General features: G+C 42.4%; 1 protein-coding gene across 3 annotated transcripts; it reads left to right on the forward strand.

Moving 5' to 3' along the window:
* The first annotated feature begins 49,691 nt into the window (after positions 1-49,691).
* STARD4 (StAR related lipid transfer domain containing 4) lies at positions 49,692-59,520 on the forward strand. 3 transcript variants are annotated; one of them, XM_035100181.2, is made up of 6 exons: positions 49,692-49,793; positions 52,334-52,451; positions 54,370-54,419; positions 55,075-55,201; positions 56,425-56,539; positions 57,617-59,519. In XM_035100181.2, exons 2-6 carry the CDS (start codon positions 52,347-52,349, stop codon positions 57,841-57,843), a joined length of 624 nt encoding a protein of 207 aa, XP_034956072.1. In that variant the 5' UTR covers positions 49,692-49,793; positions 52,334-52,346; the 3' UTR covers positions 57,844-59,519. The 3 variants fall into 3 exon arrangements, with proteins under 3 accessions (XP_034956072.1, XP_034956073.1, XP_060136144.1); XM_035100182.2 differs by lacking the exon at positions 49,692-49,793 and having other exon boundaries at positions 51,965-52,451; XM_060280161.1 differs by lacking the exons at positions 49,692-49,793; positions 52,334-52,451 and adding an exon at positions 52,467-53,928 and having other exon boundaries at positions 57,617-59,520.
* Positions 59,521-60,948: the final 1,428 nt, after the last annotated feature.

The raw sequence follows: 60,948 nt of genomic DNA on the forward strand, positions 1-60,948 counted from the left end.
AGCTGCAATTTGTTCAGCAACCTTCCCTCAAAATAATAAAATATTGCAGTATGTCCTAAGCACATTCACTGGGAAAGAGGGTCCACTGGTTACAATATCATTTGTCTCCAAATAAAGCATGGTGCAATCCTATACATGCTTACTCGGAAGTAAGCTCCACTGAGTTCGGTGGGAATTACAGCTAAGTATGCCTACAATCTGTGCCCAACTGTTTTTTCAGGATTACAGACTACTATGGATTAAAAACTCTGCCATCACAGAGCTTCTACACAATTGCTAAACTGCTGAAACTTGCGACCTTGTTCAAAAGGATTCTTACTATCTCCCACAGACATTCCCTATTCTTCATTACTTCATACAAACACTGAGCGGATCCAAAGGGCTGAGCAGGTGTTGGAGTCATAGGAGCCAACTCCTAGGGGCCAAGTTCCCTTTGCTCCCCCATAAAATATTTGAGGGGGCCTCCCATTCGAATAGTGTATGTGTGCCGCATCGTGTGATCGATTATGTGGGCGAGGTTTACCTGCTCTCCCCCCCCCCATATTTTATTCAAGATGGCACCCCTGATTGGAGTCCAGTTGTGGTCTGGTAATCCACTCCTGAAGTCTGTGGAACTTTGAGAAGAAGCTTCAACACGATGAGGAGCCTTGTATTAGGAGAAGAAGGGCAGGAAAAAAACAGCCCTAGCAAAGCCCCAGTATGAAGGTGGAAGTGGTTGTGTATGTGCAAGGAGTTCCTGGTGTCCTCACCATGGTTTTTAAAGTCAAGTTTTAAAAATGACCTAATTCTACTTAGCAGGGGCGCTAGTGTCTTTAAGTAACCAGCATCTGGCTTTATTGAAAAACTTTGCCCTGAAGTATCTGGCTAACTTTATTATAATTTCTGCCCTCTGATCTGATCCGGAGCAGCGCATGTAGAAACACCTGTACTGTATGCTACTCAGTGTCTTAAGTCTTATCTTTGATCTGCATCTTGCCCCTCAGTCATCATCCTGACTATGCTTCAGCAATTAGCCCCTGGCTTGGACCCTCTTTTCTTCTCCAGTTACATCTTTCTGCTGTGCCCTGCACTTTGGCGTTGGCTGCCCGGTAGTCTCTGATTCTGTCTTGTACCCAAACTCTGATCTCAGTATGTCTAATTCTCATCTTGCCATGGAACATGGCTGCTTTTTCTGCAGGTCGGTCACTCTCACAGTTCTTAGTTCCCCGCAGGCCTCCGCAGGGCTGGCCTTGGGAGGGATTCAGTGTACATCATGCCCAGTCGTATTCCATAAATCTAATGTGGGCAGCAGGAGTATGCTGCCCCTCACTTCCTGTTAATTACATTCCATTTCCTCTCTTGCTTCCTGTGGAGCCAAACCTAAATCAACATTCATTGGGATGTTAAATACTGAGGTGTGCTCCTGTCCGTTTAGTGTTTTCCCCCCTTCTGTGGGTTGGGGGACAGGGTCATGCAGCAGGTTCATTTCCTGAAAGGCACATGGCTCCCGCATGTGGTCTCTGCAGATAAAAATGAAGTTTAATGTGCTTGTTTGGCATGGAAACTGAAGCAGAGTTATTTGCCCTCCCGGATGGGCCATGTGTACACTGAAAGGATTCTGCAGGTGGTGTCCCCAAGAAAATCCTGAGGTAGAAAAGCCTACCCTCCCCATCCGTTTACAAGTTTAGATGCATTGAACTCCTGGCCTGTCAACTTACTTTGGCGCCTGAGGCAGAAAACTCCACAGCTGTGTCTCTGTCTTGCTGGCAATAAAAAAATGCAGTAACTGACAATCTGCTGCCCTTTTATGACATCAAAAGCAGCTGCCTGTGGTGGCTGTCTCTTTCTGCCTGAATTGGGTCATGCATCCAGCCCCCCAAACCTGCGTGTCTGGATGATGGAAGGAACTGAACCTGAAGCGGGTGCCCTTTGGCACCATTGTCTAAAAATACCTGCCTGTCTGTTTTTCTCTCTATATATAGATATTTTTTATTTTTGTTAGTTTACAAATGCAGTGGTACCTCTACTTAGGAACGTGATCCATTTCGGGGTGCCGTTCACACCCCGAAAAGTCTGTAAGTAGAGCACCGCTACTGAGCAAGCGCAATAGAGCGCTTCTGTGCAGGCACGAAGCATGCAGATCGCTTCTGCGTGCACGGCGAACCCAGAAGTAAACACTTCTGGGTTGGGCGCGTTCGTAACCTGAAAATCCGGAACGTGAAGCAAACGTAACACGAGGTATGACTGTAAGATTGTACTGTGTCAGAGAACTGGTCCATTGAGCCCAGTATTGTCTAATCTTGTGTGGCAGCATCTCTATAAAGACTAAAGCTCTATAAAGACTAAATATATTTCCTAATCCTGCTATCTGGGCTCCTTTTTGTTGGAGCTGTATCATTGAGCTATAGCCCTGTGTCTGTGCAAATATATGTAACTAGACACATTATCTTTCGCCAATCTTAATGGACAGACCTTAGAAAGACCAGCTTATTGCACATGCTGTAGAACTGATTACACTGCAGAAGTAGAACCTTTAAACTGTGAAGAGAAGCACAATGCATGGTTGTTTAGTGATTTTGTTTGTGTCAGGGAGTTGTTGCAGCTACTCCCGAGTAAAGATGCTCCAGTCCGTTGTGTCTTTAAAGGTTTTATTGTGCACGCTATTTACAGTGCAGAGATAGCAGAAAACATGACCGCCTAGTCACTCTCAGAACCCAGCAATGGCGTCTGCCGGCTTCGGGGCCAGCATAATAACCTGGGCACCCCGAAATGGCGCCCCTTCGCCCTGAGTTTGGGCGCACGCCTCAGTTTGGGCGCTGGAAGGAGCGGTGTCCCTTCTTCCCCTTGCTGGCTGGGAAGGGGCTCCGACGCCTCTCTGAGCTGTCCCTCCTCCCCTAGATGGTCAGAGTGGTGCGGGGGCTCCGATACGTCGCTGAGCCCTTCTTCCACCGTCTGTTCCCCAGAGCGCTGCCAGGGCTCTGATGCCTTACTGAGCCTTCCCCCTTCCATTCCGCTTTCCCCTGACCCGCTGCTAGCGCTGCGAAGTGCTGGTCAGGATGATGGGGGGAGGCTCCCTGTAGGGAGTCCCCCTGACAGTTTGTTTATATAGACATTTCTGTCCCGTTCTTGTTTTGCCTATGAACTACCAGGAGTGACTTTTAACGGCATAAAACTACAATCATATAAATTAAAAATACAATAATAATGAAAAACAATTAAAATAATTTCGCTTTTTTGGGAGAAAAGAGCAACCCCATGCACTGAGTGAATCCTTAGTCTTATTCCTACAAAATCAAAATATAAATAAGGCTGCAATATTATACAGATTTACTGGGGAGTAAGTCCTATTGAGCTCTTCCAAGTAAACAAGAATATTCTGTAATCCTGTAAATGATGGTATATCATCGATGGTCTATTTCAGTGGTTCCCAACAGGTGGTCCGGGGACCCCCAGGGGTCCGCGAGCTATGCCAGAGGGGTCCGCAAGATGCTATTAGAATAAAAAATATATTAAATATATTTCGTATGATAACAGATTTTTTGTTTTGGCCGCTTCCTGCATGAGCAGAGTCTAGCGCAAAACTAGAATTAGATAGAGGCAGTAGTTCTGCTGTATGCCGTTAGGTGGCACTTTACAAACACTACTGTTTTGCAAAGAGGCAGTGCGCACATTCTACTAACGCTCACCTCCCCAAGATGCTTTGGGCGCATCGGCTTCATTTGTGCGCTATTGCGCAGGTACCCTGTCTTCTCCATTCCCCTCCCTCCTCCCTGGCGCGCGCTGCCTCTTTGCAAAGCAATAGTGTTTGTAAACAAAGTGTTGTTTTTCGCGGAAGCTACAGTTCGCGTAGCTAAAAATGGACCGTTGGTTAAAAAGTGGTTCGTTAAAACGACAAAGGCCTACAGATGAAGAGGAAGATAATGCATTTGATGTTCAAGCAAGTAAGTCAGTGACTCTCGAACCGATCTTGTCAGTGTCCATTGAACCTAAATCGTCGGCGTCCCTTGAACCTAACCCTTCCAAGATCAGTGTTAAGCTTACTGGAAAAATTAGATTAGGAATTAGATTTAGGATTAGGAATTAATGGGGGTCCTTGTCACAATTTTGTTGGGAACCCCTGGTCTATTTGGAAGACAGTTTGTCCCCATGCCTGTTCACAGTAATGATTTTGCCTTTGCAAAGTGGCTCTTAACTCCTTCCAAGGTTATGGCACTGCATAAGCAAGTACTGTACAAGTTATGGTAAGGAGCAAGCTTTTTCTAGCTTGTGTGTTCTGTGTAGGTAGTATAGCTAGTTTCCTTTGAAAGCTGCAGCATTTCAGTTTAAGAGTTCCTGCATTTTTCTTATTTATTGACTAGGCTTTTCATGCCCTATTTAAAATGGGAATGCATTTCCACTGTCTACACCCTGACTTTTCTTTAATATATTAAGTAGCTTTTAGTTAGCTACTTTAGTTGGAGTAGGGGAAGACGACCAACATAACTATAGTAATGAGCTGGAGTGGGAAGAGTTAATGATAGCAAAGAAAATAGTACTGCACTGCCATATTATTGCAATAGGAAGTAAAGCTTGTATATTAGGTCCATAGCTGCCAAGTTATCCCTTTTTTAAAGGGATTTTCCCTTATGCTGAATAGGCTTCCTCGTGAGAAAAGGGAAAACTTGGCAGCTATGATTAGGTCCAACCAAAACATGAGGTCACTTGAGCTAAATTGAGGAGGCACAGACTTGTGTGCACTAACTGAGCCACCAACTGAGCTATGCAGGCACTTCGTATGGGGATGGGGAACAAAGAAGATCTATAGAGTGCCAGCGCAAATGCAACGCCAGAGAATTTGGCTATGAGAACGAGAGGGTTTTTTTTCGTGGAGGCCTTAGCAATGCCATTTACCTTTACTGGCTCTCCTTAACTAAAATAATAATAAATAAATAAATCACTAGCCACACACTGCTGGGCATTGATTACTACTATAAAGTTGAGCCAAAAAGAACGCTGGCCTATTTCCAGTAAGGAAAACTACGACAGAAAAGCATCCTTGTTTACAACAGCTAGCTGGCAACCACGAAGTCTACACGGCTATACTGAAGTTGCTAAGACTTCCACTTCTGCTTGCCTTCCTCTCCTGTGATCCTGGTCATCACCAGTTGCTTACAGTCAAAGCTTTCTATACCAAGGAGTGATCCACAATAGGTTTGGGCAGAATGGATGCTTACACAAACTGGCCCTGGCACCTTAACTACTGGCTTGACAGCCTTGCTGTGAAGGATCAAACACCAGTTCATATCATGCCAGCTCGTGTGCAGGTATACTTGTATCACATCTGGGTGCACCCCATGTGGATCTTGTGAATAGGTCTCCAGGAAACAATGCAGGTTTCACATGACAACTGCTGCTGCTGGGCGTTTCTGTCTATGGTGTTTGCTTCTTGCTACCAGCCGACTAGTGCACTCCCTTTCATCTTGCTCTGTGTTAGAACATGTTTTTGTCCTTCCCTATCTCCCCGAGCATCTAGCTCTGAAGTGCTTTGAGAAGCTATAGGGGCCCCTGCAGGCTGACGGCAAGTTCTATTTATAAATTTAGTATGTCACAGCAATACACTAGGGCACTAGAGCAACAAAATGCTTTCTGTTGGTTGGCTGGATCTTATCCTGCCTGCAGAATTCTGTAAATATGAAGGGCACCGTTTTTCCTATGTTTTTGTTAACCAGAAAAAGTTGACCTCCTTATTACCTAGCTAGTTATCAGTGTAGAAAAGTCAAAGATATTGCCATCTCTAGCTACCTGATAATGAATATAAGACAGGATGGGACTTAATTCAAATTGTTGCCTTACCAAACTAGTTAATCATCTGCGAGAAGCCAAGTTGCAGGGAACTAGGCAGAGGGCCTTCTCGGTGGTGGCGCCTGCCCTGTGGAACGCCCTCCCAACAGATGTCAAAGAGGAAAACAATTACCAGACTTTTAGAAGACAGCCCTGTTCAGGGAGGCTTTTAATGTTTAATAGATTACTGTGTTTTATTTTTCTGTTGGAAGCCGTCCAGAGTGGCTGGGGAAACCCAGCCAGATGGGCGGGGTATAAATAATAAATTATTATTATTATTATTATTATTATTATTATTATTATTATTATTATTATTATTATTATTTCTGGTCTATTGTAGCTGAAAACTATAACCAAGGTCCAAACTAGATGCTATGTGAAATATTTCATGTAACTTTTCCCTCATAAGGGAAGCTACCATTAGCTCTAGAGGTCTTCCTCCTGAGACATATGGCAGCTTCAGGTAGGGAAGCTTCTCAATGGCCATGGTTCTGTGTGAAAGTCTTAACTTCTACCTGAGGCAGCACAATCCTGGTTCTGATCTTCCCTTATGGTTGCTGCTCATTTTGTTTTGTTTTTTAAAAGTAGATACATGAAATGCATCAACACACTTCACATATTGCCCAGTTTCCCTCAAAATCTGACAGGATGTGGTTGTCTCACCCATAAGATACCTCTCTGTTTCCAATCTTAGCTTCTGAATTTCCACTTCCTAGCCCCTTTCCTTTCTCAGCTTCCATTGTTGCTGCGCCACTCCTGATTGCATTAAAGTAATCTTGCAACTGAATTTAAGCCACATACAGTGTCTTAACAGAAGCATGGCAACTGAAAGATACGAGGGGATGCCTTCTTCTGAGCTGTGCTGTTATTTAAGCTTCTGTGCTTTTAAATTTCTGTCCCTCAACATTTACTTAAAGTTCCAAGGAGCAGACAGAACAGTCTCTCTCTGGACCACGCCACTTCCACATTTCTTATTTCTAATTCCATATTAATGTGCTGTTGAGGGAAAAAAACACCATGTGATTTTTAAAAATTAAATCTGTACTTGCAGTTTTATAAGGTGGTCCTCATATTGGCTTTTTAAAAAAGTTCCCATCTTACTCTACCAGTAACAGCTTTCCCCAAGTGGCCAGAAAGCCTGGCTGATGCTGTGACAGCCACACACTTTAAAAATACTGCTACAAATGTCCATATGCTGTCCTTCCCAGCGATGCTGTATGGGGAAAAAATAATGCAGCCATTTTGTTTAAAGGCCACCTCATAACACTGCACATTTTCAAAGGCAAGATTATCCTCATCATCGATTTACAAATCACCACCTCAACAACTGTTTCATGGCGACCTACACATAAGATGATTAAAAACAGTTTAAAACACGAAATAGCAAATACCTGAAACCCTAACAAGGAAACACTTGTGGAAAAGACCAACTGGGAAGGCTGTCAGAACAGAAATATCTTCAGCTGTGCTGTATCTCAACAGGAATGCTATTCACAGAACAGCCACACTAAAAGCCCTGTTCCAAATGACTGCAGAGTGGGCTTCTGTGATTGTTGGAACTTGCAGGAAAAGCTCGACCGCAGCAATTTACTGGGATATGTAAGGGATGTCTCTCAGATAACCTGGTGTATGAGGCCTCACACATTGAACTTGGCCCAGTAGCAGATTGGCCTCTAGGCCAAATGCTGCAAGCAGGGTGTTCTGTGGTGGCTTTGCCTCCACAAACAACCTAGCCACCAAATTCTGCACCAGCCGCTGCCTCTGGGCCAACCTCAAGGGTAGTCTCACATAGAGTGTGTTGTGGTAATCCAGCTATGAGGTTACCAGTGCAAGGACATCTGTGGTCAAGCTAACCTGATCCAGGAATGTATGTAGCTGCCTTATCAACCAAAGTTGGTTAAAGCATTCCTACCCACCAAGGACACCACCACCGAGATAGATAAGACAGAGATAGATCCAGGAGCACCTCCAAACAGCACCCTCTCCCATTCAAGGAAAGCATGACCCCCATCCACCTTCCCAGACCCAGGAACTACTCACCCACAGAGGTTCTGTCTTGCCAGGATTCAAACACTATTAGCGCTCATCCATCCCATTGCTGCATCCAGACACTGGTTCAGGGCCTTCTCAAGTATTCTCAGTTCAGATGTTACAGAAAAATGGAGTAGGGTATCATCGGGGTACTGATGACATATTGCTCCAAAAGCTCTAATGACTGCTCCCAATGGGTTGATGGAGCACTGGAAACCTCACTTTGGATTGAATTAGTCGTGACATCTAGATCACTAAGGAGACAAACAACTTACCCCTCAAACAGGGCCGGCTCGTCGTAGACCCCCGGTGGCGCAGGGCACCATGGCGCCGTCCCGCCAGGAGGGCGCCGTGAGCTGCGCCCGCCCGCTGGCCGGCCGGTCCGCTGCGCGCGGCGCCCACCTGCCCACCATGCTGGGAAACGGGGCGGGAGGGCGCCGGAGAGATCGCGCTGTGCCTGCCCGCCCGCCGCGCAGCAGCGCCCCGCCCACCGCGCCGGGAAACAGGGCGGAAGGGCGCCGGAGAGATCCGGCGCACCACGGCGACGGGCGCCATAGGGCGCCGGAGAGATCCGGCGCACCATGGCGACAGGGGCGCTTAAGACGGCGCTGCCCTCAAAATGCCTAGGAAGCAACTCACAGACCATCTCTGAGGTGCTCAAGGCTCCATTCCCTAATATAGGTGTCAACTGCCTATGGACCACCCTGAAGAGCTCTTGAGGACATGATGGAAGCAGTGGTGTAGGCCTTCTTTGCTGCTTTCGCTGCCACACAGTAGGCACAACTATATGCTCCAGCAGAATCTTAGAAAAAGACAGGATCCGAAAGATAGCTAGCCGCATTCCAATCCATACATTAGATTCAGTTCAGGTCATTTCACTTCAGAATATGAACCAGATGAACTCTTCAAGCATCCCTGTGTCAAACTCAATCTACCCCAGACACAGCTGCCAAATCTATTTGGCAAGAGTTATGGATGCCCTGTATACCTGAAGGAGCATCTCTACCACCATCGTTCAGCTTCAACACTGAGGTCCAGCTCTGACGGCCGCCTGACTGTTCCCTCACTGTGAGAAGTGGAGTTACAGGGAACCAGTCAGAGGGTCTCCTTGGTAGTGGTGCCCGCCCTGTGGAATGCCATCCCATCAGATGTCAAGGAGATAAAGAACTACACAACTCTTAGAAGACAGCTGAAGGCAGCCCTGTTTAGGGATGTTGTTAATGTTTGACGTTTTGTTGTGTTCTTATATCTGTTGGAAGCCGCCCAAAGTGGCTGGGGCAACCCAGTCAGATGGGCGGGGTACAAATTACATAATGATTACGATTTCCTAGTCCAACTATCCAGGATCCTTTCTCTCTGGCAATGATGGTACTTGAAGCTACTTTTGCTAAAGACATCATCGTATTACACCTTCTCTTTTCCCAATCTGGTGCTTGTAGGCTTCCAGTGAACTAAAGGGTGTGATTTGGGGGGAATCATTCACAGCCCTGTTAAAAAAGACAGGTTGGTTACAAAAACCCAACCCTCAGTTCTTCCACTTGCATTTTCCATTTGATTTCCTGCCACATTTCTTTTTTTCATATGAGACTTTGGCTTAGATGCAGGGAAAACGTTAAGTTACTATGCCGTGAAACCCTATGCATATTTATTAGGTGGTATTCCCCACCAAGTTCAATGAGGATTACCCTCAAGTAAGTGTGCAAAGGGTTGCAGGTTCACAATTTGTGGTATCTGACCAGAAACAAAACAAAAGGAGATAGATTGGGATCTTCAGGATTTCTGCTTTTTTTTCTGTTCCAAAGGTGAGGGCTTTTACACCATTAGCTTTCTTCCAGTGGTAGAAATTAAGCCATAATAGTGATGGACAACAACGAAGATTGGCAGGCAAAGTTTTGTAGATGAATGAAATAAAAACAGCAGACATGGCTGCTATGCATAGATGCCCAACTGAGTGGGAATGATGGTTGTGAAGGATTTAAGAGCAGAATGAAGAAAGTGTCATGCCATCACCTCTCTGAGGGTAGCTCAGTATGCCTGAGAATAACTTGGCATTTGGGGAGACAGGTTTCATTTCTGATTTGGAGTAGTCAAAGTTGTAAATATTCAGATACAAGCATGCAGCAGGTATTGCAGGAAGTAAGACCCTTTGCTGCCTGAGGAGTTTACCCCCTCACATAGTTGAAATTAAGCTCCACTGATGCCAGATTCTGTGAGTGCATGGCAAATTAAGTTACAGGTGTCACATACATTGTGCATAGTGATCATTCGAATGCAACAGTCAAACTGTATTAAAAGCAGACTTATTCCAGTATCAGCTTAGTTCAAAACTAGGTGAGCAAAATGGTGTGTGGATAAGATGGTGCAGGGCACTTCTCTGGGTTAAGGGATGTCCGACGAACGTACAAAACTGCTTTATATCAATTTAGACCAGTAGGTGGTGACAGAGTGGCTTTCCCTCTTTGCCCTGTGCACCTACCTCTCCCCTCCCAGACTTTGTGCTTCACACCGCATCATCCTTATCACAAAATTTGAAGCCCAGTCATAGCATTATTCCCCAGAAGCAGTGATTGGAAGAAGCAGGCAGTCTGTGGACAGATGGTCAACATCTCAAAAAAATGCTTAATCCTATTGCTTCTGTGGTGGTCTTCAGGTAAAAAGCAATGAAGAGGAACTTTGGAATTGTGCAAAGAAACTCCCTGAAAAACTCGACTAAAAACTTGTCCTTTGCGCCCCTTCCCTACAACTACAAACTGATTCTAAAAATAATAATTCAGATCCAACTATTTTCCACACAGTGGCAGTTATTACATCAGTTTACAGAGCAGAGGGAGAGAAGGGAAGCAGGCCTATTGCATCGCTTCTGCCGAGAGACAGCACCTGTCTCTGGCTCTCCCTTGGCTGTCACTTGGTGGCAATCATCTCATCAGACTACTTGAACTGTGTCCATCAAAGCTGTTAACTCTAAGAGCTGGTACCTGATGTTTCTTTTTCTTCATTCCTTATCCTGTTCCCCCCACCCCCACCCCTTGGGCATTGTATCTTTTAGACTGTAAGGCTGAGTGTGAGGACTATGTCGCTCGTTATTTTTCTAATCTAAGCTGATCTGGGAGCCTTTCTTGTCTAAAGAAGTGAATACTAAAACATTGGTGGCTTTCCAGGGCTGAAGATGGAGGGTGTCCCTCACCTGAGCCCTACATGGAGATGCCAGGGCATTGAATTTGGGATTTTTAACATACAAAAATGAGTTTGAGCATTGCACAGTGTTTCTAGGAGATTCCTCACAACCTCCAGTTAGTGACTGTAACGGATTTTGCACGGTTTTGAAATATTTATTCCTACCTGGCTGGGAAAGAGTTAATCCACCTCCAGCTTGACTGACATAACCTTCTGGTGGGGGCGGGACTGCCCCCAGTTTAAAAGGAGGGAGCAGCGGTTTTGTCAGTTGAGGAGAGGGAGAGGGAGCGGGTAGGTGTGAAGAAGAAAGTTGAGAGGCCAGGATAGTGGGGATCTGGATGAGGTTCAGGAAGGCTCGATGTTAAATGTTTGATAAGAGATTATCTACAACCGAAACGTAGCTTATAAACACATGAAAAGTTAAAGAAACAACTATGTTCTAAGGTTAATAAAATTCTTCTCTTTTGTGCCAAGAAGTATCGTCATTATTTTTCCAGCAAGGTATCGGGACTCACAGAAGTGGCAACTCATTAGAGAACAAAACTTACCTCAGGAAAAGAGGCGAAAGTTTGTGTCTTAGAGTACAGTGGTGCCTCGCTAGACGAATTTAATTCGTTCCACGGGTCTTTTCTTATAACGAAAAATTCGTCTAGCGAATCCCATAGGAATGCATTGAATTTTTTTTTTTAAAAAAAAAATTTGGCCCATAGGAACGCATTAATTGAATTTCAATGCATTCCTATGGGAAACCGCGATTCGCGAGACGAATTTTTCGTAAAACGAATTCGTCTAGCGAGGCAACCTCCGCTAGAAAAAACCTTTCATTAAGCGGAAATTTCGTTAAGCAGGGCATTCGTTAAGCGAGGCACCACTGTAACACTGAGGAGGCTTAGAAAGATAACATGGGGTGTCAACAAGTTGCCAGCGTGGAAAGGGCAAACTTTTACAGTAGGGGGAATCAAGCCGGGAGAGAGGCCCTTTACTGGTGGCAGGAGGTTATTCTATTAAACAGCCTATAGTTTTTCTTTGATACCAGGCCACGTGAGCTGGAAGGAGAGTCTCTTTACTTATAAACCCACAAGAATAAAGGGGTTTATTTGGAGGCGGCGGGAGAAGAGTGTGGGTGGCTTCACCTCTGGATTCCTGTGTCGCATTTTAGTAATAGAGAGGGGGACATTTGTCGCAGTGACTCCTTTTGTACACCCTGTTTCAAGTTTTTGCTAGTCAGAAAAACTAGAAATTTGCTTTAAAAAACTTTGGGGAAACCGAAGGTTGGTGGAACCACTGGGCACCAATGTTTGCATTTTGTTTCAAATTATGCACTGCAATTCTGCAAACAACCACAACCTCATGATTAATTTTTGTTTCGTTGTATTAATATTTCTGTAGGTTTATCATCCAAGGTTCACAGAAAGCCAGAAGCACATTCCAATCAGCCATGAGCATGGAGGGTTTCTTCAGGTACTTTTCAAAATATCTCAGTTGGCATTTTAAAGCTTGAACTGTGTGTTTGCATAGAGTCTTAGGGCTAGCTGCACACACTCCCACACATAAATTACACACAAACACATGTTACAGAATTTCAACAGCATTTTGAATACCGGTAATTGAAAACGGGGCGAAATATTAGTGGCTACACATATTTACATGCAAGACATATATGGCCCCTAAAGTTATTATATCTTCACTACCTTTGAAGTCTTCAGTGGAATTAAATACAAGTTTTTGGTTGTATTGTTGATCAATAGTAATACTATTGTTAAAATGGCTTTAGGTGTCTTAAGTTGTCCTGACAAGTTTAAACAGCCTTACTTTTGTTTTATTATATCCAGAATTGGATCTGAAATTTGCACAGGATAAAAATGGTTTCCTCAAAGCCACAAAACATACTGGTGTTATTTTCTTATCCCTCTTTACTGATGACTCAGATATTTGGCAGCAAAATTGGCAAGTAAGCAAAACAGTGAACGGATGAAAAATAGTTTCAGCTAGAGTCCTAGAAGATTCCCACAAACAAATCTGTCATTCAGGCAATAGCACATTTTCTATGCACTTCATTGAAGAGAATTTCTGAGCTGCATGCTGGTTTATATTATGACATGGAAGTGGTTTTATGATAGCCTGACATATTTTAGTATTCTCATGGACCTGAGGCTATATCAGGCCACATGCAGAATGGAGGTAATTATAGTACTTAATTAAAGTCAGCACTAGGAGTTCTAAAATTAATATGTACAGTGGTGCCTCGCTAGACGAATGCCCTGTAAGACGAATTTTTCGCTTAACGGAGATATTTTTCAAGCAGTGGTTGCCTCGCAAGACGAATTCGTTTTGTGAAAAATTTGTCTAGCGAATCGCGGTTTCCCATATGGGCAACCCCCCCCCCCAGTGCACTCCTATGGGATTCGCTAGACAATTTTTTTGCAAAACGAATTGACTCACAGAACGAATTAAATTCGTCTAGCGAGGCACCACTGTACTGTAATAATATGGTCATTTTTAATGCCATACTTTTGTCCATTTAATCAAAAATTATAGTAGATAGATGTGAATGTATTGCTATTGTCTATCTATCTATCTATCTATCTATCTATCTATCTATCTATCTATCTATCTGATAGATAAGATAGATAGCTATACAATAGCAATACATTCACTTGAAGGGCAAGTGTACACAGATGCACAATGTGAGAGTACAGCTGTTTCACAGAAACACAAGTCAATTGTATGCTCATGTGTAGAGCATTCAAAGCAGCCTCCCACTCCTCTCAAGTCACCAAATTGCCCCTGTGTTTATTAAGAAACAGCTACAGTGGAATCTTGGTTCTCAAACAGCTTAGTTGATGAACAAATCGGCTCCCAAACGCCGAAAACCCGGAAGTAAGTGTTTTGGTTTTCGAATGTTTTTCGGAAGCTGAACATCCAATGCGGCTTCTGCTTGAGTGCAGGAAGCTTCTGCAGCCAATTGGAAGCTGCACCTTGATTTTCAAAAGGTTTCGGGAGTCGAGCGGAGCTCTGGAACGGATTAAGTTCGAGAACCAAGGTTCCACTGTACTTTCACATGTCACACAAAATTCGCAAGCTTTGGTTTGAAGATTGTCAAGTCAAACGGAATCTGTTCTGGAAGTCTGTTCGACTTCCAAAATGTTCAGAAACCAAGGCGCGGCTTCCAATTGGCTACAGGAAGCTCCTGCAGCCAATCGGAAGCCGTGAAAGTTGTGCCGGACATTTGGGTACCAAAGAACATTCACAAACTGGAACACTCACTTCTGGGTTTGCGGCGTTCGGGAGCCAAAACGTTTTGAGTCACAAGGGGTTCGGGATCCAAGGTACGACTGTATTCCAGTGTCTATTGCTGCCACTGTGCTATCCTATCCATTGGATCTTTCCTCCCCTGTGCAACATGATAGTTATGGTAAGGCACAGGCAGTATGGTCTAGGGACAGGAAGCCTTGTTCCCAGGGTTGTGAATATCACTTTATTACCCTTATCGTATACGTCCATTGGGTATAGAGGAAAGCTTGATCCCTTTTGGCTTTGGCTGGTGGGAAGGGTCACTCAGTTCCTTCCCCTCTGGCTTCCTCTCTGACCATGTGGAATCCAGGAGGTCAGGCGCTGGCCAAAGGCCTAGGTCTCTGAAGCACCCTAGACCAGCCCAACCTGCCCCCTTCACACTGCTGGGCCTGGGTGGTCATGTTTGGTTATGGTAGCCAGATAGCTTAGAAATCTTTCGTTCTCAGTCTCTCCCTTCTTCTTGGACCATCTGATGGGGAGAACCAGCTGCTAGCTGCCTCTGTGGCCATGCTATTACCCTTGTGATTCTCCTCTCTGCTCATCTCTCCACCTTCTTTTTCCCTCTGAATGATGGGCTCTTCTATTGCATCAGGAGGTGTTGGCAAGGGGGAGGAGCCTTCTTAACTCCCACGGTGTGATGAGAGTCTCCATTGTAGGGAGTAAAGCTGAATAGAGGATTGCTAGCATGCCACTGCAGCAATAGTTCAATAGGATTGAGTTGCTCATTTATTTCCATAGTGAAGGCTCTGGTGAATGCTTTGGGCTGGCAAAGTGCCCTGTGGGTTGCAGTCTCAAAAATTTGATTCTTATCTCCCATCCCCAATGTAAAGAGCCACCTCTGAAGCCTAGGGAGACTTCAGAAATTGCCTCTTCCAATACAACTCTTGGGATCATGGCTAGAGTTTTATTAACCAAGGAAGAAGCTTGCAGTGCAAGCTTTTACTCAAACTTTTCCTCAAAAGTAAGTCCCACCGTGCCCAATGACCCTTGCTTCTTAGTAGGTATGTTTAGGATTGCAACCTTATGGATGTTATTAAAGACTTAAATCAATGCAATTTGTCTTTCTGGATATTATCGTTAGAATATTATATAGAAATAGAGAACCTTTATAATCACAATCTTAAATTAGATTTATACAATCAGAGCTAATGGAACATAACAGACAAATAGAGAGAAAGGCTCAGTCTTTCAATTTTATGAACTCCTCTTACTAATCTAAAACAGCCTTATATAATGAAGGAGCAATAAAAAAAGAATAGATTCATGAATTCAGAATTACAGACAAAAAGTCCTTTCTCTTTCTCATGGACTAGACAAGTGGAAATGGTTTGCAAGGAACAGAGAGACTGTATTTGCAGATCCTAGTATGATCACATGGTATATATATATTTAATCTTATGACTGTATGGCAGAATTTCAGGGTTGAGATTGTTTTTACAGCTGAAAAGGAACTGCACAACACAATACTTTTGGCACCCTGCCCAGATCTTTCATCTGTCTGTCTGTCTCTGTTGCTTGCATGTTAAATTTTTTAGTTTTCTTCCTATATCCTCTTAAGAGTAAAAAAAAACCCATGAATAAAACCAAACTACAAGCAAAAACAATTGAGGAAACAATTGACTTATTTAAGGGAATGTTCTCTAAAATGCAACAAATGGAGCTTTGAACTCTAAAGATCTTGGGCCTAATTCTCATGAACTGTAAAGCAGAGCTTTAACGTAAACACATACATCATTTTAAATTTGAAATATGTCTGTGAGTTCTCAGCTCAGGAGTAGACAGGATCATGGCACAAAACTTAGCTGTGTGTGTGAGGGAGAGGGAGAGAAAATTGTATTGCACACACAATGTGTACTACTTCTAAAGGCAAAGTTTCTTAATTGTTGGGTTTTCCTTATAGCAAGAGATGAGCAGGTTCTTTCTCTTGACTTAGCATTTTTGACTGTGATTGCCATGCAGGCAGCCTGGCAATGTTCACTTCCTGGCGTGGGGTCATATTCGATCAGTACTTCTGGAGGTAGGGGACCGCTGTGGGAGAAAAACAATCTCCACAGAGTATGTGGTTAAAGACAGCAAAATACTAGGAAATGAGCCACTTCATCTCCTCCATTTTATCCACGAGGAACAGGAAAGTCAACATGGGGCCCATATGCCACGTCTGGCCTGCCAAGATTTTTTTCTCCTCCCTATTCTTCTTAGAACAAATGGCCTGCTGGAGAGTTGCCACATGGCGTCAGGGCAGGAGTGCATGATCTCAGGGTGAGGTGGAAGACTCACTGCAGGGAAGGGGAACCCGTGGTCCTCCAGATGTTGCGTTAAGTACAGTTTCCATCATCCCTTGCCATTGGCCAGGCTGGCTGGGGCTGGTGGGAGGTGGAGTTTGAAGGAACCACAAGTTCCTCAGCCCTGCCTTAGTGCATCGGAAATAGTTCAAGGGCCCCAGAATGCTGCAGTTTCCACCCAGTGCCAATCTGCCTTCTGCCAGCCCCTGACATAGAGAGAGGCTACTGTTGCTTTGTGCTCCAGCTAATGACCTCCCTTTGCTGGTCTTGCAATAAAATGGCATTGGGCTGCTGGATATTCTCTTGAGTATGTATAACTGCAGAGACAGCTTGAATTGATAATGTACGACAGTTGGATTCCAGCTTCAAGATAGCTTTGCCTGAACAGGCTCAGCAGTAGGGCCGTAGAGTAACATAATTATTAGCACAGCTAAAAAATGCTGGATATGGAAAATTGTGAATATATGAGATATGATTGTGGGCTCCCCTTCCCCCTTTTCCCCATTTTTGCTTGGCATAGAGGCTAGGAAAATATTCTGCAGCCAATATTTTATTCTGATCGGGAGGCTGCCGTTATTCAAGAGTTTGCTATTTCTGAGTTAAAGAAAATGAGACAAGCTTGGATAAGGGCAAGCAAGTTGAAACGTAAACTGGATGAGATGGAGGTGCTATTGCTAATCTGAATGGACGGAAGCAACCTGTTTTGGATGGGAGGGTAATCCCCCCCCCAAAGAATCTCATTGGTTGCTTTGTGTTTTTTGTTATAGTGTTGTGTATATAGATACTCATTTTAAAAAATTGTTTTCTTGTGTGGTATGCGAACCACTTGGGGATTTTGAATATTATCAGTATAGAAATATTATAAATAAATTTATTAGAAGACTGAAACTAAACAAGGTTCATTTAGAGATATGAAAACTGCTTTCTGATGCAGAATTTCAAGAAAGAAATGTGAGCATTTAATACTTACTGGAATTAATATATCCTAATTTTCAAGACTAATGAGTCTAGCCTATTTACATGTAGCCACAGAAAAGCAAAAAAACCATCTGTTTAACTATCTTGGTTGCAACCCTGCATACACCAATCAGATTTATGCCCTACCTGTGTTCTGGATTTCACCTATAATGATTAGGACTTTGTGGAATTTATTGGTAGGACTCTCTTTCTGCAGTGTCTCTCTGCTCAAGGAAGTGCATAATTATGGGCTTTACTTTAAATCTCGCTGGCATTAAATAGTAAACAGGCTAAACAGTGGTTTAAAATTAGAGCCAGGCTTAAGCACTTGGTATATATATTATAGGAACTAAGAACTAAACATTAGAAGTGACAGTGTGGGAAAGAAAGTATTAGCAAGACGATCTAGATAGTAAAGCACTGCTTCTGGCAGCATGGCCTACTACCATTCCTTACCACTTTGAGAGAATAAATATGCCTTTCAGTAAATTATTGCAGGAAAAGGGTTCATTACTGGGTGCCAGGAGCCTAAGAAACAAGCCATTTAAGAAGGCAGGAGAAGCCAGGCAGCAAAAAGGTACATTTCAATAACTAGGCAATTTTTTGCAGCACAAATGGATTTTCTGTGCACTAAATTAGAAGTACCAGTAAAAATGGAGCCTCTGATTAACACCCAAATGAATTCATTGGCAGGCAGACTTGTTAGCATTAATATTCTGTGCCTTTGAGTGATGGTTTAAAGCAGGCACCCCCAAACTTCGGCCCTCCAGATGTTTTGGACTACAATTCCCAACTTCCCCGACCATTGGTCCTGTTAGCTAGGGATCATGGGAGTTGTAGGCCAAAACATCTGGAGGGCCGCAGTTTGGGGATGCCTGGTTTAAAGCAATCTTCTTCATGCTATTATCAGTAAGTTATCTCCCTTAGATGTTTACTAGTTGCACTTAATATGATCCTCAAATTTATGCAAGCAGATTTTACCTTGTTTATTTTTTGCACACTTGCTTACACTTGGCAATTTGTGTGCAGAGCACGCAACCAGATGTCTAACTGCCTTAAGCATCAGCCTTGCACAAACGCATCTCTGTGTCCAAACAAATCCAAAGCATGCAGAATAAGGAATGCACTTGTTGTGGAGGTTTGCAGATACATTAAGAACAGGAAGTCTTCCCCTCTGTGCTACCTTGTGCAAACAATCTATCTTGTTTTCTGGGTCAGAAAAAGACTAACAGCTGCTCCTATGTCAGCTAGCTGGGGTTAGGTATTGTTCTTTTACCTGGAGAATGCCCCTGTGATCTTGAAAATTTTATTGGGAAGGAGCTGTCCAACAGATGGGGCCATACTCTTCAGTGTTGCAGAAAGAGGAAGAGCCATTAACTATGAAAATGGTAGGGATTCCCTTCCGGCCAGAAGTCTGAAACTTAATACTGAAGAAATCTCATGTACATTGCTGTGAGCTCCTTGGAAGCAGGGTGTGATACAAATGCAACTAATAAATAATACTGCCCTTTTGCTTTCCAAGATCAAGGAAAGAAAAAGCTGTGTGATGCTCTACCACTTTGTTACACTAGCCAAAGGGCAATCTCTGTATGTTGGGATTACTGGTGCTATAATTGTGTGTACCATAGTGACATGGTATACAGCCAAGATGGAAATTTCCCAAGGCATGGCTTCTCCACCTACCAAGACCCAGAACTCTAGAAAGTAAATTGTAGTGTGTGATGTTTTCTCCATTCATCATAGTTTTGTTGATTGCATCATGTTTGGAAAACAATATCCTAAACAACATTCTTCCACCTAATACTTTAAACTTGAAGTAGTGTATACTTAATGTTTAAACCAAATCTGTTACAAGTCAAATGTATGTAAGGGAAAAGATTTTTTTAAAACAGCCAAACAAACAAATCCAACATTGGTATGGTAGAAATGCAGCTAACTCTTTTCTCTCCTCCCACCCTGCTTGTGTAGGACAACCTACCCATCCCAAAGGAAGTCAATCGCAAAAAGAACGATAAAGTGGAAGCTCCGTTCCTGGCACCAGCAAATCGCTATGGACACCATTTCACCAAAATAAATTACCTCTCCTCTTTTTAATCATAACTCCTCATTTGTATTAAATATGATGTATGGGTGTTGATGAGGTCATCATGGTGTCATATATCGGGAATTGTTTCTGTGTAAATCATACGAAGAAAATTATGGGACTCTGAGCCTTTCTATAGAGAATAACAGTGGGGGGGAAATACGTATCATGAAACCGGTTTATAACCATTCTGACTCAAGTAAATGCTCTCAGAATTTCACACTGTGAATCCAAGTTTACAAACTCTACAGGTGGGCCTTCAGGCCTGGTTCTACCACAGCAATGTCTTCCACTACTCAAAACTCAACAGACCGCATGCAACTGGCAACTTTGCTGCCTCTTCATTTCCATGATTCCGAACTGCTTCTTGCAGAGGCTGAGAGTCCCCCTTTTATTTCATTTTAGATGTAACAAGCCTAGTAGTTTATTTTCATCGATTGTCTGTATATCTCTATATTTTATCCATGTACTCTTTTGATGTATAGAAGTAGTATGAAACTCATGGTTTCCTTGTGGTAAGTGACAGAGATGCTGCCACGGGATTTGAGACACTGATGAATGGTGCTATTTTGGACTTTAAACGTGCTCCTTGGCAAGGTAGCTCTGATGGAGTTATTTTTAATTTCCATGTTCTAAGAAGGTGTTGGTACTTCGTTCTCGTTCTTTAGACTGGACTGACTTGTTTCCTTGTGTCTTCAGTGTGGCTTTCTTATTCAGTGTTGTAGGGTGAGTAATTACTAATACAGCAAGTGCGGAACCGATTCCCACCTGGGTGTGCTCACAAACTTGAAATGGCAAGTGGGAGCAATCACAAAACTGTAATTTACTACGAGTTCCTTTCTGCCATCCTGCTTATATCATTTGGGTAAAGAATAGCAATAATTTTCATACGGTCTTTAGGGGTCTTAATGTTTTTTTATCTTTTTTATTTATTAGGAAGGCTTTTTTTAAAGGGGGGGTTAGGATGCTTTTTTCATGTCCTCTTAAAATCAATAAAAATTGGCTGGTGCCCCCCCCCCTCCCCTAAAAAACATAATCGTTCCTTTAAATGTATAAAATACAAACTCTTTAAAAAGCAATGACTAGAATTCCACAGTCTTTCCAATGTGTGGGTTTTACATTTTTGTTCTTGCTCCCAGGGAATTAGGAAACAAAATACAATACAAAATTGTACCATCTCCTCATGGAATGTTGTTGTGTTAGACACAGTCTGGAAGCCCACCTTGATTTTTTTATATAACTCTGTCTTTCAGCTCTTCCTTTGACTGGGCAGGTTTTGACCTGAACTGTTTAGCTTCTGACTGTTAAATACCAATGCATGCACTGCAATTCTTAGTTTTCTTTCCACTTCCTCCTCCTCCTCCTCTTCCTCCTCTTTCCCTATTCTTGTGCGCTTTCTTTCTGGTAGATTAGATAGCGTCAATTGTGCTGTATATACATATAGCAAGAATCAGTATTCAGCAGTTGTGGCATTTATGTATAGTTGCAGTTGTGTACTGCTGAAAATGTAGGCTTTTGTAACAGTGTGATCTTTAATAATGCACTACAAGTACCCAATGTATTTTAGCTATTTTAGTAGGATTTGTTCAATAAATATGCAAGCTCTAAGAGTAACTATAACATCCATGGTCTCTTTTTCTTCTTCTTCTTATCCTGTGAGGACTATGAAAGTGGGTTACGAGAATGAATGTTGAAAAACAAATAATAAAAACAGCACCCACCAAATCCACCGACATTAATCGACAGAATTCCTGAAACCAAAAGCTGCTGACTACTGGGACGGTGAAATGTCACGTATATGCTGGTGTTAGGAATAGGGAAACAATTCACATTTAAAGGCAATCTTAACCAAATTTTCTGCATTTTCTGAAACTTAACCAATTTTTCTGCATTTCCTGAAAAATATGCAGACTGAAATGCAGCTATTGGTACTTACTGAAATTTACACTTTTCCAAATTTTGCAACACAGTTCTCCAGCTGAGTAAAGACTCCCAAGAACCCATCAGTCTCTGCAGGCAGATAATCTTAACTGGTTTCCAATCCCTGTGGAGGTGTTATGGTCTCCATGCTTCTAAACCCCACCATGTTGTGATTTCTCCATGGTATCTCTCCCGCCATCACCACCTGGCAGAGAACACCAGATTGAGAATGTGACCCATCACATTTATAGGACCACAGGCATTCTTGGACAGCTATATCACATATACTGCATTCCAAAGAATGGGCTCTTACGTTAGCCAGGGTCTTCAAGAGGCTGAGCGGTTCGCAGATAAATAGATGCTGACTTCTCATTTCAGAGCATCAGGATTATATGCTGAAAAAGAATATCCCTGTTTGTGATGTACAACTCTTGAGGTCCCCTTGCACTTGACTCTTGATATCTCAAAAACTTCTCTGTGTGTACTACTTGTAACCTCAGAGCGTTCCCCTTAAGTCATCTCAAAGCTGTTTAAGAAATTATGCATTTACAAAGAGTCTGATTTTTCCATAAATACATAAGGGGGCGGCTGGTTTTCCCTTCCAGCTGCAGCCCCATGTGCCACATCAAATGCTGGTTTGGAGATTTAAAGAAGTGTTATTAAGGGGGCTGCAACAGGAGGGAGTTGAAAAGTCCCAGTACACTTTAAAACTCCATTTCTGTCTCTCCCTCTCTGTGGGTGCCATATTCCTAATCTCTGTAAATGTCATTTTTATTCTATGCGAGTAGCAAAAATGGCTGGCAAAAATGGAGGAAATGTGGCAAAAATGGCAGTATGAACATTTGTTGGATGCTAGGGCACGTTCTATGTACTTAGGCTGTGCAGCCACCTTTCAGATTTTCTAGTATAATCACAATAATATGCAGGTGGTCATAGTTCAAGATTGAGCTTAAACAAGGTTGTGCATTTTAGAGCTCAAACATCTTGTTATTGAGGCATCATTTAGCAATTGTTTTTTTGGAGTTAAACCACACATGATAGGTGAGATCCAATACTTTAATTTGTCTCTCTTTCCACTATCCTTTATTGCACTTAGCATGACAAATATGGAGAGGACATTACACTAAGACCAATTTTGTGTGGGCTGCAGAGCTTTGCAAAATGGATAAAATGTGGATGGGGGACTCTTTGGATCATCTTCTGGGAAAACTGCGTGCAAATTAATTTTACTGCTGTCCCCACTGACCCCTGTGCACATCAGTTGTTACAGTGTGGTTTGCTAGCAAATTCTCACAGAAGAGTTTTATATAGTCCTGTTTCATTTCCCTCTGAGTCATTTTGGCTCCTACGGAGTTCTCCCCTTCCTGTATGCTTAAAGGCAATGTTTCTGCCCGTGACTCACTAACTCCATTTGTAAAGTCTGCTTGCTCCGTTGAAGTCTACTCAGAAGCCACACACATTTCCTGCACAATCCTAATTTCCTGTTCAAAACCACCTGGATCCTCTGCACATCTTTAAAACCCTGTGTATGTTCTCAAGCAGATCACACACATCTGCAGCCATAACTATTTATCCAAAAGTAGAGGAGGCTTTGAGAAACCTCCCCGAGTCTGGTAGGTCTCTCCATCTGAATACCACTCTTCTATGTAAACAGCACTTATCTGAAACTGCAGGTTATTGTAGGAGCAGTAAAAAATTTCCATTGGGTTCTGGAATGTTAATTTAGCCACAGCAGGAAGTTATTACACGCCCTGAAACCCTGTTAGTATGTAAGATTTTAGCCAGCAAAGGAAGGAGTCATCTTAGGTGAATTCATGTTGACCTGTGTGTCGAAATATTGTGACTCCAGCAGTTTGGAAGAGGCCTTTTCATTAGGACATCAAAGTGGCTTGTGAATCAACATGGCTAGAACGCTTCCAACTTTCGCTAAAAACTCCCCCCAACCCTGGCAGAATGGTGACTTGCCCAGGAAAGCAGATACTGTATATAAATAAGTTGAGCAAATACTTGGAGAGATGAGACGCACTCATTTCTGAATGCTGCCTTTCTGCTTTGACTAATCTGAGCTTGCAGTTGTGCCCATAATTACAATTAAGCTGGACACATGCGATATTGGTATGACAGAGACATTGTTGATCTTTGTATAAATATACACAATACTCTTTCTATGATGGTTTTCACTGGTGCAGAGTAACTTTTTTTTTTTTTGATGCCCACTGCACTTTTATCAAGGGATGGTGTACCAGCACCTCATTTTTCACACACACAAAAGCACTACATAGACATAACTATGGATCATTCACATGGTGCTAAACAATAGTTTCTATGCAATGTTGGCTAATGCAAACCTTTTTTGCAGAACTCCCCCCCAAAAAACGTAATGCGTTTCATATATTCTTTTCATAAATATGTGCACTTTTATGTACATTTTATTCCAGTACATGCATTTTGGTATATATTACTTTGCTGGAGAAAATTAGGAGAGCTTCAGGTATCAAAGGATGGCTGTGCTTTGGTTTGCATATTGTTTGAAAAGTGTGGATTTGCCTTTAAATGAGAGCTATATCAAATTTCTCCCGCATTTGGCTTCATATACTAAAAAAGGAAGGATCGCCAACATGGTTATTGTAGGCACACAAGAATCCACAGACATCTTCCCTGATGCCCACAGGATCCCCTCCCTCTGGGAAAATAATAATAATTATAATAATAATAATAATTTATTATTATTTATACCCCACCCTGTAGAAAGAAAGAAGCATCCTATTGACTACAGTCAATAGGATAGATTGCAGTGTGTGCTTGTTTGTGGTTTTTGTGTAGTTCTTGCAAGTTTCTCCAGTTTTGCAAACAGGCTGGTCCTTGTTATTTATTACTTATTATTCATTACATTTATATACTGCCCTTCATCAATAGATCTGAGGATGGTTCACAAGATAAAATAATGCAAGATAAAAGCACAAATAAATAGTTAAAACAGAAGCAACGAAACAATAACCACCCTCCCACAAACACATTTAAAAGGCTGTAGAATATTAAGCAGCCAAACGCTGATATTATGGAGTCTATAGTCTTCTAAATTTTGCTTCAGAGCCTCGCATTAAATTCCCAGCATGATGCCTCCAAAATCAGCCCTGGTGGTTAACTATAAACTTTCTCTAACATATTCCTCTCTTGCTGACAGTTGCTTTCTACAGATCGTATCTGTACGATCTGCATTTGTTTGTTTATTTGGTTACTTTTAAAAGTTGTGTCCTGCCTTCTCACCAAATGGTGTTCAAGGTGGCTGACAGTAAGATTCAAAGTGAAATGTAACGTAGGAATCAAAATGTAAAAACAAAAACAAATGACGCTCTTGAGACTAGAAAATGTGTTCTCTTTCTCCCTTAATAGAGCAAAGAAAGGGAGGACTAAGAGTTTAAAATTCTTTAAGATCTTCAAAACCTAAAACTCATTAGAGCTTGGATGCAAACGAAGAATGAGTGGATGAGAAGCAGTACTAACTGATATTGTTCGTGACAATTGCCAAGATTTCCCTCCCCCTTCCCTTTTGGCACCAGGCTTCTTCTGCAAAGCTGCTGTTTACTTGAATGTGATTAACCTTGTGTTCATAGATCTCTCAAACTAAATGAATAATTATTTGGATGGATGGGAATGTTAAGTCCTATTATGGTGTCTTTCGCTAAGGGACTGCTACTTGCTTTGGTGAGTGCAGAAGAAACCCAGTCCTTGTTTGGAAATTCTGATGTCAAGGCAATAGAAGCAACCCTGATCAAGTTACAATCTGGAGGAAGCTTTACCAACAATTTCTTTTGAGGCAGAAGTCCCTCCTTTTGTATGTGTGTGTTTGTGTATGAGAGACAGACAAATAGTGAGCAAAGAGCAGGGCCGGAGCTACCATTAGGAGGAGTAGAGTGGCTGCCTCAAGTGGCAGATACTGGGATGGTGGGCAGAGGTAGAAGCAGAGCCCTGCCCTTCCTCCTGAGTTCCCAAGCCTTTCATCTCTGTTGGAGGCATGGATGTCAGAAGGCATTGTTCTGCCCTGTATTTGTCCTGTGCAGCTCTGTTTCCATTCCACTGCAGTTCGTCTTCAGCCAAAAGCTACATTATTCGTCTTGCTGTCTGCTGTGGCAAAAGTATGCAACTTACATAATCAATTACGGACCCAGGTGGCACTGTGGGTTAAACCACAGAGTCTAGGGCTTGCTGATCAGAAGGTTGGTGGTTCGAATCCCTGCAACGGGGTGAGCTCCCGTTGCTCGGTCCCAGCTCCTGCCCACCTAGCAGTTCGAAAGCACATCAAAGTGCAAGTAGATAAATAGGGACCACTCCGGCGGGAAGGCAAACGGTGTTTCCGTGTGCTGCTCTGGTTCGCCAGAAGCAGCTTTGTCATGCTGGCCACATGACCCGGAAGCTGTCTGCGGACAAACGCCGGCTCCCTTGGCCTATAGAGCGAGATGAGCGCCACAACCCCAGAGTCGGACACGACTGGACCTGATGGTCAGGGGCCCCTTTACCTTTACCTTTACTTTACATAATCAATTACTTCATTACATTGTCTTTAAATTATTCCAACCCATTTATTTCAATGCAAAGGAAATGTGACGCAATGGCGAGGAAACTGTAAGCAACTCACTTCCGGTCTAGCCGCCATTGAAAGCTGGCGGGGAATTTTTGGGCTCCGAGATTCCCGGTGCCCCAGAGGGGGGGTTGAGCCGTTCGAGCGAAGCGGCCACCCTGAGAACCCCCAAATTTGGCTTTTTGGGGACCTGGATACCCAGCTGAGCTCCTTCAAGCCCCGTTCGCTGCCCGACAACCTCCTTTTTCTGAGAGGGTGACGTGCGCAGGCAGAGCGGGACGGGGCCTTGGGTCAATTCACTACCTCTGAGGCGTTAAGCTCCGAGCCGGCAACAACGCGCGCTAGATACCTCCAAAGCAACGATCTGGACTTGTAAGTAAGGAAATCTTTTAATTTGGAAGAAATTTGGACTCAGGAGGGGAATTCAAAAGAAAACTGAGGTCGTTTCCCCCCCCCCCCCACCGAGAAACTAATCTGCAATTGCCGAGCCTGCAGCCATAGTGCTGGAACGGGACTTTGGACTTTGCAAAAAAATTATTAAAACACCTCCCTGGTGGTAGCGGAGCCAAGGGGAGGTGAGTGGACTTGTTAATTTGGATCTCTGCAAAATCTGGGTCTAAAAAAAAGAACGAGCTCTCCGGCAGCGGGGTGGCAGGAACCTGGCTGCACTGGCCAGCTAGTAAGGATTTCCTCTTGGTCACAACAGCCCATGCACCATATTGCAACTTGAGAAGACAAAGGACTGAGCTAGTCAAAATAATCGGACATGATGTGTGAGAAAATGATGCAAAGCGTGTGGGAAAAAGTCCAAGAGGTGATGATGGGAGTTAAGGAATATACAAGAGTTACAAAGTTATGCATTGCAACATTAAACCGATCTCTTTCTGATGACATTGTGACACAGTCTGAAACAATTGAAAGTAACAACACAAATCTTTCGGGAGAAGAAGTACAAGAGGAGCTCCAGACACTGAATGAAGTGCAGCCGGTGGGAGAGACTGCACGGGACGTAGGCTGCAACAAAAGAGCTACATTGTATAGAGATGCCCAGGAACTGTTTCTCTCAGTGAGAGGGGGAGAGGAAGTTCTGGGAAACAGGCAAGCTGTGTCAAAGACTAAAGAAATGGCCTGGATTCGAACCTCCCTAGTGAGAGAGGGGAGGCAAGAACCAGGCGAAGAATATGTCAATTGGGACGTCAAAGAAAAAGGAAATTTGGACTGGAGTTGGCAGAGGGGCCGGGGGAAAGAAGAAGATGGGCTGGAGTGGGTGAGAGATGGAGTGGGATGAGAGGTTTATTGTATTTTAAGGACTGACTAAATGGTTTGGAAATGGACTGTACACAGGAGTTGGCTGGGATATCCAGGGGATTGTCATCCGGTGGAGGAGAGGGGATTTTTAGGTTCTAATTATGAATTGAAGTGAAAGAATTTTAGATCTTATAAGTTAGAATATTTTTAGCAAAATTAAGAGGCTAAAGGGGAATAATTAGAGGATTAATAATTAGAGTTAGAAGAAATTTTTATGTGTTATATGGAATTTTGATGTTTGGTATAATGTTAGATTTTTAGAATTGTTTAACAGGAAAATTGCCAATTAGGGGTTATAATTAGGCTCGGGATGGGGGGAGCGGGGAAGTCAAAGTTACGAAACTGTTATGAATATTAGATTGGTTTTTTCTTTTTTCTTTTTTTTCTTTTTTTCTTTTTTACTCTGCTTTTTATTTTTTATTTTTTTATTTTTTGTCTTTTTTGATGTTTGCTTTTATGATACTATGATTTAAGATGAAGAAATGAATGGAAATTTTAAGTTTAAAATGCTAATAAAAATAATTTGAAAAAAAGGAAACTGTAAACAACTTAATGTGTTGTTTGAAGACTGAAAGCAACAACAACAACAACAACATCAACAGTGACTACTGATCATATTCACAGGATTGATTTCTGTTCTGGGTATGGGACGAATAAGCAAACACTGGCAATTTGTGCTCTCATTTCCATTTTGTCAGAATTCTCCCATAGCTGAAGAACACCCTTAGTTCAAGGACAGAACTAGGTGTGCCATGGAATATTCTTTGTGCCCCTACATTAGCCTCTTGCCCTCAGATGTGGTTCAAGACACTGTCTCATCACTGGTGCTCTGGTAAGAGTCAAGTTCTAGTCCAGTTAGCTGGAATGGGGAGCGGTGCCATTTCAGGCAAAAAGTGTCTTGGACCAACCCCGGCAATGTAAAGAGACAGGACGGATCTTAACAGTGCAAACATTGAAATCTAGAAGATACCCACTAAGTCTCTGTTAGAGGATCATTCTACAGGGCTGAACCAGTGAAGCTAAGGTTTGCCTTTAATTAATTAATTTATATCCTGCCTTTTCCTCCCAAAGGAGCCCAGGGCAGCAAACACATTGGTGATTGAAAAATATACAATTTGAAATAACATTAAGACATCCAAAACACACACTCATTGCTGCTAATGATTTCGTGGCTACCAGGAATAGTACCTCTTAACCTTCAAATGTAAACCGCTAAACCAGAATGTTCCTCTTTCTTCTTAAAAGTTCCTCCTGAAAGCTGGTAATGAGGGAGAAATACTTCACAAGTGGAGAAGCACCACCAACACCAACACCAACTGGACAACCCCCTAGGCCTTACGAACAGGGCCTTCAATGCTGTTTACTGCCAGGAAAGTGTTATGAGATTGCAGCCTCTCTCTCTCTCTCTCTCTCTCTCTCTCTCTCTCTCTCTCTCTCTCTCTCTCTCTCTCTCTCTCTGTGTGTGTGTGTGTGTGTGTGTGTGTGTAAACAAAAAAGGACTTAAAAGGCAGAACCATCATAAATGGAAAGAACAAGGTGATGGAGCTCTTGCAATATCCAAGTCCCTGCTGACTTATGCCAGCCAGAGTGAAAGGTGAGGGGTGGGGACATTTCCCTCTGTTCTTTTGCTGCATTGACACAATAGAGGGTTTTGGGGACTAGCCCCCTCAGGGGATCAGCCAGGGTTTGGCTCACGAAGCTCCCAATGCCCTGCCCTCAAACAACCCCCTGGGTGCTTTGATACTGCCAGCAGGAGGATATTGTCCTCCTTTAAGTCCAAATCAAGCCTAGAGCACATAATTTGCTATCTAGAGAGGATCCTTTCCATGCTTGACGTATCGATATTATTTGGCCGCATCTGTCCCATTATTTGCTTCTTATGCAACAACAAATACTGTAAAAAACCTAGAATAAACACTGTCTGCCCTCTGACCACTTTTCCAAGAAACAGTTCAAGTATTTTCCAAAAAAGCAACAGCAATGTAGGAAGTTTTCCAATTTGGCATTGCTAGCATGCTAGGCATGCCAAAGGTTTTGTCCTACTTGCTGGGGTCAGAAATGCACACTGTACAGTGTGGGCACATTAGCATTCCTCCCGCATGGCTTATGTAAGTGATGTTCGTCGCGGATGAAATACTGTAACCATAAGGCTCAGAGCACTTCACATAACTTCATTGCGATCTTCTTCTTGTCGAAAACAATTGCTTTCGACTGATTATAAGTGCCACATTCCAGAACACTTGCTTATTACCACCCATCATTTATATATAACCCTTTTATATGGGTTCTACAGCCTTTTTTTTTTGCTGCTTGTTCTCTCTACTACCAGGTAAGAAAGGTACAGAGGATGACTTGAAGTTTGCAGAATGTTATTCTTTGAAGGAGAACTACCTGAAAATGATTCACAGATGGTATTAATTCCGAGTAGGCTTGCTAAGATGCATAAGTCTGAATCACATAAGTGCTGGAGATGCAAAGAGGCGGAGGGACTTGTGGTGGACTTGTAAAAGGGTAAAAGAGTACTGGGAAATGATCCATAATGAATTGAAAGAAAAATGTTCAGAAGTACTTTCCCCCCCAAAACCAGAGTCCTTTCCGTTGGGGATAATTCATGCTGAAATTTGCAGGTGTCAATTTTTTTTATTTATGTATGCTACTACTGCGGCCCGTGTTCTGTTAACCCAAAAATGGAAAACAAGCAACGACCCAACTAAAGAAGAATGGCAACTTGAGTTGACAGAATATGAACAACTCACAGACTTAAACATATAGAATAAGAGAACAAGAAGAAACATACGTTTAAAGTAGATTGGAAAATGTTTATTGAATATATGGGAAATAATTGTGCACAGCTGGAAATGCTGGCAGCCTTAAGATAAACTCAACAGTGTAAACAAGTTTTGATGGATGCAGTAATGGAATACTGAATGGCATAGTTTTTGTAAAATATGCAGGGATTTATGATATGTAAAATGAACCGTGGAAAGAGAGGAAGGGAAGTCACTGATATCTTACGGATGTAAAATGAGTATTTTATATTCTAAAACAGAACATTTTTAGTGCAAGAGAGGCAGGGAGGGGTGGATTATAGTGTTGCACAGGGTGCCACTGAATTTTGAGAGCCCCCAAAATCCACCACTGGCAAGTATCATTTATCTGTGGGTGGGGAACTAAATCCAGCCCCCTTCTTTCTAAGTAGAGAATAGGTGCTATCACCAACTATCCGTCTGGGGCTATGCAGACATGGATGGCCCTAATATCCAGATCAAGCCAGGGTCCACTCGTACAACACCAGTATATATGTGCTGAGTGCCGCATTCAGCTATGGAATTTGTGCAAGAAGAAACACGTTTCCATTTGCATATGCCCAAACTGGATTGGGGTTAATGGTAAGAGTAATATCTAATCACTGTGGCAAGCAGGATATGCAATTCAAAATATTATATAATCCTTTTATTTTTAAAAAAAATCACATTGGTGTGCAAGAAAATGCTATAATGTTCACAGTGTTAAAATGCCACTAATAGAAAATATTTGTTACTTATGTACAAGAAATTAGCCTTTAAGAGAATTATTTATCAAAATTAGCATTCAGGCTAATTTATTTATCTTGCAGAGTCAAATTTGACTGGGGTACCTGGCTGGTGTGCTTCTTGTAAGAGGTTTCTATTCTGATGCAAAGACGTGACACGGGTTGTTGCTGGCATCTGTCTGTCTCGAGAGACAATGGAGTGCTCCTCCGGGCGTAAAGTCAAACCGCTGCATTAGCAGCACCAAAGTGGCCTCCTCTGGGCAGTGTGTCCGGAGGTCCTTGGCTGCCCAGACGACAAGACCTCCCTCTTGGCCTCACTCCTATGGTAAAGGAAAGGGAAGCAATGCATTTGGCACCAGCATGGCAGCAGGAGTTATTAGATGGATGATACAAAGACGCCACTCCAGACTTGGTTAGGGTTTACTCCTTAGTCTCCTCTTCTCCCAAAGATAAGCAGTGGAGGTTTAGGACCAGAGTTTTCCTACTCCTGGAGGAACATGAGCCACATCTGCCCCTCACTTCCCTCTACAGCATGTGCAGAAACTGCCTTCTTGACCATTGGACCCACTCTTGGTTTTGTCTGCTCAATTCACCAGTGCCTGTCTTTGCCTGCAGGGGAAGTCCCATGACCCAGGAGATCATCGTGAATAGGAATGTCAGAAAGTGTTCAGATCAAATCAATGACTTATTAAGCACTTCTTGAGACTTACGCTGTTTTAGGAATGCCAGCGTAAACATTAGTTCAAAGCTTGACACGACAAGGTTGTGTAAGAACAAACTTTTAATGAAAGATAAAACTATTCTGTAAATTTTACCGTATTTGCAGGTATTGCACACATAGTCCTGCTTGTGAGCTTCAGCAGGCATCTGGTGTGAAGAAGATTCCTGGAAGAAGTCTTCCTCCCTTCTTGTATGCTAATGTCTAACTGAGTATCTGCATGCGCACGAAAGCTCATACCAATGACAAACTTAGTGGGTCTCTAAGGTGCTACTGGAAGGAATTTCTTATTTTGTTTCGACTACACCAGACCAACACGGCTACCTACCTGTAACTGAGCATATATTGGACATTTTGCTTGCTGTGTTTTCAAAATAATTCACAACCACGTAGAATACTGTCTCCTCTCTGGGACTACAGATGATTTTAAACATATGCTTGTTATGTGAAGAGGAGCAGATTCAAGAACTGCAGTGCCCTCACCAAACATCTTGCAGCTACTGATTGTGTTGCACAGAACCGCAACCCTAAAAGCCCTCCCAGAGGGCTACTAAACAGTGAGACAGGCCACCAATGAGATGGAGGAATTTTAAAAAATCCATATGATTACATCATCAGAGCATAGTTTCATTGGCTGATGCTGTTTCTGAAGGCAGGGTGCTGCTACCTAGCAACGTCCGAGCGGCTATGACGAAACTCTGTTTTAACACTTTCTGTTGTTTTGTAACAGTGACCTAGTTTTGCTTTATAGGTCATTTAAAAATGCAACAATTCCAATTGAAATGGGATTTTTAATTTTTGCACACAGAACATCACATTGCATCTCAGTTCCAGAGAGTTATCTGTAAGTTTGGGCACTAACATAAATAGCCTGAGAAAAATGCCACACCCTCCAACATTTCTCTGATGAAAATAGGGATGTCCTATTCCACAATCATAATAATTTTATTATTTATACCCTGCCCAACTGACTGGGTTGGCCCAGCCACTCTGGGAGGCTTCCAACATATATAAAAGCATAATAAACATTAAAAATACTTCCCCATACAGGACTGCCTTCAAATATCTTCTAGAGGTTGTATAGTAACTTATCTCCTTGGCTCGTGGGTCACATAACTCCATACCATCCAATATTTCTCTGATAAAAATAAGGACATCCTAAGGAAAAGCAGTTGGGACGCGGGTGGCGCTGTGGACTAAACCACTGAGCCTTGGGCTTGACGATCGGAAGGTTGGTGGTTCGAATCCCCACGATGGGGTGAGCTCCCGTTGTTCGGTCCCAGCTCCTGCCAACCTAGCAGTTCGAAAGCACGTCAAAGTGCAAGTAGATAAATAGGTACCACTCCAGCGGGAAGGTAAATGGCGTTTCCATGCGCTACTTTGGTTTCACCAGAAGCGGCTTAGTCATGCTGGCCACATGACCGGGAAAAACTGCGGACAAACGTCAGCTCCCTCGGCCAGTAAAGTGAGATGAGTGCTGCAACCACAGAGTCGTTCACGACTGGACTTAACTGTCAGGGGTCCTTTAGCTTTATATTTTTAAGGAAAAGCAGGACATTCTGGGAACAAATCAGAAACTGGGATGGCTTATGTAAATCCCTGGAAAACAGGGACACTTGGAAGATATTTGTTCCGGCGGGAGAAATAAAACAGAACTGAATGCTGTTTCTCCCACCCAGTGGCCTCTCCAGGTGGCCCTTTTATTGTGTATTCATGATTTGTGCTCATGATGAACTTGGGGACGCTTTACACGCACCCCCACGTTCAATATTGTTTGTGCCTGCAAAGGTTTTGGGGCAGACATACTGCTTCGTTTCCAGCTGGTGTATGTCTCATAGCTTCCTGCTGAAATCCAGTAACTTTTCATAGCACAAATGTCCCGGGGTGGGGTAATGTGTGTGTGTGTGTGTGTGTGTGTGTGTGTGTGTGTGTGTGTGACCTTTTTGTGCTATCCCACAATCATGCTCCTCCAGACAGCAACAATAAAATAACATTGATGAATCAACTGCAGAACGATTAATAAAGGGAGGAATGATGTGTAGATTGTCTAGTTATAAATCTACTCCTGGGGTATTGCTCAGTCAGTAGAGTGTGATCCTCTTAATTTCAGGTTGTGGGTTTGAGCCCCATGCTGGGCAAAAGATTCTTGTTGGTTGTGGGAAAATCACTGACTTTCCATTCATTTTTTAAAAGCCCCACTGAAAGTATGGCCATCAACCAGAATTTTTTATTTCAGGGGGTGGCAATCTATCTGGTTAAAGTTCCCTATTCTCCTCACAGAACTGCAGTTCACAGGGAATGAAATATCAGTGTTCAGCCAGTGATTTTTATGGCGTTAATTGCTATATACAGTTTGCCTTGAAGGAAAAGAAATGTGCTTGAGAAACGTATTCCTTCATGAAAGGACCATAAGTTGACGCAAGCAATTTCTAAATCAGTCCCAAATATTAAAGTTGTAAACTTTATGTTTGTTTTCTGTCAGCTGTTCTGTATCATCTCAGCAAAGCAAAAACTTTGAAAAGCTAACACATTTGTTTACTTTAAGCCCAGAACTGCTCCAGTGAAGCGAAAAACAGACAGGAAATGTATGCTCTGAGGAATATATGCTTTGAATATTTGGCTTAAAATAGCTGTTATTGATTCAATCTGTGCACAGATTAGTATGAAACATTTAAAATGGCTTCAGTTTGAGGAGGGTGTTCTCTAAAGCAGTGGTTCTCAAACTTTTTTTCTCTGGGCCACGCTTTCAGAATAAAAATTTGCTCAAGCCACACGGAATTTTTAATTGATAAGAAATGCATTGCAAAACAAAAAGAAACAACTTCCAATCCCCAGGGGAATCCAGCTTTGATTTATTAAGCATTGGATCAGACTTGGCTGATAGACTAATTGTACCACTATCAACAATTAAGAAACAAAAGAATACTGCAGGGCAATAAAAGGCAAACATATAAGAATAGTTGGGGATGGAGGTGGGCTGTGTGGTTTCTGTGTGAATTATATATCAGCAATGCTGTGATCCCCTCACCAAATTTCTGAAAACACATATGCAGAAAACGCTGCATACAAAACGATCTGTGGGACAGAAAGCAAAGTTTCAGCATTTAAACATCAGGCCATTTCTCAACACACTTGTGGGTAATAGGCTAATTGAAATGAATGGGGCTTGCTTTGGCAGGCTGTTGGACGATCGCAGCTACAATCTTCCTCCGGCAACACTTTAATAAATGCTTCAAAATCTCATTTATTCCAACAGATAAAACTTCACAGGCATTATATTACATGTTCAGCCAACCAGACTGCCAGATCTGATTGCACGAAAGCCAGCTATTATGGAAACTCAGCAATAATTTGGCCAGAATCCCTCTAAACAGGTAGATAATCTTTCCAACTGGAACAGAGAAATAAAATGTGTTTTTGCTTGAACAAACCCTTTAGACAGCAATTTTTGGCTCAAAATAAAAGTTAAAAGTAAAATACAGAACCCTTTTGCCTGCAAAAGAGCTGCACTGTGCTCAAAAGGGGGCAAATGTTTGCTGCTGCTGGTTGATCTAGATCCTGTGTCTTGCTGGAATTGCTGTGTAGGCAGACCATCGTACTTCAACAGACAAGGACATGTTTGAACATATTAACAATGATGGTTTTATCTGGGGATAACTAGCTGTCTTGAAGACTTTGGTTAGTACTAGTACCTCGACTTCCGAATGCCTCGACTTCCAAAGGTTTCAACTTTGGAATTTTCGCCGCACGTGGAAAAAAGGGACACTTGGAGGGTCTGGGATTCCCAAACTTGGGTCTCCAGCTATTTGTGGACTACAATTCCCATCTTCCCTGACCACTGGTCCTGCTAGCTAGGGATGATGCGAGTTGTAGTTCAAAAACAGCTGGTGATCCAAGTTTGGGAACCAGCATGTTTTTACATGAGTAAAATGAGTCCTTTTATTTAAAATGCATCTCTGGGTTATTTGTGGGGCATAGGAATTCATTCAATCCCCCCCCCAATAATAGCCCGGCCCACCACATGTTCTGAGGGGCTATGGACCGGCCCACGGCTGAAAAAGGTTGCTGACCCCTGTTCTAGAGTTCGACTGAATAGTCCTTCCAATAGAGGACTGCCCTTTTTACAGTAAGACACACAGTCACCCTATAAAAGTTGCAAACCTTTTCCTGTTTTTGGTAATGAACTCAAATCAGTCTAAAAATTAAAAAAAAAGGTTTCTCAGTGAGTCAGCTGCATGGGAAGAACTGGGGTGGGTCATTCCTGCATAGGAAAACAATAGATCCTTCAGTCACAGGAAGTTTACAAATGCTTAGAGCTACCCCTGTACTCTGAATGAATAATATTTCAGCACTCCCTATTCTGTGTGCTTTTCTTAAACTTAATTGGAGGTTTTCTCTGTTGCTATGGCATAGATTCCACCACTCCCCATCACTGGGTACAACATATTCTGTGCGCTTGTGCCACCTTGTGGCATTCACTTAGATTTACACCACATACGGCAACTCTCATCTGCTTCCTCAGTATTTTGATGTGTTCAGTCTTCCACTGCATTCGTTCCAATGTTATCTAGAGTTGACTATGCAAAGCAAGTATCCTGGGGTTAAATGACAACAGATTTGCTCTCAGGAGGAATGTCTCTGGTATACTTGGCAGTGGCGAAGCTGCATGCTCCGGCCCCGGGGGCGGAGAGCAGGCGGGGGCGTGATGTGCTGGCGCCCAGCACGGTGGGGGGGGTGCGTGACGCGTGTTGGGGGCGGCTGCGATGGTACCCCCTCCCCGATGGTGCCAGGGGCAGTGCGTTCCCCCCGCCCCCCCCACCCCCATCCCGTTCCTCTGCCAGTGATACTTGGTGCAATATATCTGTGTCTATATCTACTGGGTGTTTTTTATATTTTTACTGTTGCTACGATAATTGCTTTTGTTTCTGATGTCTCTGATCTGTTTTATATTTGTTTTGTGATTCTCTTTTGTAGGCTATCTTGAAAGTTTAGATTAATAACATTATGTGTTGTGGTGTGTGTGTGTGTGTGTGATTTCTTCAACTGTAGCAAGGCAGATTTTGTTTCCAAGTCCTGTGGATTCGTTTCATGTGCAATCAGTTCAATTGCCATGTAGGTACCTGGAAATAGCAATGTACTTATAGATATGCCAGTTCTAGGAGTTCCAGGAGTCATCAAGATCAAGAATAGAACTTCTTATGTCCATAAACCTGTTGCTTAGCATGATCTCAGCTGATGCTGTGGAACAGAAGCTGAAACGCTTAAATCAGGCATCCCCAAACTGCGGCCCTCCAGATGTTTTGGCCTACAACTCCCATGATCCCTAGCTAACAGGACCAGTGGTCAGGGATGATGGGAATTGTAGTCCAAAACATATGGAGGGCCGAAGTTTGGGGATGCTTGGCTTAAATGAAGATGCTTCTTCCCTTTACTCCTCTTTTCCATTTTACTGCACTCCAGCTCATGTAATTGGGTTTGTTGATTTTGTATATGATTTTGTATACAGTAGTGAGGTTAAATTCTTATCACCAGCTCTCAACCCTAACTCAGATAGCAGTGATAGTTCCTCTTGGAAATATGCTCCTGCATATCTGTGTATAGTTAGGAAAAGCTTTCATAGGAAAACTCACCTGCTGTATTTGATTTCGACTTGTTGGAGGACTTTTGTAATAGGATTAAGAGGGAATTATTGTACTTTACTTTTTTTAAAAAACACCACAATAAGTACAGTGGTACCTCGGTTTATGAACACAATTGGTTCCGGAAGTTTGTTCATAAACTGAAGCGTTTATAAACTGAAGCAAACTTTCCCATTGAAAGTAATGGAAAGTGGATTAATCTGTTCCAGACAGTCTGCGGAGTACTTAAACTGAAGCGTTCATAAACTGAAGCGAACTTTCCCATTGAAAGTAATGGAAAGTGGATTAATCCGTTCCAGACAGGTCTGCAAAGTACTCAACCTGAAGCATACTTAACCCGAAGCATGGGTGTAATTGGTTCCGGAAGTCTATTCATAAACTGAAGCGTTCATAAACTGAAGTGAACTTTCCCATTGAAAGTAATAGAAAGTGAATTAATCCGTTCCAGATGGGTCCGCGGCGTTCGTAAACCGAAATTTCGTAAACCGAGGTGTTCATAAACCGAGGTTCCACTGTATAGAGATCTTGGAATGTGGAGACTTCATGGACATTAAAAGAAATCAAATCATGAATCTGATCTAGCACAAAGAAATACGGATCTGTAAGTCTTGGCACCCAAAATGAAAGGTACTTTTGAGTGGGAAAGTACTGTAAATCTGTGAACTCATTCTAGGAAGATGGTGCCTTTCTGAGTTCCTGAAGGAAAAGATTCAGCCAAGCACTTCTGCTGGAAAAAAAAGGAAAAGGAAAGTCTCAACTTCTCTTTCTGGGAAGCCACAAAACTGCAAAGTGTTCTTCTAGCTTGATTTTTGTTATTTCTAGCCTGAGCCATAGGTTCTTGCTCAGTCACAGGAAGTGACTTGAGGATTTTGAAACGTACTTCTGTTGCCATGCTAAAGACATAGTCTTTAGTTGTGGTGACAACTTCTTCTTGTTGGTTGATTCATTATTTTGGGGCAGCCTTAAGCAGTTAATTAGTTCATTGCTTAGATCACATGTAAAGCATGCAAATAGGCATTCTGGGCCAAATGTGTTGATCTTGATGAGCTGTCTTTTTTTGGGGGGGGGCGGGAATAAAACTTTGTTTGCCTAAGAGGACAGGCACTGTTCTTCAGGTCCCCAAAGCAATTAGGAAATGACACCTAGAAAGGGAGTTTGCACTAATTCTTTTGGATTGGGGGGTGGGTGGGCTTGGAATTTTGGTTATTTTGGTGGAATTATTCTGATTTCAGGATTGCGGAAGGTACACTCTAGGACAGGCATGGGCAACATTGGCTCTCCAGATGTTTTGGAACTACAAGTCCCATGATCCCTAGCTAACAGGGCCAGTGGTCAGGGATCAGGGAGTTGTAGTTCCAAAACATCTGGAGAGCCAAGGTTGCCCAAGCCTGCTCTAGGAGGCTAAGGCAGGCAAGGACCCACAGCCCAGATGAGGATCGCTAGCTCGGGTAGGAGGTATGTCAGGCATCCCCAAACTTTGGCCCTCCAGATGTTTTGGACTACAGTTCCCATCATCCCTGACCACTGGTCCTGTTAGCTAGGGATCATGGGAGTTGTAGGCCAAAACATCTGGAGGGCCGCAGTTTGGGGGTGCCTGAGGTATGTGATTCATCAGCTGGAGTACACTCACATGCTTCAACAAGCCCAGATGCCGCAATGAATGTACAAGATATAACAGGAAAGCTGTCCTGGCCAAGCCTGCGTCCCATTCTCCATTCTGTCCTGTATTCCTTACTTGCAGCACTGCTTCTGTTCCACTGCGGTTTGTCTTCCACCCAAGACTATGCCATTCGTCACACTGTCCACTGTGGCAAAATTGCATATCTTACATAATTTATGCAATTAATTTTGTAAATTATGTTGTCGTTACATTATTCCACACTATTCATTTCAACGCAAAGGAAATGCAATGTGAACTGAAAGCAACCACAGCAAATACTGAACACATTTACTGGGTTGATGTCCGTTCTAGACATTAGACAAATAAACAAATGCTGGCAGTTTCCACTCCCGTTTGTTCTAATCAAATGACATACAAAAATTGCACTATGTTAGGGGAAACGACTTAGCAAAAATGTGTATATAAGGCATAGCTGCCAAGTTTCCCCTTTTCTCACGAGGAAGCCTATTCAGCATAAGGGAATTTCCCTTAAAAAAAGGGATAACTTGGCAGCTATGATATAAGGAGAAATCCACACTAAAATGGTAATGAATTTTCATGAGGACATTGTTAAAAAAATGGCATTCTGATGTGAAAACGTGAAGAACTGGATGTAATATTGGAAAAATGAGAAACGGAGAAAAATTAATACCGAAACATTCAGATAGGTGGGATATAAATAATAAAATTATTATTATTATTATTATTATTATTATTATTATTTGCCATCCTTAGTACTTAATTCTAAATATATGAATATATATATTATATACGGTGTATATATACATCTATATGTATAAATTTACCATGCAGATTTTATGCAAATTCATGTCCCTTATGTCCTCTTTTAAGGCAATGCATAAGTGACTATCTTATCAGAGCAAGGATTTGAATCCAGCTATCCCCAGCACTTCTCAAACACTATTGACTACGCCGCACTTGTTGTTTCTGCAGCTGTACATTCTGAGGGGTTTCTGATGTCAGCTCGCCAAAGGCAACTTAATCTTGCACAGTGCATGTATATGGGTTTAATTATCTTATTTTCTTTTAAAACCTTATTGATCTTTACATGAAGACGGATAGCTTGGTTAACAGTACAGAAAAAAACTACCCGGGGATTGTATAGTGATGTTTAATTCGATGGATATTAGAAACACAATTCTGAGTCAAAGCTTTATAGAAAAATTGGTCATAGGGGGAAGAGAAATAATTGTGTTTAAGGAAACCCCGAATAGAATTCTTCGCAAAAGAAGTAATTACCGTGAAATAGTTTGGATCTTGAGGAAAAATGAAATTAGTTTCAGGTGGGAACCGCTGGACGGAATTTCGTTTTATTATAAGGGAAAAAGACATATTATCAAAAATTCTCTTGATTTAGAAAAATTTAGAAGAAGATATAAAGATGAGCTAGGTTGGGTAAGGAAAGAAGAGGAAGGAGCAGTAGGAGGGGAGGGGGAAGAAGAAGAAAGAGAAAGTGGAGAGGAAGAACCATCTGAAGAGGATAAGGAAATAGAGTTAGAAAGTGATAAGGAAAAAGATAATTAGAAACAATATACGATATTAAAATTGATAATAACAGAATAAAAATATGGCTTTAAAGGTGCAATCGTGGAATGTTAATGGTTTAAACTGTAAGAGCAAACGAAACAAATTTGAACATGTGTTGAGTAAACAAAAATTAGATGTTATATGTTTACAGGAAACTCACATTTCTGAAAAACATAAAAGGTTATTAGCAAACAAGAAATTGGGAATAGATTTTGCAACGCTTGATGAAAAAAAAAAGAGAGGAGTGGTGGTATATATTAAAGAAAAATATGAACCAAAACTAGTGTACAAAGACAAAGAGGGAAGAGTGGTGGTAGTACAAATGTTGACTGCAGGTGAAAAGGTATTGATAGTGGGCGTTTACGCCCCAAACCAGAGAAAAGCGGAATTTTACAAAAAATTGGAGAAAAACCTACTTGAGTATATGGATCAGAAAATAATCCTTCTGGGGGACTTGAACGGTGTGGTGAGTCCTGAGACGGATAGAACTACTAGGAGGAAGGATATGTATGAAGGTAAATTGCCTAAAACTTTTTTCAAGATGGTAGAGAGTTTAGGGTTAATAGACATCTGGAGGTTTAAAAACCCAACTAAAAAACAATTTACGTACTACTCCAACTCGAATCAAAGCGCAGGGAGAATTGACCATGTATGGTTATCGAAAGAATTAATACAGAAAGTGCATAAGATAGAAATACAACCAAGAACCCTCTCTGACCACAACCCAATTTATTTGGAGTTAAAAGAAGAACAATCATCATTCAGATGGAGGATGAATGAAAGTCTATTTAGGGATCAGGACGTAGTGAAGAAGGCTAGAGAAACATTGAAACAGTATTTTGAATGGAATCTAGATAAAGAGACAGACTTAAAGACGGTCTGGGACGCTGGAAAGGCGGTCATGAGGGGCTTCCTAATCCAGCAGAATAGCATTAAAAAAAGAGATAGAGAGAAGAAGAAAGAAGAAATTTTACAAAATCTCATGGAAAATGAAAAATTATTAATTAGCAAACCAGGGAGTACTCAGATAAAACAGAACATCTCAATGTTACAAACCCAATTTTCAATACTTGTGAATCAGGAGGTGGAATGGAAATTGAAGTGGCTTAAACAAAGAAATTTTGAATATGCAAATAAAAGCAGTAAACTGTTAGCCTGGCAAATAAAGAAACAACAAAAACAAAACACTATAAATAAAATTATGGCAAATGGGAAAATCACTGAAAACCCTAAAGAAATAAGAAGAGAATTTCAGAAGTATTATAGAGATTTATATCAAAAAGGGAAAGAGAGCGAGGATGGGATGAATAGATACCTAGAGTACCATAAACCAAAAGCAATCTCTGAGGAACAGAAAAAACACCTAAATGAATTAATAACAATAGAAGAGGTGCAAGGAGTAATAAAAAGGTTGAAAGTAGGAAAGGCCCCGGGTCCGGATGGCCTAGCAGCCAAATTTTATAAGGAGTTGATAGACGAAATCTCACCTGTAATGTTAAGATTAATGAATGACATCTTGGTAAAAGGAGAAGTTCCAAATTCATGGAAAAGGGCTTACATTACTTTAATACCAAAGGGAGATCTTGATCCAACAAACATAAAGAACTATCGCCCGATATCGTTGTTAAATACGGATTATAAAATCTTCGCGGATACTTTGGCATGCAGATGGAAGAAGGTATTGAATACGATTATACATAAAGACCAACAAGGATTTTTACCGGACCGACAAATGAGAAATAATATAAGAACAGTGATAGATGTGATTGAGTATCTAGATTTAAGAATTGATGTTAAGGCAGCCTTAGTATTCGTAGACGCCGAGAAAGCCTTCGACAACGTATCGTGGAAATTTATGGAAAAAACTTTGGAGAGAATGGATGTTGGGGAAAGGTTTTTGAGAGGAATTAAAGCAGTATATCAAGAACAAAAGGCTAACGTAATAATCAACAGCGTATTAACAGATGATTTAAATATAGAGAAGGGCACTAGACAGGGGTGTCCCTTGTCGCCACTTTTATTTATTTCAGTGATGGAGATCCTAATGAATAATATCAGAGAAAATAAAGCGGTAAAAGGAATAAAAGTGGGTAGGAAGGAATTTAAGGTAAAGGCTTTTGCCGACGACCTTATCTTGATGGTGGAAGATCCGAAAGAAACGATGGAGGTGATGCTTAGTGAGATAGAGGATTTTGGTAACTTGGCAGGTTTCAAATTAAATATGACTAAAACTAAGATGATGGTTAAAAACCTAAGCAAATTAGAGACGGAGGAATTACAAACCAAATATGGGATTATGGCAGTAAAAAAAATAAAATATCTAGGTATCTGGTTGACACCTAAAAATATAAACCTATTCAGTGATAACTACGAAGTAATCTGGAGAGAAATAGAAAAAGATTTAGAGAAGTGGAAGCATCTGAGTTTATCGCTATGGGGAAGAATTGCTATCATTAAGATGAACTTGTTGCCAAGAATGCTTTTCCTTTTCCAAATGCTTCCGGTAATTAAAGGCACAAGCTGTTTCGACTTGTGGAGGAAAAAAATTTCAAGGTTTATCTGGCAGGGAAAACCGCCGAGAATAAAACATAAATTACTAATAGACAAGAAAGAGCGGGGCGGCTTTGCACTGCCAGATTTAAGAACTTACTATGAGGCAGCATGCCTGATTTGGGCGAAGGAGTGGATAGCCTTAAAGGATACTGACTTGTTGGACCTCGAAGGGTTTAATAACAGACACGGTTGGCATGCGTACCTCTGGCATAATAAAGTTAAATCCCATAGGGGATTTTTAAATCATATTTTGATTAAGCCAATCTTTGAGGTATGGGAAAGGTACAAAAACCTTCTCGAGAGAAAAACGCCCTTTTGGTTATCCCCAACTGAAGCATTGGCGGTAAAGAAAAAAAACATGGAGACTAATTGGCTAACATATGCAGATATGATAATAAAGACAGACGAAGGCTGGAAAATGAAGCCTTATGATGACTTGAAAAGTAGGATGACAACTTGGCTACAATACTACCAGACTAAGGATTTGTTTAATGAGGAAAAAAGAGTGAACGGTTTTGAGAGTAGTAAATCAAGATTTCAAACTGATATAATTGAAGGAAGTAGCAAATTGTTCTCAAAAATGTACGACTACATACTAGAATGGAACACCAAGGATGAAGAGACAAAAGATGTAATGATTAAGTGGGCCAGGGACTTTGGTTATAATATTGACATTGATTTATGGCTGAAGCTATGGAACCAAGGTTTAAAATTTACAGCGTGCACGGTACTCAAAGAAAATCTTATGAAGATGATGTACCGCTGGTACCTGACCCCGGTAAAATTGGCTAGGATTTGTAAGAATAGAGAAAAGAAGTGTTGGAAATGTAATTTGGAAGTTGGGGATATGTACCACATGTGGTGGCTGTGTAAAGAGGTGAAACTTTTTTGGGAACTAATATATAATGAGTTTAAAAAGATTCTAAAATATACGTTTCCCAAGAAACCGGAAATGTTTCTGTTGGGATTGTTAGGAAGGGAAATCAAAAAGGAAGACCAGAAAATATTTATGTATGCCACCACTGCGGCCAGAATGGTCTTGGCGCAAAGATGGAAAACCGCGGATATCCCCACAGTAGAGGATTGGAGGGTAAAAATGGTTGAATACATAGAGCTGGCCAAACTTACTGGGAAGTTAAGGGAACAGAGAGATCAAAAAGTACAAATAGAGTGGAGTAAATTTGTGGAATATCTGGAAACGTATTGCAAGACTCTAAAGACACTAACAGGTCTGAAATAATACCTACAACAGAAAATAGAGTGTTAAGTATAAAAAATGGATAAAGAAGGTGACTGTTGAAAATAAGGTAAAAGAAAAGCGCAAAATGTAAGAGATAAATTGTAAAACTAAATGTGAAGTGAAAGGGAAGTTGGGTTCGGCAGAACCAAAATTGGGTATTCAGGTAGGGGGTATGGGAGTATAAAAACATTTGTTTAGTAATGGTTTATGTATGTTATTTGGATTAATTTGCATTTTATAAATGTATGGTTATGTGTATGTTAGAAAAACAATAAAAATTACATAAAAAAAAAACAGTACAGAAAATTGCAGAGCGGGAGAAAAGAAAGATGCGGCAGCCATCTTTCTAATCGTTCATTGTTATTGATCAGTTTGCAAGCCAGAAACCTTAAGAAACCTGACCTTCAGTAAACCTTTCGACTTCCAAAATGAATCTTGGTTTAGAAAAGCTATTCTTAAGGGCCTTTTGAGAAGAGACAAATTAAAGTAGCCATATTTTTAATTTGGTGTTCTTAGCAATTGCACGGCAGCCCAAATCCAATCTTTGAAGCTTTCCCAATCACTGTCTTCATTCTAAGATAAGTATCACCTGTTGACTATCTGCCCATTAGGAGCAGATGCCATGCCAGTAAGCGGCAACTTCAGAGGACAAGCCTGCTGACTCAAAAGTAAGATCCACTGTGTTCAGTGAGATTTACTCCTACGTAAGTGTGCACAGGATTGCCGCCTAAGTTTTGAATCTTTTTAAAGTGTTTTTTTAATTGCAGCAGAAATCCAAGAGAGGTTAAAGTATGGTCTGATTTTACAGTGTTTTCTCCGTTTGTGGTACCGTAGGTAGCCGTGTTGGTCTGAGTCGAAGCAAAATTAAAAAATTCCTTCAGTAGCACCTTAAAGCATAGCTGCCAAGTTTTCCCTTTTCTCGCGAGGAAGCCTATTCAGCATAAGGGAAAATCCCTTAAAAAAAGGGATAACTTGGCAGCTATGCCTTAAAGACCAACTAAGTTAGTCTTTAACATGGGCGTAGGCAGGGGGGGAAGGAGGGGGCAGCTGCCCCCCCTAGAAGCAAAAAAATTAATGTATTTTACAGACCATAACCAGCACTTTTCCTCTCCAAAAACTGAAGTGGAAAGGGCTTTGCTTTCTGGGGGGGGGGGCACAGCAGTAACAAAAACACATCAAATAAATAAAGCAAAGTGGCTACCAGTAGTTAAGCAGTTAAGACAATGGAGCATATATCCCCAGGCAAGATTCGATAGCTGACCAATTCACCCTATTGTTCTTAAGTGGGAGTTGTTAATGAGCATTCAGGAGCATTAAGAGTTCTATTGGCGATTTAATGAGGGTGCAGACTCAGAGGATTCAATTTGACTAAGGTGGCTCTGCAAGGCTAAAAAGAAGTGAATAAGAAAGGGGGGAGGCTGTAGCTTTGACAGACACAGTGATGTTTATAAAAAGCATTGGTGTTCCAGTCTGCCCCTCCTCCTGCATCTGTATACTGTAAATCAGGGGTGGTCACCTCCCAAGAGACTCTGATCTACTCAGAGTTTAAAACTGGGGGTGATCTACCCCCTTTTGGGGGGTTCAGGTCAAAGCTGTTGAGTTTTTTTTAAAGGAAGGGAAGCCCTGTTTTTTGGGGTTTAGGTCAAACTTGTTTAGCTTCTTTTAGGAGGGAGGGAGGCCCATTTTTGTTTAGGGCTTCAGGTCATAGTTCAACTTTTTTGAGGGAGGAGGAAAATTTTGGGTGAGCTTTTTTTAGGGGTGCCAGTGACCTACCAGTGATCTACCACAGACATCCAGTGATCTACTGGTAGATCACAATCTACCTGTTGGACCTGTTGGACGTGCCTGCTGTAAATCAAGCAGAGAGAAAGCTGCTTACAAGGCTCCTGTACATGCAGAGTTCCAGCATCACAGCGTCACCCAGAGGCACCCACAAATATGAGTTATCCCTCTCTCTATTTCTTCCTTCCCTCCCTCTTCCATCCTTAATAAAATACGGGGGGGGCAGATAAGCCCCACATAGAAAGCCCATCAACATGGGGGGATGACTCTTTCAAATACGGTATTTACCGGTAATTGGGGGGGGGGAGAGGCACCTAGGCCTCTAGGAGTTGGCTGCTATGCCTAGGAGTAGGACAATTCAAGAAAGCAGAACGATGCATATGGTATGGTAATATATCAATAGAATCGTAGAATTGTAGTCGGAAGGGACCACAAGGGTCATCTAGTCCAACCCGCTGCAATGCAGGATTTTTTTTCCTAAGGTGGGGCTTGAACCATGGTTGAAATATTATGCTGATATGCAGCAACGCCTCGGAGCCGTCGTGGCTGCGGCCATGCCTTGCCCCGCCCTCGCCCGCCCTTCCACCCCCTCTCGCCTGCCCGACCCTCCTGTCCTCTTGCTGCAGAGTTCCAGCATCACAGCGTCATCCAGAGACACCCACAAATATGAGTTATCTCTCTCTCTATTTCTTCCTTCCTTCCCTCCCTCTTTCATCCTTAATAAAATACGGGGGGGGGCAGATAAGCCCCACATAGAAAGCCCATCAACATGGGGGGATGACTCTTTCGAATACGGTATTTACCAGTAATTGGGGGGGGGCACCTAGACCTCTAGGAGTTGGATGCTATGCCTAGGAGTAGGACAATTCAAGAAAGCAGAATGATGCATATGCTACGGTAATGTATCAATAGAATCATAGAATTGTAGTCGGAAGGGACCACAAGGGTCATCTAGACCAACCCCCTGCAATGCAGGATTTTTTTCCTAAGGTGGGGCTTGAACCATGGTTGAAATATTATGCTGATATGCAGCAACGCCTCGGAGCCGTCGTGGCTGCGGCCGTGTCTTGCCTCGCCCTCGCCCGCCCTGCCACCCCCTCTCGCCTGCCCGACACTCCCGTCCTCTCCAGCCAAGCAGGGTAGCCGCCAACGCTGCCAGCCCCAGAAGCACAAGGTGGTCGCTGCTGCCGCCGCCACCGCCCACTTCGTGGCCCCTCCCCTTCCGTGCCTTGGCCCCGCCCCTGAACGACCATGGCTTGCCCCCCCCCCCCTAGTTTTGATCCTGGCTACGCCCCTGGTCTTTAACTTAGTTGGTCTTTAAGGTGCTACTGAAGGATTTTTTTTAAAAAAAATTGCTTCTCCGTTTGTGTTATAGATGTAACATAAACTTCCCTCTTCTTGAAATGCTTATTATTTTAGATATGATAGAAACTTTGATAAAAAATATTATCAAAGCCCAACGAGATTCCATTGTTTTAAGAAAGCCAGACCCTCCAAGTGTCCCTCTTTTCCACAGACAGTCCCAGATTTACAGAAACTGGCCCAGTTTCTGATTTATTCCCAGAATTAAGTAACTTAAGTAACTATACAAACTTTAGAAGATATCTGAAGGCAGCCCTGTATGGGGAAGTGTTTTAATGTATAATGTTTTATCGTGTTTTTAATATTTTATTGGGAGTTACCCAGATTGATTGGGAAAACTCAGCCTGATCGGCGGGGTATAAATAAAAAATTGATGATGGTGATTTTATATACAGTATGTTCGAAGCAGCCCAGAGTTGCTGGGGCAACCCAGCCAGATGGACAGGTTATAAATAATAAAATTCATTGGAGAAATGTTGGAGGGTATGAAATAGAGATGAAACTCGGAAAATTAGAATACCGTCGAAAAGTGCTTTTATTTCAGTAAAGCAATTTAAAAGGTGAAACCAATATATGAGATAGATGCATGACATGCAAAGCAAGATATGTCAAGCCTTTATTTGTTGTAATTGTAGCTATTTGTCTATAGGCGGGTCAATTATAAATGGAATGTAATTAATGAAATGTAATAGCGATGTTTATTTTTGTATTATTGTAACTATTTGTTTTATTACTGTGGAATTTCCGAAAGAAAGCATTTGTAAAAATTAAAAGAAAAATAAAAAATAGTAAGTTGCATTACTGAAATAAATGCACTTTCCCACGATATTCTAATTTTCCGAGTTTCACCTGTTCGTGATTACATCATAGCAGAACGTATTATATTAAGTGCTTGTGTGTTTTTATACTGTATCTCAAATGTCCACAAGGGCGTACCCACCACGGGGCAAGTTAGGGCAGCTGCCCTACTCTAGAAGCAGGGCTGGTGGGCAGAGGCGGAGCACAGCCCGGCGGAGCGCGAGTTCGCCATTCCCGCCGCGCCGCACCCTCCCTCCAGCTCCCCAGCGCGCCCTCAGGCAAGGCCAAGCACGGCGGGGAACCAGGGAGCGCGGCGCGGTGGGCGGGAACGCCAAACTCACGCTCCGCTGGGCTCCGCCTCCGCCCACCAGCCCTGCTTCTAGGGAGGGGCACAGCCCGGCGGAGCGCGAGTTCGCCGTTCCCGCCCGCCGCGCTGCGCCCTCCCTCCAGCTCCCCGTCGCGCCCTCTGGCAAGGCCAAGCGCGGCGGGGAACCAGAGAGCGCGGCGCGGCGGGTGGGAACGCTGAACTCGCGCTCCGCTGGGCTGGGCTCCGCCTCCGCCCACCAGCCCTGCTTCTAGGGAGGGGCACAGCCCGGCGGAGCGCGAGTTCGCCATTCCCGCCCACTTTGTGGCCCCTCCCCTTCCGTGCCTTGGCCCCTCCCCTTGCCCCCCCCCTAGTTTTGATCCTGGGTACGCCCATGAATGTCCAGACGTTTTCTGGAAAGCCTTCCACCCTCTTAATTCTTTCCTGTCAGTTATCTCTGGAGAGAAGCATCCTCAACTCCACTTTTACTCCACTTTTACATGCACACTCCTAAGACCGGGATCGGTCCTGTTAGTCTGTTGCAGCCAAAACATCAAAGAATCTGATGGTACCATTAAGACCAACCAACTTATTATTATGCCACAACAAGGCAGCTTTCCTGGACCGCACAATCCTCCAGGTGCTGTTTTTGCACCAGATGAGCCGGACTTCGGTCCACAAAAGTTTCTGCCACAATAAACGTGGCAAAAGCCTCTCTCAAGCGCCGCAAAATTCTCTTTGCTGGTCTCTTTCTCTCTCCCCGCCCCCGCCGTTTTGTCACTCCACATGCACGTCAGCCAATCCCCGCGCTTCGCCCCGCCTCCCTCCAGCCTTGTGCCCAATGAGCACGGGCCGCCTGTCATCCGTTTTGCGAAGAGAGAGAGAGGCGGACGTGGTTTAAGGGCCATGAATTTTGGGGCGTGGTTTAAGGGCCATGAATTTTGCATAGGGAGATCGATACCGACGGCGGGTTGGGAGGCAAAGAGGTGAGAAAAGACGGGCGCGCTGCGATTGGCTGCGACGAGGATGCCGGCTGAGCTCTGATTGGCCCAACGGTATGAGCTGCTCGACCGGGTGAGCGCAGCAGAAGGAACAGAAGCAGAGCTGGGGGGAGAAGTAGCGGGGACGGCGGCGGTGGCGGGTCGCGCGGGGACGGAGACCGGGGGAACCTTCGACGTGGCGCCGAACCGTCCGCGGGGGAAAAGTCGCTCCTCGCAGCCCGGGATCCTGGTAAGCGTACGCGGCCTCTTTGCCCGGCTGGGGAAGCGGGGCAGTCAGACGCACCGAGAGATGCTCTCTTGGTTGGGTTACTCGTGGAGATGCTGCATCCCTGACCCGCCGCGAGACGCTTTTGCGCGTGAGCCTCTCGCCCGTCAGTACCTCTCGCCTCGCCCGTGTTCACACGTGACGTTTTCACACACACGTGTCCGCGTTCCGAGGCACGAGCCGCTTCGAAGCCTCACCTGTGGAAACGGGGAACGCGAAGAAAACCGCCGCCCTCCCCCCCCCCCCCCGGCCAAACCTATAACATTGGGTGTTCAGTAGATTTGAAAGCAGTGGGCTGATTGAACAACCCCCCCCCCAAAATGAACCCGAGGACAGGCAGCATGTTTGTTTATGTACCGAATTCATTGGTACCCGATTGCATTTATATCTCAGCCTGCCTCCAACGAGCTCACTGTGCGCCCCCACCCCCCAGTTTTATCCTCAGGAGAATATCTGGTATGAAGTTCATAGACAGCGACTGGCCCAGTGATTATAGATGGAGGAGTAGGGATTTGAACCCGGGTCTTCGCATACATATCACAGTGGCATTCAGGTTATTCTGGAGTGAAAGGATATGTCGCCTTGCTCTTTATTCTGGAGTAGAATCTGAGTGGATGTGGTAACCGAGTAATTTCTTTGTTCCCGCAAGGGGACGATGACAATAAAGATTATCTTATCTTATCTTAGAAGAATGTGGGGCATTACTCATTATTCTGGATTAAAAGGATATGGGGCATTACTCATCTCAGATGAGTAGGTTGTCGGTTTTTTATCCACTTGACAAGGAGAGGCAGGGCAGGATCAAATAGTTTCAGCTCCTTGCTCTGAGCATGGCACTTGCTTTCATAATGGATGTCTGTTAAAGAGCTGGCACAGAAGCCTCAGCTGTTATGGTTGGCCAAGCACCTTATTATCTATCTGTGAGAGAGATAATGGGATGGGAGCAAACAGCACATTTAATTAAGACCAATTTGCATAGTTATTTAGGTCGCAGGTGCTTCTAAATAATAAACATTCAGATTTGTTTTTTAGCAGCTACACATTGTGCATAGAAGCCTCTTTGGGCCTATTGGTCACCGGCCATGGTGTAGCCAAGGGGGGCAGGGAGGCAGCTGACCCTCCCCCAGTCAAGCAAATAAAAAAATAACTAACTAACTAACCAATCGTATCACAGAGAGCTGGGTTCTGCCCCCCAGAACATAAATCCTGGTTACACCTATGCACCTGTATCAGAGGCCGTGGGATCAGTGTTTGGTTATACAACCTGCATAGAATGGCACAACAAAATACTTACACATTGTAAGTTTCTCTTAGGCCAGCTTCATGCCGTCTCTGTTTAATGCTCAACTATGAGCCAGTGCTTCAGTTTTAGGAGTAACTTACTAGGAATATATTGATACCAGTGGATCTTACTTCTCAGTCACCATGTTTAAGATTATGCTAAGAGATGTAGAAGTTACCAGCTGGATGAGCCATTAGAACGGGGATAGGAAACCTGTGGCGCTCCAGATGCTTTTGGCATGCTAGTTTATTTTATTTTAAAGGTTTAATCAACTACAAAAGTGCCTCAGTTAATCAGGCATCAGATATTATAAAAAATATATTTTAATACATGCACTTATCGAAACTGAAAATGGCATCTTAATGGCCATCCTTAAAAATGTATACTTTTAAAATGTTCAGTCTATATTTGTACTGCTTTGCCTTTCAGTGAAGGTTTCATTTCTCTTTTGAGAAAGTGGTTGTACACACAGAAGTGACACCCATCACTGGAATAATTGTATGTGAAGCAGTTTTACTAGAAGGTACAATAGGAGACACTTCACTCTCCATTTTAACAGGTTGTTCTGTTAATGGAGACATCTGTGGGTTAATGTTAGGTTCTGTTTTTGTCCAACTGACTCTCTCATTTGACAGTCCTCCTGTGCCGCTTTTCATAGTCTTCTCTTGAGCTTCTTTGTGTTTTTGGCACTAATATCTGATCTTGTAGGCAGCCTGTGCTGGCATGAGCCACACAGCCCCTCTGAATGCCATTTGCTTACCTTCCCTGATGTCACAGAGGCGCACGCCAACCTGGAGCCATGCAGCAGTTTAAGCGTATACTCTAGAAATCTTAGCACCAGAGTTCCAAGCTCCATGTTCAACCTGTGTGAACCTTAACCACCTTATCAGGGCTAGCGCACTACAGCCTTTCAAAGGTCACTTTCTCACTTGTTAAGATTGTTTGGTGTCCAAGAAGGTGACTGGCAGCACTTGCAACATACGTGTTTAGATCTTGAAACGTGTGTATTTTAATTGTTGGACACTGCAATAATATATTGCTTCTGGTTTGTTGAGAAAAACACTTGCTGCTTACTCCAGATGATCCTGAATCATGCAGCTGTATAATTTAAAGAGAAGTTGAGGTTTTTGTATGATTAGTATAGTGTTAATGCCAAACAGGAAACTGAGAAGGAGCAGTAAATCACTGCCTTTTGTTATTTTTACATCCTGATTTTCTGTAGAAGACGGAAGAGAATGGCAGACTTTCCTGATGTAGCTTCTGTGGCTACAAAGCTAAAAAATGCAGTCATCCAGTACTACAATGTTGAAGATGGTGAATGGAGACTTACTAAGAAAACAGTAAGTTACCAAGCCGTTGCTTTTCCAGATTATTTTCTTTTGTTAATAAATGAGTAGGGTGATTTATATTCTACTTTTGTGTTTTAGGTGGGCCTATATATGGTGCAATGATATGTGAAGTAGCATACTTGAGTGGGTAGATTTCAGAGCCTTGTTTTGGTGTTTTGTTTCTTTGAGTGTTGAAAATCACACAAGGAGATCGAGGGCACTTTCCTCTTTTTTCTACCTTTTCACAAGCTAGAGGTCACACAGGGATCCTCCACATGGGTGTAGCCGGGATTTTTGTTGGTAGGAGGGCAGGCCTTTTGTTGTGGGGGGACGGAACCTCGGTTAGCTATGGGTTTTTTATCAATTTTTATTGATTTGGAGGGGCAGCTGCCCCCCCCCCCCCAGCTACACTCGTGAACCTCCATCAGTAGAGGAGGCTCCCTGCCTCAGACTTTGGCTCTCAAAACTTCTGGAGGTCTCTAAAATCTGTAGTGCTGGTTCACTAGAGCAGGTGGGACATGGCAACCTGTCCCGCCTTTTCCTCATGTGTTTATTTACTGTGTACGGTTTGGGAAAAGCCTGTTCTTCTTACCATCTGATAGTGTTGTATCCTTACTTAACTGCATGTGCAAATGCTGGAACAAGCATAATATACTTTTTCCCGAACCTATAGTGATACTCATCAAAGCTCATATCTAGTTTGGCCCCAGATCAGTTTTTTATACTATCAGATTAACAAAAATTTAACTTAAAATCTTAAATCCTAAACGATTGTGTCAGTTGTGATGCCTACACAATGCCAAGGCAACCTAGGTCAGGGGTTCCCAACAAAAATTTCCCGAGGACCCCTCATCGAGCCGCTATTGTGACAAGGACCCCCATTCCTAATCCTAAAATTAAAAAGTGAGAGCCAAATTAAGAGTCTTTTTATATTTTATATTTATACGTTTTTTACAGTTACAACAGAGTACTCGCATCAGTATACAGCTAGTTTTAATTTTCAGTTCTTAATGAGATGAACCACTTTTTAACCAACGGTCCATTTTTAACTACGCGAACTGTAGCTTCCGCAAAAAAACAACGCTTTGTTTACAAACACTACTGTTTTGCAAAGGGGCAGCGCGCGCCAGGGAGGAGGGAGGGGAATGGAGAAGACAGGGTACCTGCGCAGTAGTGCACAAATGAAGCCGACGCGCGCAAAGCATCTTGGGGAGGTGAGCGTTAGTAGAATGCGCACGATGCCTCTTTGCAAAACAGTAGTGTTTGTAAAGCGCCACCTAACGGCATACAGCAGAACTACTGCCTCTATCTAATTCTAGTTTTGCGCTAGACTCTGCTCATGCAGGAAGCGGCCAAAACAAAAAATCTGTTATCATACGAAATATATTTAATATATTTTTTTATTCTACTAGCATCTTGCGGACCCCTCTGGCATAGCTTGCAGACCCCTGGGGGTCCGCGGACCACCTGTTGGGAACCACTGACCTAGGTAAAATTTGATGTTGTGATAGGGAGACTTTTTGATGTGTGATTTGTCAAGTTTAATTCTCAGAGTTTTTCTTTGTATGCCTTTTAAAAGATTTTTTTAAGAGGCATGGTATGATAGGAATGGCCGTAGTTCATAGAGGATGTGTTCTTACATATAGTGATTTAATGCTATATTTTGGTGTTTGTTTCTCTCCTCATTCCCCAGAAGAATTTACATGACAATTTATTGCATGCATTATTATCATTATTATTTTTTAAAAACTACAATTGAATTAAAATGTGTGTACTGATGAACAGGCTGGTGAAAGATGCACTATATATGAAAAGTTCCTTCTGGTCTGTGTAGTTCATGATTCTGTCATTATATTTGTACATTCAGAGGTGTGAAGTGATTGAGTCATTTTTACTAAAGTACAAATACTGTGATTTTTTTTTTCTGCAGAAAGATACGGCAGTTTGGCGTAAGCCATCTGAAGAATTCAATGGATACCTGTAAGTTAACTTACAGAGGAGGTGAATTCTTTCACAAATACAATTTCCAGTAGAAAGGGGTGTGTTTTTATGAGGGGAAGAGCAGAAGTGGGCCATTCCCCAATGCATTGTGCCATCATTGTTGTATCATACTTCATTTCAGGATCGTTTCTCTGCATCTACCATGGACATAAAAGCATAAAATGCATAGTGGGCGTGGATGGCTTTGAGTGCTTTGTGGAATATAAACGTGAAACCGTCACCTATGCATTTGTGTACATAATGCCGCTGGTGCTAAGCATCCTCCTCTCCGCTGCATTTTGTTTGTTATAAAAAAAATGTTATTTTATTTGTAGACAGTTCTTGCTGTTCTCTGAGGCTGAGTAGGTCCTGTTGTAGCTTTCCTTTTAGGGAGTCCTCATTAAAAAACCTTTGGCACACCTCCTCTTTCCTCACCCACCCTCAAAGTTCATAGAGAGCAAACTTTTTGCTTTGGCACAAGAGGATCTGAGGCATAATGGATGAAATTTAATATTCCCAAGGCCTCTAGATACTGATGGAAAATAAAAGAGATATTGGCACGTGCATAACCCATATGAGTTCCTTTAAACTGGTGGAAAGTTGCTAGGCGCGCTGACATGTTCTAAGCATTTTTGTATTAAATCTGATTCTGTAGCTACAAAGCACAAGGGATTGTGGAGGATGTCGCTAACAGAATAGTAGATCACCTACGTCCTGGGCCCTATCGACTCTACTGGGATAGTCTGATGACCTCGATGGATATTGTTGATGAGTTTGAAGAGGTAATACTTCACCCATTTATCACACAACCGGAAGTTCTACTTGCATGTTTTTCATTTGGCACAGTAGTTGCAATGCAAGTAAAAGTTTTACAGTCAGCAAGAAGGGAGCTTCTCTACTTGCATATATCCGTACTTCATACGTTGTGCTTTGAGTGACACTTTAACCTCCTTGTTGGCAGTGGTAGAACCTGTGATATATAAAAAATCCGAAGTGAACAAAATAGCTTTTGCAGTTTTCAAGAAAGCGCCTAATTTTGAGGAGCTGAAATCTAGGACTTACAAATACAAGCATATCCAAGCTGTTTTGAGTATTAATTCCGATATGACTTCCAACTAAATTTGAACCATACAGAAACAGTTTTAAATCCCATTGGCTTTTGTGGGAAAGCTAATCCCATTGCGATAGATTTAAACTCCTTACCTTTGGCTGCATCGTGCTCTCAATTTTTAATTTCAAGCCTATTATCTTTTGATGTCTAAGGTCTCTTTTCTTGGCCAAGAAGTGACCTTCAGCAGAACTGTCCTGGTTTCAGCACAGCATCTTAATGAATCCTGAAACACAAGCAAAGACCTTTTTTTTAAAAAAAAAGCCTGCAGATTCTACACCAGTTCTGGCTATTTACATTTTGCCAGGCACCTTTCATTCTGATGTGTGTAGCTTTGAGCTAGTTCCTTACTGTTTCTAGTGAAGTTAACTCCTATTAAGAATCTGTTCCTAGCTTTCTTAAAGATGTTTATTATTTAAGATAAGACTGATGATTCATCTCAGTGTGTTGGAATAATCAGGAGCACTTGTAGGAAAACCCGATTGTTTCTTCAAGTAAGATATATCTGTATAGTTCATTATTTGAGTCAGGCAGTCAATTAGGCCTGTAGCTGGAATTTTTTTTAATGTGAGAGACCTAAGGGTACACTGGGTAAGTCTCTTGTCTCTTGAAACTACATAGAGTCCTGAGTCATATCAAGAAATAGCAGCTGTATCTCTTCACTTTCAAGAGACAGCCCTCTAACCACGACCCCCAGTGCCACAGACCTGATCCAAATTGGGGTAGGGAGTGGAACTGCTGCTGCAGAGCTTAAAAAGATGGAAATGTCATGATTTATTTCTGGTCTCATCTAATTTGACCCTTCAGCACAGTCTCCATATTGCTTGGCATAGCTATAAACACTAGGTTTCTACAAAAGAATACTACCTAAACGGGCATTTTGTGATTGCACTGCAGAACTGTTGTATTATGCGGTACACCACAGCTGGCCAGTTGTGGAACATCATTTCTCCCAGAGAGTTTGTTGACTTCTCCTGCACAACAGACTACGAAGACGGGATTCTGTCATGTGGTAATTCTAATTAAATCTGTTTTATTTTCTAATCTTGCTGTCTAAAGCACACCTAAACCTGTAGAAATCAAATCTGTGTATGTTAGTGCTTCTGTTTGCAACAAATCATTGATTTGACCCCCACTTCTTCAAAGCTAAAATTAGAAATAAACTAGCGCCACGAAGGAGGATATCCTGTCTGTCACTTGGCAGATCGAAAGTACTATACAAAAGTCACTTAGTGCAAAGAATAGTAGAATAAATAACTTGCATTTTCTGGTGAGTGAGCTGCACTTTGCCTGAGATTAGGATTGGCTGGTTGAACCTGCCATTCCTGACTGCCTAAAAAGTGGAATTTGAGCAGGTGCTGCTTTGCTTGCCATTCAATCATAGAATCGTAGAGTTGGAAGGGACTTGGAGGGTCATCTAGTCCAGCCCCCTGCAATGCAGGAATCTCGGTTAAGCATCCATGACAGGTGGCCATCCAACCTCTGCTTAAAACCTTCCAAGGAAGGAGAGTGCCAAACCAGTTCTCTCTTCTAATGTAACTGTTTTGGGGAGCAAAGAACCAGACCTAGATTTTGCTTGGGAGATTGCCATGGTTCAGACTAGATTTAGAATATTGTAAATATTGCACATTGACTTAAAATGTTGTTCTTGGGTAACTTTGTCCCCAAATCCCGCCTCTCCCTGGATGGGGGACGGTTGGTTTGGGTAGCTTCTTTTAGACAGCACCATTTCTTGTTGCAAGAAATGGTCACATTCCCCATATGATTATAAGGTACTGCTTTGGATAAGAAATCCCTCAGCTTTACAAGCAGAACTTGAACAGGGGCAAGACAAATGACTACATATTGGGACTTCCCATTTTTTTAAAAAAATCTGCATATGGCTTCTCCAGGTTTGTCAGCGAACTGCTGGATCTCTAGATCCCCTGAGTCTGGATTTTGGGGTTGTTAGAAGGAAGCTTACCTCTACCACAGGATCCTTGGGATATTGGCTGTAATAAAATCTTTAAAAGATTCCTTAGAAATAAAAACAGGTGCATTCTCTTTACTTGAGAGGTTCAACCCACAACTGTGTTCTATTTTAAAACAGGTGTCAGCCTGGACTATGGTGAAGTAAAACCAGGTTATGTTCGAGGTTTTAACCATCCCTGTGGCTGGTTCTGTTTCCCTCTCAAGGACAATCCTAGACACAGCCTGTTGATAGGCTTCATCCAGACAGATTTGCGTGGGATGATCCCCCAGTCAGCGGTGGACACGGCTATGGCCAGTAGTCTGACTAACTTTTATTCTGATCTCAGAAAAACCCTGAAAGCATAATCTGTGCTGACCTCAAACTGTGTGTGTTTCTTGCAATCATATTCTGCACCTCATAGTCGATTCTGAAAACCTTAGGATAGGTTGGAAGCTTCCTGCATGAAGGTCTGTAGTATTTTCCTTATAGGTGCTGGTAGTCCCATTTGCACAGAAGAACTGAAAACATGTTTACTCTTAAGTAAGATCCACTGAGCTCAGTGAAACTCACTTGGCAAGCCTTCAGCACATCATTGCTTCTTAGCCAAGCCTTGGACACAGAAGCCCATGGCACTCGTGCAACCACATTCTGGACGGAACTGTAAATCAGAGTGTTCTAGCAAGTTGAGGGAAAGGATCTCTTCCCTGCAGAAATACAGTCTATGGGCTGACCCACACAACATAATTTCCAGAATGGAAATCACAGTGCTCACATTTGTAGCATCCCCATGGAAGATGCTGGTTTTCACAAAGGGAAGCTGTAGAACTGGGAGGTGAAAACATGTTCTGCTCTAGCTAATTTCACCCCTAAAGGAAACTAGGCAATGATAGGAAAGCTCTGCCATCCAGCAACCCCTTTATTTACTAAGAATGCTTTACTAAACTTTATTACTAGGGAGAAGCCTCATTGAGCACAGTAGGACTTGCTTCTGAGTAAACATGGAAGGCGTTGGCCTGTAAGAGTGGGAATAGCAATACACTGGCATCTTTTCTTTTCAAGGGCTAAATGTATGAATGCGAAATACTAATGCTTTCATGTACTTTATGTTGCTTGCTAATCCTGATCTAAAAGTTGGTTCAGAATCTTTTATCCTTAAACTAAAAAGCTTGATGCACTGTAGAGAATTCTGTGCTCCTGTTTCCATACTTTACTGCTTTATAGAGTAATTTTGTCATTGGTTATTTGGGGTGGCATGCAACTGAGTCTTATTCAGAGTAGACCCACTGAAATTAATGGCCCTTGCTTAATCTTTAATTTCAGTGGACCTACTCTGAATAAAACTTGCTTGCATACCACCCATTGTAGCCAAAAAGTTAGCAGTAGTTGTTACTGATAACAAAATAGTAAAGCATGTGGTAATTTGCAAACTGCTCTGATTATTACTAGTACATGGTGACAAGTTTCAATTAGTAACATCTGTAAAATGTATTATCCTTCAATAGGAGATTGGAGGGACTTAACAGTGCTTAACTTTGACTGGGTGCACCTAAGAATTGAACCAAGATTTTCCATAAAAACAGTTTAATAATATTTAAGGCCTATACTCCAGGACATCGTTTTCTTAAGATTGCTCTTATGTTAACATACCAGGAAAGAATTCATTTGAGACTTTGGTAGAGCATAATCTTCTTAAAGCTTCACGATGAGGTTTATTTTTTTAAATTGTTAATATGCTTCAATTATTTAAAAATATGTTTTTAACTTCACTTGCTGGTACAAGTGACCCACAGTTCTACTGAAATGACTGCTAGTCATTGAGATGGTGCTACTGCTGGAAGAATATATAGGAATTGTGCTGCAGTTCTGTATTATAAACTGGTGAGAGATTATTTATATAAGATGCTTAAGATGTATATTAAAGTATTCAGTTCAAAATATTAGTGGTGGTGGTTGTTTTTTTAAAAAAAGATAACGTTGCCAGTCACGCAAATCTGCTTTATACAGAGTAGCTGGGGAAACCCAGCCAGATGGGTGGGGTAGAAATATGTTGTTGTTGTGCGTGCTCTGGTCCATGGGGTCACGAAGAGTCGGACACGACTAAACAACAAATTTATTATTATTATTATTGTCTGCCTAGTCCAGCATTGTCTGCTTCAACCAGCACTGACCAGCCAATGTCTTGGGCAAACATCTTTCCCATCCTTTCAGCTGGGATTAAAGCAAAGCATGTGCCCTTACATAAGAGGTAGGGGAACTGGTTCTGGCCAGCTAGTCCCACCCACCTGTCAATTGCCTGATGTCACTAGGACATCAGGTGACCCAAACAGGGCTTGAGCTTGCTGCCAATCAGCTGCTTGGCGCTGACTTCAATCCCAGCAGGCTTGACACCAGCACTTATTAGCTGTTTGCTCATTGACTAGAAAGGCTTGCCAATCAGGAGTGCACCTTAAGATTGCCAGTTGTGCACTAGCAGCTGCATCTCTCTACCTGCCCCATGCCTGACACCCCATAGCATCTTTGTGACAGGTGTGGGTGATCTGGAGGAAACATCTTGTTGGGGCTGTGGACTTTCAGCACTTGGTGTATTTTTATTATGACAACTAAGTGCAGAAGTCCATGAGCATATTTTTGAGCTTTCCTTCATAACCACAAGTTCACATGTGCCTATTGTGAGCCATCGTATCATAAGGCACCAGCTTGAAAGCTGGTGTTGGATTTCAGGTGTTACTAGGCAGATCTTGGGATCCTGCACAGATGTCTTTCCTGCCAGCTCATCTAATGTAAACATAACATAAAGCGCAGAACCTGGATACACTAACAGCTGGAAATTCTTCCAGATCCTATCCAGTGCTCCATCACTCGAGCATCACCCACCCAGATCAGAAATTCTGAAAGGCACAAAATTGGGGATGATTCTTGGGTTGTCACTGCATTTTCAATTTTCACAAATATATGGTGTTCTAAGTACCTGCCCCCCCCCCCCCCGGCACAACGTCTCTATATAAAACCCTTATATCACAGAATGACAAACAGACTTCTCTAGACATATGTGTTTATTTTTATGGTACATGCAAAGTACTTCTTAAACTTTTCAGCATCAAAGTGCATTCTCTTCATTCTCCAGATAATTCGTTTCCATATGGGCATATGAAAGCCTAGGTGAGTTGCACTCATTAAAGCTGCAAACATGCCTAATTCTGAGACTTCAACAGTACTTGTGATAGAAAGGTTTTGCAAGCTTGATCCATCAGATTCTTGGTTATAGTATCCAGGCATTTCCACACACAACTATTTCTTGTTCTTTAGTAACATTGCAAATGGTTTTCTTGATACACTAAGCAACAAAAATGTGCTAGATGTTCGGAGCAAATATAACAAAGCAAATATAATGAAGGTGGGGAAAATATACAGTACAGGGAATGCATACATAGCAATCACACATACACAAGTGTTGCCCAAACCAACTCTAA

Source organism: Zootoca vivipara, chromosome 11 (assembly GCF_963506605.1).
Source record: "Zootoca vivipara chromosome 11, rZooViv1.1, whole genome shotgun sequence".
NCBI classification, from domain to species: domain Eukaryota; kingdom Metazoa; phylum Chordata; class Lepidosauria; order Squamata; family Lacertidae; genus Zootoca; species Zootoca vivipara.

What these genes read in the sequence shown, in the direction of transcription:
- STARD4 (XM_035100181.2), top strand. Translation starts at nt 52,347, where the DNA reads ATGGCAGACTTTCCTGATGTAGCTTCTGTGGCTACAAAGCTAAAAAAT. An exon ending in GGAGACTTACTAAGAAAACA is followed by an intron (nt 52,452 to 54,369) that starts GTAAGTTACCAA and finishes TTTTTTCTGCAG; the next exon opens with AAAGATACGGCAGTTTGGCG. An exon ending in TTGTTGATGAGTTTGAAGAG is followed by an intron (nt 55,202 to 56,424) that starts GTAATACTTCAC and finishes ATTGCACTGCAG; the next exon opens with AACTGTTGTATTATGCGGTA.